At 40.5% G+C, this 72,089-nt stretch overlaps 1 protein-coding gene and 2 pseudogenes across 1 annotated transcript; 2 read left to right on the plus strand and 1 right to left on the minus strand.

Annotated features, from left to right (window-relative positions):
- Window positions 1-26,026: 26,026 nt before the first annotated feature.
- LOC114294145 (uncharacterized) lies at window positions 26,027-35,565 on the plus strand. Its single transcript, XM_082905317.1, has 5 exons — window positions 26,027-26,151; window positions 34,069-34,168; window positions 34,309-34,665; window positions 34,799-35,473; window positions 35,554-35,565. Exons 1-5 carry the CDS (start codon window positions 26,027-26,029, stop codon window positions 35,563-35,565), a joined length of 1,269 nt encoding a protein of 422 aa, XP_082761443.1.
- A 4,629-nt stretch (window positions 35,566-40,194) lies between these two features.
- LOC114259612 (V-type proton ATPase subunit c''2 pseudogene) lies at window positions 40,195-45,521 on the plus strand (annotated as a pseudogene).
- Window positions 45,522-46,096: 575 nt separating this feature from the next.
- Window positions 46,097-51,547, minus strand: LOC114259572 (uncharacterized; annotated as a pseudogene).
- Between the last annotated feature and the right edge of the window lie 20,542 nt (window positions 51,548-72,089).

The following is a 72,089-nucleotide window of genomic DNA, read 5'->3' on the forward strand; positions in this document are numbered from 1 at the left end:
CCGAGGGCAGCTCGGGCCCGTGGCAGGAGCGGGTCCCGGAGAGGGCGGGGAGCTAAGTGGCCAGCATTGCCCACCATGATGACATGCCGAGGGCAAGGTGAGGAGACTTATCAGATACCCATCGCTCCTCCTCCGGCTGATCATGAGCTTACCGGAGTTTACGGTTTGGCCCCGGTATGTACTGCTATACTTTGTATTCTATACAGTCATTTCAATTCATTTGATATCCTACAAAATACTAATGAGTTCAACACTTTTGTAGGCTTCGATCGAGTACACTCACTAGTCTCTGGAGCTGACTGCCTCGGTGATGGGGATGCTGTAGTGGAGCCTAGACCTGTTGACCATCTACGGCATCCCGGTAAGTTCTTTCAAACTCAGTTTCAATACTCTGCACATTTTGTTCCACACATGATCTGATGCATCATAATATCAATACGACACTTGATACACAGCACTCATGGCACTGATACACTGTAACTCATACACTGCATTCGGTGCTGATACACTGCTCACACATTCACACATTGTACTCACACACTATGTTCGGTATTCATACCTGATTCTGCATAGTATGGCTAATGCATTTGCCCACTGTTCTTTTCAGGCCCCATTCCAGATTCTGGCCGCGGGAGGTGTTCCAGCTGGGCCTGCTATACCTGCCTGAGGAGCAGGGAGAGCAGGGCGAGGGACCACAGTACACCCCCACACCAAAGCCGGGCATACTCATGTTGGGAGCAGCTCACGGGCACCAATTCCAGACGATGATAAGTCTGAGGCAGAGGTGGATTCATTTGAGGATGAGACTGGAGATAGCTTGGGCTCGGACTCAGATGATGGAGCCAGTGACGATGCTCCCGGACCTTCGTCCAGGAAGAGGACCCGGACGGATTCCCGTGCTTGAGACCATTGATGTTGATCTAGACATTTGCTAGTTTTCTTCTTTTTTTTTTTGCTCTGTTCAGACACTTTGTTGCTTTTCCTTTTTTGTTTTACTTTTCTTTCTACTGGTAAGCACATTGTACTGCCTCAAGCAGGTTTTATTTTCCTCAAAACTATGTACTTTTTGCAAAAGAAAAACATGATGAAATAAAACAGCTATTTTTTATTCAAAAAGTGTTGCATTTGTACATTCTATGCATCGCACCGCATCGCATCACATTAGATCATAATGTAAACGAGATTGAACTTTGTTTTGAAAACCAAACACTCGAATTGCAACTAATCAGGTAGTGAACCAACTAATCGACAAAACAACTCGATAAGCAAAACAAAGAACTCGACAGGCTAACCGAATGTAACTACAACTCGATAAGCAAAACAAGGACTCAAGAACATGAGATACAACTCGATAAACAAGAGTACAACAACTCGATAAGCAAATAGGCGTGACTTCGCAAAATCATCACCCAAGGCAATGGAAGTAGAACCAGTCACAAGCTCTCAACACATTCAACTCACAGCATAAAGGTCCTAAAATGTTGACAAGGAGCGACATCTGCTGGGGAAACCACGGATGCCGTTTTTCTTCTTGATCATACTCACAACTTTCCCTATTTTTTAGCGGGGTGACAAACTAGGTTGGATCAGTATCCAGAATCGATATGCATACCTGCTACCTCAATCTATGGGCCTTCCATATAGATTTTAAGCCGGGGAGACACCCTTGGGTATTCAAACCAGACTTTAGTCTCAGAAATTCCAAACCTTTATGTTCTAGGCAATAGCCATTCGAACTCTAGTTCCTACCATCGCAGTTGATCTTCTAGGAAGTCATTGCAGACACAACCAAGATACCCTCTGGGAGGGACTGGTACTCAGCGAGAACACTTCTGATGGCCATTTTGGCATCGAAACAGTCATCACAATATTTTGTTCACTTTGAACACACAGTTCGTACAACACATTACTCATTCTGAACATACAGCTCATATAGGACACTGCTCATTCTGTTCACTTGGCACACAGCATATACAACACACAGCTCACTTTGAACACACAACTCATAACACAGTACTCTGTTCATGCTGCACACGGCTCATACGAGGTACTACTCCCTCTGAACATACAGCTCAATAACACAGTACTCTGTTTATTCTGAACACGGTTCATTCTGAACAAACAGTTCAATCTAAACATACAAAACGTAATAACGGGACATGCAGAAGTTGAAACAAACTCGGATGCTCCAAATTTTCCCTCTTTTCTTTTGCTTCGCAGCCCGGAACCCATATAGCTTCAGATAGGTCCTGGTTTTACTGTTCTGACATGACCTGGGTTGAACCCTGCGGTTTTATGAAAGAAAGAGACATGTTTTGCACAAATGTGGAGAATGGCACAGCGCTCTGAGCACAAAACGAATCATTTTGAAATTGAAATAAGAAAAGGGTTCTCAACTGGGTATTGAGCCTACGACTGACCAAAGCCAAAAATGACTCAAAAATGGAAAACAAAGGTAAAACAACCTAAACGCATCTATTGACACTCAAAGCGACTCAAAACAAGAATCGAGACAGACAAAACAAAACACAAGACTCAAATGTGCACAGGGAGCCTGTTTCTCCGGGTATTGTTTCCCACCCTTTCTCATTTATGATTCTCACATCACTCGGCCCTCAAGCTCTGTTTTTCTGAAAAAGCCCTTTTTCTCACTTTTTCTTTCAACGCACATCTCTCTATTCTTTAATCTCTCTTCTTTTTTAAATCCCTCCCCTGGGTGATTGATGGATAAACAGGAAATTGTGGGTTCATGCCCAACATTGCCAACTTGCGGCTATTTCTTCCGGTGACGTCTAGTCGATGCCCTGAATGAGGGAGTGGAGTATCTTGATCCATTCCAATTCGTGCTTCGCACTTTGCTTGATACCTCGTTGCTTGGAGGTTGAGAGAGCTTTCAACCTTTTGTTGTTAGGTTCAGTTATGCCCTTTGTGGCGAGTGGAGTGCCCTCTCTGGCAAGCATGTTGACAATGGGGGAAAGACAGAACACCTGAATCAACTGTGCCCCTAGTTCATCATTTTGACCATTTTTTGTTTTGGCTTTCTACTAAAACAATTTTGACCAACATGAGAGTTAGATTAACATACTTGTTCAACTTTTTGATTCAAAATCATGCAAGTTAGGTTATGGCACCAAAAATTTTCCTTTTTCGGTCCAAGAAATGGTTCAGTTTTGGAAAAATGGAATAATTTTTGAGAGAATTAGTCAACCTCAGTAAAAAAATTCTCAAAAAATATTTTTACAAATGACCACTACTCAACCAACACGGAACTTACTCTTGAGATACACAACCTCAGATCGAAAACAAAGGAAATTTGCCACTTGTCTAAATGGCACTGCACGGCAACGGAAAGTTGCCCCTTGTTTGAATAGCACCACAGAACACTGAATGGCAACAGAAAGTTGCCCCTTGTTTGAATAGTACCGCAGCACGTTATAAGCAGTTCTCATAGTGAAGATCACAACCGAACTCTCAGATGCAGAGAAGACAAAGATGATCAGAACCATTACATGGACTTAGTTGATTTGGAAGTGTTTATGGCTGGACTTCAGAATGAAGTTGCCTACGTATCCCAAACATGGAAATCAAGCCTTACGTAGTTCGGGGTTAAGGTACACTCGGGTATTAACCTCTCTTTTTACACTCTAATTTTTTCCAAGGCCGCCCTTCCGGATTTTCAACCTTGTGAGCTTTGTTTTTCTTTTCTTTTCAGTTCTTTTCATCTTTTCATTTCTTTTCATCTTTTCTTCATTCTTTGCATTTTTTTTTTTTTGTTCTTTTCTTTTTTCATTTGCTCTAACTTTTGCCTGGGTCGCCCTTCCGAGTTTTCGGCCCAGCGAGCCTCTCAAGGGTAAAAGTGTAGCTTATCCATGTCAAATGGTTTTTGAGATTTTGAAGCCATCTGAATCCAGGAGAATGGCTGATGTTCGCTGATGATGTAGAAGTCCATCCAAAGGGGGGCTGAATTTGCCGCTAGTGTTGTGGATAGGAACTCAGTTGTCTTTCAGCAATACTTTCTTCTTTTCCTCCCTTCTGGGATTTGGCATTCTTGCCGATCTTCGTTAGCTTAAGAAACATCTCAACTTTTCGCTCTTCTAGCACATTTGAAATTCTTTTGCCCCTAGTTCGAGGGGCGCTTCTTGATCTAGCTTCGCAAGCTTCTTTTGACGACGTCTGACCTTCTTGATTCGACTTTGTTGCCTCTTGTTTGAGGACTGCTTCAAATCCGGCCACACAGGCCTCACATTGTGGTTGACCATTGAACAATCTGAATTAAGGTTCAAGGTTTGAAAGCAAAGGGGGGTTGAGTCTCGAGGCTGAGAGCAATCCTAAGTTGCACAATCTCAAGAGCGATTTCACATAGGTCTTCGCAGGACGGCGCAAATTTTTTTTTAAAATCTTTTAAAAAAGCGACTAATCGCTCGTGCTGAAGACAGTGTGAAGCCAATCTGGATCAAGCCAAGATCCTTCCCAGTATTCACATTAACAAGCATGATCTCAATCATTAAGGGCTTAGCATGCCTCTCTTTCTCTCAGATAATCAAATTTTTGCCAAACCCGAGGAATTCCTTCCTCTTTGTTTTCAACACAATGTTCAAAAAGTTTTGAAAAACTTAGGTCAATGCAATGATTTTAAGTCATAGAAAAGCAGGTGAAAAGCACTGCCGTTTCATTCCGAACTTCTGGCACAACTGGCGCAAGGCAGAAGCAAACACAAGAGTGTGAAAATCACTGTTGTTTCATTCAAAATCTATTGGCATAACTAGCTCCATGGCGGAAACAGACTCAAAAGAAAGCAAAAGGACAAAAACATTACAAAATAGTGATGCCCAAGGTAACACCCCTGGAATCACCCAACTTCTGTACATCAGGACTGACTCGATACAACAAGATAGACCCGACTGACATAGTACAAAAACACTAACTCAAGACAAAGAAACAGACTGAAAACAATACAACAGAACTGACTCAATACCCAAGTCAGAAAGTACAAAAACTAGCATTCACAAATGCTCAAAATAGTGCGTGCCATACACCACATCTGAAGTAAACTGAGCGCCGCCCGCAGGTGGTTCATCCCCTGATCACATCAAATTATCCTCCAGGTTCGCTGACCCAGTGACGATAGACTTTGCTAAACTTGGTGGGAGGACGACCCCGTTGTCAAACAAATCATGTACTTCATGGCGAAGACGAAAGCAATTGTCGGTGGTGTGACCAGTCTGTTGATAGTACGCACAGTACTAGGTAGCATCATGTGAGAGAGGGAGGTTATTCGGGAGAGGCCGAGGCTCAAGAGGTTTGAGATGACCTTTTTCAGTGAGGATTTGAAGAGCCTTGGACAAAGGCATATAGAGGGCATGGAAGGCCCTGCGACCTCGGGATAGATACTTCGAGGTTTGTGGATTTTTGCTGGATGCATTAGCAAAGGGATCGGGAGGTGCGGATTTGGCTTTCTGATCTTTCCCGGATGCAGAATTAGGGTTGAAAGGAATGGCTCTGGCACGATGGTCTTTCTCCCGATTTTCCCCTTGGCTTGAACTACCCTCGGTCTGAGTGGGGAAAATGTCATCCACAGTTTTTGCAGCAACTGCGAGTACTTGTTGTTTGTTCAGTCCCTCGGCTTTCAGAGCCTCAATAGCCTGCAGAAGTTGTTCATAGGGGTCGATGACTACCCCCATCTTACTCTTACCACTTGTCTCAGCTTGGTACTCGCATTTGATGAATTGTTCCAATTCAAGTAACCCAACCTTCACCCACAGGCATTCAAGCAGTTATATCACTTAAGCAAATAGCCTCATGGCAAGCATGCTATCATGGCAACACTCACGCTCATGCAAGATGCTAAAACATAAACACTCACCGAGTACTCCGAGCCAAAACAACAACTAGTTAGTAATCAACGCGTGATCCTAGTTCATGTTAAGATGGCTAATGCAATGCATGCAAAATGCAACTAGAAATAGGCTCGGCTATTCTAAAATGGCATATGAGATGCAACTTGATAATCATGTATTCAAATTGGTATTTAAATACAATGCAGTTAGTATGATGCGCCGAGCCCGGTGCATGCAATACAAATGAATAAATGCAAACATGCAAAGCATAAGTATGCTAATTGAAACATGCCCTAAACTAACCATCAAAAGCAGGTAAGTAAAAGGGAGAAAGACGTGGGGTTGGAAGACATTCACACACTCATGCACACTTATTACAAAATTCGCCCTCTCGACGGAGGGTCCGAAATAATAATACAAATCATCTAATTAACTAACTTACTAGCTAATTGATTATTACACAACAATTAACAAATTAAACAAATTAATTAAGCTACTAAAGCAGTAAAGAGGCCTCGGGAAGAGGGACAAATACATGCATGCTCAGCTTCGCTCGGAAATCTATTGGCATGCTCATACTGCCTCTGTTTACATTGCTCTGCATCTCTGAAAACTGCACAAGTCTCAAGGATGCTTCTGAACCACTCCCTGAGTGTTATGGGAGGTCACCGGCCAAGAGATAGGGCCATCAGCCAAGGGATAGTGGTCATCGACCATATGTAAGGCTCTCGGCCATAAATTTGTAGCCGACCGGCACTGAAGATGGCCAACCGGCCATCTCTTCCTACAGAATGTTGTTTTGCTGTAGTAGAGGACAAACAGAGCATGGCAATGCATTTACAAGACAATGTATGCACTACCACTCTTCCTATCATGTCATGAACTCAAGGGAGTATAGTCCTTGACCCTCGAGCCAGCAATCACGTATTTCAATGCATGATGGCCAAAGGAGCCAAGTGTGCGAATCAATATGGAATGGATGCACAAAACACATGAAGGCCTCACACTCTATCATATTGGATCAAGAGCATCGGCGACTAAGGATTAAGGCACGTTTCGTCATTTCAAGTACGAACGTTCCTCGCTCCTCGTGTTTGGTTTGACACCCCAAACCAAACACAATGCAATGCATGTATGCCAAATACAATGCAACATGGAAATGCAATACCATGTAATTCAATATGAGCATGCCAAATGCAATGCAATGCAACCTAGCATGTAAACAACATGGCATGCAACAAGTATGCAACAATACTATGCAACCTAAACATGCAAGCATGCAATGTAATGAGCATGCAACAACAATGCCAACAACAAGCATGCGACAACATGCAATCTAGCAAGCATGCAACAACATGCAACGTGGCAAGCATGCAACAACATGCAAAGATGGGTTTAAACCGAAATGGGAAGACCTCAGCCATGCCCAAAACAGTGGCCAAAACACCAAGACTAAGGCACCAAAATGCGAGACAAACATGCACACATATTGGTCCATCACTTAGGCCTAAAAGCACATCTCCCAAGAGTGCTCGAAGAGTGACAAAAGTGGAAGTGTAACAACACTATAAGATCTGAAAATAAGCATGGAATGATGCCAAATCAACCAAACAATGCAAGCATGGCATGCAGGAAGGCTCAAGGCTTAAGGCTAGCAAAGGAGCTTATACTAAGGCTATATGAACCAAGACCCAAAGAGCCAAGGACAACCAAAACAGTCCTAAATCATGCTAAAGGAGTCTAAAACATGCAAGGGCCAAAGCTAAAACAAGCCAACACAAAGGGCATAAGGCATGAAGCATGCAAAGCTAACAAAGAGGTGTTATACTACACCTATTACAACCAAACATGGCATGACTTAACCAATGAAAATTAGAGTTACGACACGTCAAAATAAGCCCAAATACCCACTGAGATGGCATCCCAAAGGCCTAAGCATGGGGGCATGCACAATGACCTATTCTTAAGGCATAAAACACAAACTATCCAAAGCAAGGAATAGGTGATAAATGCAAGTGTGTGACCATGAAACATGGACTGAAATCACATTTCCCATGATGCCAAATTATGAAAATACTTCAAGTAACACATGCTAATGAACTCAAGGCACAAAGCTTACAAGCTAGAATGAACCAAGGCTATGCAAAACAATGCATGCATGACCAAGACAACACCAAACAGAGCTTAAACATGGTAACAAATGACTAAAAGCTCCTTTGAGTTGAGCCAAAATATGCAAGCATGATGGTCCAAATGCATGATGCATGTTAAGACAAATGAGGGGATTTGCAAGGCAAGTGTATGATGCATGCAAGAGACCACTAAACCAACTTAAAACAGAGGTAATGCATGGTCAAATAACATCAAATACTTGCTGAAATGAAGCCAAAACATGCTAAGCAAATATGCTACTCTTATAAGCCAACAATACAAGCATATGAGACACAAGGAGAGGGGGGTGTCCCTCTCCATATCAAGACTCCAAAACCATTTCTCCACCACTAAAAATCCTTTGGATTTCAGTGGTGAGAAGGCCAAAATAAGATGGTTCCAAAACTCAAAAGCAAAGGTACAAAACAAGGCCAAACAGGGCCTAAGAGGGGGTAAACAACCCCCAACCAAAAAGTGACCTTAAGCAACTATAACAAGCATACAAAATCAGAACTTTTTGTGGTTTAGATCTAAGCTTAAAATAATATGCAAGTAAGTCTAAAATCTTAAGCCAAAATGGGGTATCTAAAGTTTAGAATCTCACCTTTGAAGAACAACTTCAAGAACACAAGACCAGCAACTCTCTCTGATCAAAACCACCTCAAAAACTCTAAGATCAACCTTCTAGTGCCTCAGCAACCAAGGATAGTGTAATGCTAGGTGTTTGTGTGCAATAGTAAGAACAAAACACACTTTTGAGCTCAAACACACACACAAATCTAGAGAGAGGGAGATATAGAGAGAGAGATATATCTAACTTGTATATCAGATCTTTTGAACCCCTGGAAAGGGAGAGGAGGCTCTCCTTTTATAGAAAACCACATTTGCAAAGCTTCTTGGAGAAGCTAAAGAAGGCTCAAATCCCTCCATACACGGGGGGGATTGTGCATGCCAGCTGGCAAAAAATATCTGCCAAAAGTAGATGGAAAGGATTCGGCCAGAAAATATGGCCGATTGACCAACAAAGGTGGGCGACCGGCCAAATATAGTACCGATCGGCCAACACTTTTGGCCGATGGCAAGAAAAAGGGGCCGATGGCTTCATGCCTTGGCCGATGGGTTGAGGGGATGGCCAACAAGCCACCCTCTTCCCTCAGAATCAAAAACACAAGTCCTTGGTCCACAACCAAGCACAAAACAGACAAGTTGAGAGATCTTGAGGCAAGGCGCGCTGCCGAGACCTCCGGGAACTCAAAATGAACACGAGCATGGATGATCATCGAGTGTTCAAATGATGACGTCCAAGTCTTGAGGACGGTCAAAAATGGGATGTCTACAGTCATTCACAGTTTTTGCAGCAACTGCGAGTACTTGCTGTTTGTTCAGTCCCCCGGCTATCAAAGCCTCAATAGCCTGTAGAAGTTGTTCATAGGGATCAGCGTTTGCCCCCACCTTGTATTTACCACTTGCCTCAGCTTGGTCGAAGGTTCGGGTTGCTACATCAGTGCGAAGCCCGGTTGTTGTCAACATGTCATTGCTCGAACTTGGAGGGGCTTCAGGTTGATTGAGTTCAATTACAATTCGCCCAAATAATGGAGGCTCTTCCGGCATAAAGTTACCTATATGTGATATAATCGATGGCAGAGCTGACATTCCGAAGGCTAGATTAGCTATAGACCTCTGAAAATCGCCGATCATTCCTGTTAGCTCAAAAGTGGTGGGTTCACGGGTTTGGAATAATTGGGGTTCCCAGATTGGATGTGGGGCAGGTGACCTGGGCGGGCGCTACATTTCAACATTGGTCTCACCCTGGATGGCGACTCCTTGATTTAAGACCGCTGTCATGACCACAATTTCTTCTGAATTTTGCGTCATTATGAGTCTGCTGAATTTGAACAGAGGTGATGTGACTGGTAACTAATGGATCAGATGAACCAGTGAGCCTTGATTGGCCTTTCTCTGCCTTGCCTCAGCAAAGGAAAATACTGGCTGCTCTTGAACTAAATCTCTGACCCGACAAAGTCTATCAGCACAAATCCAATGTACCCGAGAGATATTGGAGTCTTCTGAAGCTACAGTTCCCAAGACTACCCTAGCAAAGGAGAAAACAGGCAACATCTCAGCCCAATTTCACTGGAACAGATACGAGCAAAGCTGAATGACTGTGCTCTCTACTGAATTCTGCCCCAAATCCTGCCCGTAAACTGATTTCCCTAAAATACTGATGCCCGCAGGCCTAATATCCAAACTTGTAAACTGATATGTGCATTCCTATCAAGACACACTCTAAAAGCACATAGCAAGCAAATGAGAGCCAAAACACCCCTATGTTGGGGTAGGGTTTCCCTATCCTATTTTCTCAGGAACTAGGATTTCACTACACACGCAGCGGTTTCAAACAACCTATAATCGGGTAAGCAACCTGTCCTAGTTTGGAGTAGTCACTATGGATTCCGATATGCACTAGGTCGAATGGTAAAAAAGGGTGCCCCGGTAAAAATCGGGGTTTGTGTTCCCGTCGTGGCAGAGCCCGCAACCGGTCAACCTTATGGCACGCCTCTCAAAGCAAGCCTCCGGCAAACCGTTCAGGAATAACATACGGTAAACACGGTGTCCTAGGCGCACCAATGCAAATGTAATGCAAAGAGACACATAAGTGAAAACAAAACAAGATATCATGAGTTCGAGTCAAGTTCTCTAATTCCCCAGCAGAGTCGCCAGAAACTGTAGATGCGCCCGAACATCCCGGGCTCCGCGTTGTGAATTGGGTGTAAAATCCCATTCTATTCATTTGGGCTTACTACTACAATTTGGACTCATTGTCACAGTTCTGAATCTAGTCTTGCAAAGTGCAATGCAAGACCGATAAATCACCAAAGAGTCAAAATCCGGCAAATCGTTTTGGAAAATTGATTTTTGTAAAGAAGTGCCAAACATGGACTGCTTTGCCAGATACAGAGTCGCCACCTAAATATTTTATTTTTGGGGAATTTAGGAACCCTGACTCGTGCCTAAGGCCATGTGTCCATCATCACCAAAATTTCCTCGGCTCGGGAACTTGGGTACGATTGGGGAAGGTCATGCAATGGGCACCCCCGCTCACCCGATCAAAGATTGACCTATACTAAGTATGATATCTTATTTTTGAAAACACATGTGTTCTTATTCCGATTATTGAACCTAGAATTACTATGTGATGCGCACAGCATACAAGTATAGACTAGATCGCCTAAGTTGGAACAAAACATTGCATATTCGTTCGTGAAAATGGTTTGAAGTTTGCTACTAGCAAGTAGGCTAAATCAAAGATTTCAATGAATTGTTCCAATTCAAGTAATCTAACCTCCACCCACAGGCATTCAGACAGTTACTCAAATAAGCAATTAGCCTCATGGCAAGCATTCTTTCATGGTAATCAATAACACACATGCAGTATGCTAAAGCGTAAACACTCACAATGTACTCCGAGCCAAAATAAAAAAACTAGTTAGTAATCAATGCATGATCCTAGTTCATGTTAAGATGGCTAATGCAATACATGCAAAATGTAACTAAAAATAGGCTCGACTATTATAAGATGGCATATGAGATGCGATTAGATAACATGTATTCATTTTGGTATTAAATACATTGCATTTAGTATGATACGCCAAGCCCAGTTCATGTAAAACAAATGAATGAATGCAAACATGCGAAACATAAGTATGCTAATTGAAACATGCCCTAAAACTAACCACTGAAAGCGGTAAGTAAAAGGGAGAAAGAAATAGAGGTTGGAAGACATGCACACACGCACGCACACTTATTACAAAGTTCGCCCTCTCGACGGAGGGTCCGAATGAATAATACCAACTAATTAACTAACTAACAAGCTAATTAATTATTACATAATCGAATGAATAACTAGCTACAACTAATTATTACAAAACTTAATTAATTAACAAATTAACTAATTAAATTACAAACCCAAATGCTAATTAGCAAGTAAGGAAAACAGTAAACCATGCTGTTCCAGCTCTGGTTGAAGGAGAAGAGGATGCATGCTCGGTTGTCGTCCCGAAAAGCTCTCTGGTTGCTCTCAAGAGGCTCTGTCTACAGGGTGTCCTCAAGGAATTCCTGCTGAACCTTACCAAAACCAGTCTGGGGAATACACCAGTGGCCTGCCGGCCATGGGGAGCCACTGCTGATCCCCCTGCCGACCAAGAGTGGGCACTATCGGCCACTGATGTGCTGTGACACCAAGCTGCAGCAGAGCACAAAATAGAGAAAATAGAGGGTCTCCCAAGGGTATGTACGCACTATGCCACCCCATATCACCTCAAAACATCAAGGGAGAGGCATAGTTGGATCCAAGACCATCAACCACGCATCCCGATGCATGATGGCCAAAGATCCAACATGTGCAAATCAATGTGAAATGAATGCACAAATAAACACATAAAGACTAGAGCTCTCTCATGTGTGATCAAGAGCGTCGGCGATCGTGAATTGAGACACGTTTCATCACTTGAGGTATGAAATATCCCTCGTTTCTCGTGCTTAGATTAAGACTTAATCCAAACAATAATGCAACACAAGCATGGCATACACAATGCGACTCAAGCATGCAGACATGCAATACGACTTAAACATGCAAAATGCAATATAATAAGCATGCAACAACAATGCCGACAACAAGCATGTGACAACATACAAGACAAAGATGTAACAAGATGCAAAGATGGGGCAAGCAGACAACAATATGCAAGAAAAGCATGTAACAACATGCAATGATGGACTTAAAACAAAATGGGCAGGCCTCAGCCATGCCCAAATCAGTGGCCAAAAGTGTTGAAATGAGGGCACAAAAGCAAGGTATGCATGCACCATGCATTAGCCCAAGAATTAAAGCATAAGGACATAACTCTCAAACATGGGCAAAGAGTGATAATCATGATAAGATGGCAATGAGGCAAACTCTAAAATCTCATGTAAATGGATGCCAAACCCACTAAACAATGTAAGCGTAGCACGCTAGGATGTTCAAAGCACGAAACTAGCAAAGGGACTTAAACCAAGGCCACATGAATCAAACCCCAAAGGGCCAAGGATAACCAAAACAGTCCTAGATCATGCCAAAATGAATCTAAAACATGCATAGACCAAGGCCAAAACAAGTCAAAATGGAAAGCATAAAGCATGGTGTAAGTAAGGCCAACAAAGGGGATTGCACTACACCTATTACAACCAAACATGGCATGATTTAATCCAGAAAAAAAAGAGTTATGGCATGATAAAGTAAGCCCAAAAACCCACTGAGATGGAATCCTAAGGACCTAAACATAGGGGCATGCACAATGATCCATTCATGAGGCATAAAACACCAACTCTCCAAGGCATTGAAAGCATGACAAAGGCAAGTGTATGACCATGAAATATGCACTGAAATAACATTTCAAATGATACCAAAGCATGCAAACATCACAAGTACAGCATGGTAGGGGCTTCAAAGCTCAAGACTAGTCAAAGTATTTACACTATAGCTATACAAAACATGAGTGATATGACCATGGCAGCCCAAAAAAGTCCTAGAACAGCCCAAAATATGAATAAAATCATGCTAGAGCATAGCCAAAATATGCTAGAATGATAAGTCAAAACATCATGCACATAAAGCTAGCAAGCAAGATTTGTTCTACAAGTACATGAGCCACTCAAGAGACTACCAAACCAACTTTAGATAGAGTTATGACATGTCAAATGATGATAAAAAACCCTCTAAAATGGGGCCAATACATGCTAACAAGACATGCTACTTTGATGAGCCACAAACAGGATTACACTACACATATACGAAGCATGCATAAGGTGATCACACCAGCCATGGATAGACTTAAGGCAGGTCCTAAAAGTCACAAAAAAGTGCCTGAACTAGACCTCAAAAGTATAGGGATACATGCTCCTTTGGTAGGCCAATGATACAAGCAAACAAAAACAAGAAGAGAGGGGGGTCACCCTCTCTGATTTGAGGCCTCAAAACCACATGCCTACCACTGAAAATCCACTAGATTTTAGTGGCTAAAAGGCCAAACCAAGACTATTCCAAAGGCCTTAAAGCATGGCACAAAACAAAGCCAAACAAAGCATACAAGAGGGTTGTACACCCCTAACACCAAAAAGACCTTAAAAAATCATCAAAAGCACTTAAAAAAAAAACTTTTTTCAGTTGAAAGCAAGGCCTAAAACAATATGCAGGGATGGCTAAAATGAGATACAAACAAAGGCTTAAATGGGAAATATACTCACCCTTGAAGATCAACTTCGAAACCAGCAACCTCAGAGGCTAGAAACCAAGTTTTAGAGCTCAAGTAACACTCCCAAGAACCTCAGCTCAAAGATGGTGGTGTATCACTATGTGTTATAGTGCAAAAGTATAAGAAAAATGGACTTTAGAGCATAAACAAACACAATAGAGAGAGAGAGAGTGAGAAATATATATCGAGAGAGAGATTCAACTTCTCCAAAATTTTCTTCAACCTCTGATAGAGAATGAGAGCCTCCCCTTATATAGAAGAAAAACAAGGAGAAGCTTGTTAAACAAGCTTGGCAAGAGCTTCATCCATCTATACACGTGTATGGAGGGGAGAGGAGTGAAAACCAGCTGGCTCAAAAGATCTGGCGTGAAACCTGCTGAGACAAGGGGTCTGCTGGCCATCAGGGGTGGCCGACAGTGGCTCACTGATGGTCGGCAAGCTTCATCAATGGCCGACATGCACAAACAGTGGCCGGTAATGCCTCTAAAGAAGCATGCAGAAAGGGCCAACACATGGTCCAAGAATGGGGCAGAAAGGGTACAGAGTTTGGAAAGCTCAAACCTGTGACGTTCCGCCGCGACAGTCGAGTACTCGACAAGCAATCGAACTAGTTGTTAAATGTACCTACAAGAACAACCAAATCTTGAGGACGGTCAAAAATGGGGTGTCTACAATGCCTTAGATTGATCACCCAATGATAAAAATTATGCTGTATAAACGTTCGATTTTCTCAGCAGGAAGCCTCGGTTTTGAGTCTCAAAAGCCTACAAACCTTGTACCACTTTTGGACCAAAACAAATTTTTTTTTTTTCAAGCTTGACCACCCAGAGGCTTGCAGGCCAAAAGGTGGCCGGCTAGCCAGAAATTAGTGGCCAGCCGTTCCTTACCTGGCCGGCCGTTCTGGTGTTCCGGTAGAATGGATATTTGTTGCCAGTCGTCCCCCTATGTGTATGTACTGCACCAGCTGGCTCAATACAGATATTTCAAACATATCAACCAGTTGTTCTATATATAGAGAGCCATACCTTATGTTTTTAGGTAAGAAAAGTTTGTGAAGTACAAAATTCTTGAAAATCTCTCTCTCTTTCTCTCTCTACCTTGCAACCTATATACACACTCTCTATCTATACTCCCTAAACCAAAATTTTATGGCTCTTTGCTGAGTTTCTTAAGCTTGACTTTTAGCACTTGAGGGTGAGAAATTGTTAGTTTGTGAATCAAAGTGTTACTTCTCTTCAAGAGGTATAACTTCTAGCTTCTTTACACTACTTCCCTATCTTTACTTGCTGTTTTTGGATTGTTTTTTTCACTGTTTTTATGGTATGAAACTTGTGGTTTAAAGCTATCAAAGGTAGAGCGGTAAACCACCATTCCTTGAACCTTATTTTCCAAGCTTTTGCTCTTGTGTTTCCCATCCATTTTCTAACTTTTTCCTACTATTTTTTAGAGTTTTTCAGAGGCTAAAAAATTGGTTTTGAAGTCCCAAAAATGGAGGGGTTGGCTACCCCTCCTTAGGCTTGTTTACTAGCTTAATTTCTCCATTGTTTTGGCTTATTTTTTTTCTAGCTTTTCCATGATAATTCCAGCACTATTTTGCTGTTTTTAGGACTTTTTTTAGTTTTTTTAGTGTGTTTATTTTATTTATGCTTTGTATAGTATGCTTGTAGTATAGTGGTCCTCATAGGTTTGGTGGTTTAGACCTTAGACACCAACCTATTTGAGTCGATAGCATTTATTTTATGCTTTTCATACCTATGTTCACATTTGCATAATCACCTTTGCACTCTCCCTCCTTTATTGACTTTTTATTTCTTTGAGAGTTGTTTCAAACGAGTGTTGTTTAAGCTTGAGAAAGAGACCCTTCCATGATTAATGGTTTAATCTCTTCAGAGGTTCATTACCAAGGCATTACATCTCTCTCATGCCCAAAACAACTTCTTGTTTGACACCTCTCTCCATTTAATGGACTTAATTATCATTCTTGGACTAAAATGACTAATGAATGGAATGGTAAGTAAAAGAGGCAATAAAATTGGACTAAAATGGTACAAGATAACAAAATCAAGTTAGATTTAATCAAACGTTAATTAAACCCATTGAGTCTTGAGTCATTTCATACTTTTGAGTGATGATAATGGTTCAAGATTCAAGGTCTACCACTTCCCTTAATCAATTCCATGATAGGGAGGAGGTTTTGTTGGTATTTTATTTTCACTTATTAAGCTTTTGTCCAATCGAATCATGGATCATCATGCAACAACCTTGCAACCATTGATGATTTGTGAACCGATTCTATCCATCCCTTAATCCGTTTCATGATAGGGAGAGGTAGAGAGGATAAATATCCCTTGGAAACATTTTGTTTCTTTTCTGATCCAACAGGGCAGTATCAAAATTAGTGGGTGGCCGACCGGCCACCTTTTGAATGTGGTCGAGCACTTTTCCTAGCTAGTCGGCCGGCCACCTCTTTTCAGCCAAGCAGTGTCATTTTCCTGCAAAACAGAGTAGAAGCTGAGGCAGAAACATAAGTATTTTATGCAGACAGAATAGTTCTGGCAGTAAAACAGAGGCGTTTCCAGGTGGATGTTTGCATTGGCATGTGTGGTTCCTTGACCTCCTCTCGATCTTAATTAGCTTACATTAGTTAATTAGTTAATTAATTAGTGATTCCTTTGAACTTGTAATAGTTTAGTTAATTAACTTCGTGTTGTAATTAATTAATTAGATTCATTCTAAATTGTAATAATTAACTAGTGTAGTTAATTCATTTCTTTGGTAATGTAATAGTTAGTTAATTTAGTAATTACCTAGGACATTCATTCAGACCCTCTTGTATGTGGGAAAAAATGTAATAAGGTGTATGTCTTCTAACCCTTAGTTCTTTCTCCCCTTTATTTATTCGCTTATGATGGATAGCATAGAGCATCATGTTTTAATTAGCATTTTCCATGACTTGCATCCATTGTTCTTGCGTACATAAGGTTTTGATTCATCATACTAATCAATGTCAATTTCAAATTCCTTATTCGAATATGTGCCTTGTCGCGTGCCTTGAATTGACTCACATGCCATGCTAGTAGCTGACCCTAGTAGTTGCATTTTGTATGTGTTGCATTAGTCACTTGCATATTAGAGCATACATTTTTCTAATTGTTTTATTTCTTTTTGCTTGCCTTGGAGTACTAGGTGAGCATTTATTATTTTAGCATATTGCATGCGTGTAATTGTTACTATATTGAGCATGATACCATAAGGCTAAGTGCTTAGGTGACATGCATGTTTGAAAGCCAGTATATGAAGGCTAATTGCTTAAATTGAGATGTTTTGACCAATGTATATACAAGTTCACTTTTTTAAGTGACGCATATTCAAAACTCTCTTCAAAACAAGCATAAAATCAAAGTGTTCCAACTTTTGCAAATTAGTCTATACTTGTGTGTATTACCTAGTAAATTAGCCTAATAAATCAGAACAAAAGTATATACTATACATAAGATTCACATCATGATTAGTAGAGGCGATCTTTGATCGGGTGAGTGGGGGTGCTCAAGTCATGATCTTCCCCTTTCATACCTAAGTTTCCAAGCCAAGATACTTTGGTAATGACGGATAAGTGGCCTTCGGCACGAGTCTTGGGTTTCTTAAATTTTTCAAAAATATTTAGGTGGCGACTTTGAAATCTGGCAAAGCAGTCCATTTTTGGCATTTTGATTCAAAAGATTTGCCAAATTTGGACTCATTTGTGTTCATCTATTTCACATTGCACTTGTGAAATCAGAGTCAAAACCATAGGAGTCCGAACTATAGGGCTATTATATCCAAAAGAAACACCAAAAGCAAGCTACAGTTTCTGGCGACTCTACTGGGGATCTTAGAGAACTTGACTTAAACTTCATGATGTGAAATTTTATCTACATATATATGTTCTTTGCATTACATTTGCATCGATGCTTTAACTCACTGTGTTTTTCATGTGCTATTCCTAAATGGCTTGCCTAAAAAGCTTACCAAAAGGCTGGTTGGTCGTGGGCTCTGCCATGCTGGAAATACAACCCTTGGATCTGGACTACCGCTGTACCGCTTGATCCTTCTTTCACTTCTCGGTATTAGGTGTGAGAGGTATACTAGGTAGTCTTGCTGAGGTACCCCTTTTGACCATTCAGCCTAGCTGCATATAGTAAAGCCATAGTGACTGTTCCAAACAAGGACATGATGCTAACTCGTATGCAGGATTGCGTGAAACCACTTGATTGAAATAGTGAAACCCTACTTTATGACAAAAACTAGGACAGGGTAACCCTACCTCCCTTATAGGGGAGTTTTGGCTCTCTTTTAACTAATAAGTGCCTTACAGTGAGACTGTACAGGCATGTTTATATCAGTGGCAGAGTTGGTATCTGTTTTGGGGCAGAATTTAGTGTAGAGCACAGTCCTACAGCTTTGATCACGTTGATAATATCTTAGCTAAGGTGTTGTACGGTTTCTGATTATTGTTCTTTTTCTTTATTTCTCTTGCTAGGTAGTTTGAAACCATAGCTTCAGACGGTTCTGATATCCCCCAAGTACTCTGGACCCGCGTCGGAAGACTTTGCAAGGTCGGAGATCTTGTTCGGGGATAGCTTGTCTTTGCCTCGTTGTCACCAGTTACAAGGTGAAGGAGGACCAGACAAAATTCACCAATCTAGTTCTTACAGCAATCACCTCTCAGCTCACCTATATTCAGTCCGGTTCAAGAACAATCATCTACTTCCAGTTTAGCTCAAGAACAGTCACCTATTCCAATGGTGCAATATCCCCCGGCAAATATGGAGGAATTAATACTCCATCTGCAACAAACAGTTGACACACTACAGCATGATGCGACCCTTCAGGCTGAGGTCATAACTAGGTTACAGCAACAATAACAACAACAGCAGCCAGCAGCCAACTGCGGCCTCTGCATCACTTGTACCCACCACAGCTATTCCTGTGCTCGGTGCCACTGCTAATATTGCCATTGTTCCAGATCCACAAACTGAGGGTATTCCAGTTTTCCTGGTCCAAGCAAAACCCATCCTGGTGGAAGCTTCCAGAGCCTCAGCTTATCAAGTCGAGGCACCGTTCGAATTCAAGGTTGATCCAACTGTGCTCAAAGTTAACAAACTAGAGAAATTGTTCACAAAAATGCAAGGGTCAACACAATTCCAGACATAGAGGATGGGTACACTGAATCAGCAGTTTCATTACCTGAGCAGTTTGAGATGTCGCACATTGATCGCTTTGATGGTTCCGGGGACCTGATGGTTCACTTATGGTCATTTTCAGATATCTTGCGATCGATGGGTTTGACTAGATTACAAAAGTTATCTCTCTTTGGTGGCACCATCTTAAGTATAGTGGCCATCTAGTACGCTAAGTTGGAAGATTCTATAAAGCAGAACTAGGAGGAATTAGCTGAGCCCTTCACTGCTCAGTACTCTTATAATGCGTAAATTGAGGTCATAACTTGTGATCTTGAGGCGACACGTTAAGTGCCAAATGAAGGTTTCTCCGAGTTTATGACAAGATGGAGAGCCAAAGCGTCCATGATGACCACGTGACCTTCAGAGAAAGACTAGATCATAATGGTTGTCCGGAACCTACATGGCAAGCTACTGTAGAAAACGATTGTTCTACCTCTATTTACATTTAAAGAGCTTCATGAGATAGGGGTTCAAATTGAGGATGTCATGCAACAGGGGATTATTACTAATGATAAGGAGCCGACTAAGAGGCCGTTTGTTCGTGGTTCCAATGCTGCCAGCGGTAACATAACTGCGAGGCTGTCCGAAGTAAGTATTGTCACCACGACCAAAACTGCTGACCCCTTCGCCAACATGGGACCACAAATATTATCCAACCCTACCGGACCTCAGGGTAGAACTTTTAACCAACTAGACATGACCCTATTCAAAACCATGCAGGTGTTGATCAAGAAAGGGCACCTCAAACCCTTAGAACCTCGCCCACATCCTGACCCTCTTCCGCTCAAGCATGACCCCACAAAATACTATTCTTTCCACCAGCAGCACGGTCATGAAACTGACCAAATGCTTCCCCTTGCATCATGAGATTCAAGATCTCATTGACAACAAGGTCATCGCTCTACCCCAGAAACCACATGTAACCACCAACTTGCTCCCTGTCCATAACCAAGTTCTCCCACCTCAAAATCTTCACCATATCTATATACTGTCCACCTCCTATGACCCCAGTATCTATATTACCCCCTCCCACCTACCAAAACCGTTATTGTTTATTCAGGAGGGCACAAACTTGTGTGTGATGGACACATCCAACCTACAAACTAAGCCTTAAAGATCAGTGGTGACAACACTTGCAGTAAAAGAGGTGTTGACCTAGGCGGGAGGTACTAGTCTGTCATCGGAATGTCCCGAGGACTCATCTGAAAGGGAATACGACCCGAGCCATTACATTGTTCATACCACTCAACTCAGGCCTAAGGTGGTGTTGTCGACTTCATGAGACATTAATGTGGCAGAGAGGATGGCCCAAACTAGGGATTGGATGATCTGGCGGACCTAGAAGAAGATCTGGACAACCTGCAGTTCTTCGATGAACAAGACCAGGCTGATGTGCAGATCGGGTGGTTTGATTTGAACAAGTCAACTGATAATATAGGGTGGTTGAGTGATGAAATCAACAATAAAGAAAAAACTGGGGATAAACTGGAGAAAAAGAAAGCCGAGGTAGTTATGGTATCCGAGAAGGCTGATAAGAAAGGAAAACTGCTAGAGAGCACATGTGCGAGAAAATCAACCCAAAAAGTGGGTGTTGTGAAGACCATAGATACTGAATAGGAAGCTGCGCTGAAGCAATTTGAGAAAGAAATAATTGAAGACAGCTAAAAAACAGTAACAGTGTGTCGCCCTAAGAGGGACACTTATACTGTAAAGATGATTCAAGTAGAGTCGGACAACTATTTGTCGGCAGCTGATGGCGAGTGGTAGGATGATGTGATCTGCATCTGGCTCATACTGATGAAGACTGGGGAGACTGTATCCCAAATAATACATGGTATTCTGAGGAGATAGACCATCTCACTAGAAGCGGATGATATTTTAAACCTCTACACTTGGATCAAGCAAATCCATCAGGAAAGGACCGGGAGGTCGAGAAAGAGAATGAGAAGTAGCTGGAAGAAGAGTTAGTTCTGAAGCCGCTCAAGAAGATCCAAGTCGATATCTCTATCTGGGGACTCCTTATTGCTTCACGAGTGCACCGACAAGCAGTGTTGTCGGCAATGTATAAAGCTAAATTGTCCATTGATACTATGCCTGAGCAACTTGTGGGCCTGGTCTTTCCAAGTGGAGCCAAGCTAATGCTCACTTTCTTTGACAAAAAGCTGCCGCCGGAAGGATTGGCTCACAACAAGCCATTATACATATTCATGGAGTATAGAGAGAAGTAGGTACCAGTGGTGTTAGTAGACATCGGTTCTGCCATTAATGTCTGTCCTTCCCGCACTGCCTATGCGATAGGTCTCAAACCGGCAGACTTCATCCCCACGACTTAGGTGATATGGGCATATGACAACACAAGCAGGGAAGTCATGTGGACAGTGAAAGTGCGAGTCTAGGTGGGCCCATCTGAGTAAGAGATCGAGTTCCACGTACTGGATGTGCCAGCTACCTTTAACTTGCTGTTAGAAAGGCCTTGGTTACATCATATGAAGGCTGTGTCCTCCACCCTCCATCAAATGCTGAAGTATCCTCATGAGGGAGGATTACCAACCATTTTTGGAAACTCATCCATACATCCACCGCCAGAGGTGACTACACCATTGCTAGAGATCAATCATGGTGATGAGAATGTATTCCTCTCGGGATTCACTCTAGCGGAAGCTTGAGTAGTGCAGACAATATTAGCCACGGACGAAGGCATGCACGTCAGTGCCCAGTCCATCTACTTCATGAACAAGCTACAGCATATTCCGAAAATAGGGCTCAAAAGGAGCGAATGGAAAGGTGTTGTAGCACTAGCACAGGTGCCACCCAACCCGCATGCCCTTGGGTTGGGCTATATGCCCACCAAAGAGGACTGGATAAGAAATGGGGAAGAAATGAGGTTTAGAGCCAATGCCAAGAAAGCTGGGAAGCACTATGAGCTCGTCCACAGGTTAATTTGGAAAGCTTTGAATGGGCATTTTGTTAGAGAGGGAGAGGATTTCCCCTTTTATGGATTTCCCGAGCCTTGGATGGATTCCTCGAAGAAGCGTGTCTCCAAGTTTGAGATCTTCTTTGATCATCAGTTGCAAGACAATAATGAAGAAAGAGATGAACCAAGCATCAACGCTAGCTGGAGCAAAGAAGATGACTCAGACAACAGCGAGGCTGAAGTAGGGGCAGAATTGGCTAATCTTCTGACAGATCTTGAGACCAACACGCAGAACTTGGGAGATAACTTTATCGGAGAGAAATTGGGTGTGGATTCCACTAGTGGTATTCTAGATGCATCAAGGGCACCATGTTTTACTTGGCAGCAGGAGAAAGGCTTCCTTTCCAGTTCTGAATCGGGTAATGAGCCAAAATTTAATTCCACTAAGTCTGTAAGGTCAGAATCAGATTCAAATCATCCAGGGAGTCTGAGTCTAGCATTCTTGGAGGTGACAACCCGGATGCCAAGGTCCTGTCGAGGACCCCTTTTTCTTTCTCTTTTGAGTCTATTGTAACCAAAGGGCCGAAACTTATGAATGAGAACACTACAGATTCTGTGTACTTCTCTGTGCCGCTGATTTATTGCATTGACCAATATTTTTAGAATTTTAATAAAAATGAAGAGGAAGAAATTCCTTTAGCTTTGAAAAACTTGATTAATCGAGAGGAGGTGAGGCATGCTAAGCCCTGTATTGATGAAATCATTGCCATTAATGTAGGTACTAGAAGGATCCACACTTAGTTTAGATCGGGTCCACGTTGTCTTCCGAGGAATGCGAGTGTTTAATCGCTTTGTTAAAAGATTCCAAAGATGTTTTCACGTGGTCCTACGAAGACATGCCTAGAATCGACTTTGAGATTGTACAGCACCGGATCCCTCTTGACCCTAAGGCCCGAGCAGTCAAACATAAACTGCACAAAATCCGTCTAGATTGGGCACTGAAAATCAAGGAATAGGTCACCAAAAAGATTGATGCAGGATTCTTGTTAGTGTTCGAGTATCTGACTTGGTTGGCCAATATCATCCTAGTTCCGAAGAAGGAAGAAAGAACCAGGATTTGTGCCGACTTCTAGGATTTGAACAGAGCCAGCCCGAAAGACGACTTTCCACTGTCGCACATCGATGAGTTGGTAGACTTCACTGCTGGCCATGCCTTACTTTCATTTATGGATGGGTTTTCTGGGTACAATCAAATTTTGATGGCACCGGAAAACAGAGAAAATACTGCTTTCGCTACGCCGTGGGGTATCTACTACTACCGAGTCATGCCTTTTAGGTTGAAAAATGTTAGGGCCACATATCAAAGGGCTACAACCACCATTCTGTACGATATAATACACAAAGAGGTTGAGGTGTATGTAGACGATATGATTGTCAAGTCCAAAGAGCGAGAAGGCCACTACACCGCATTGGAAAAATTCTTTTAACGGATCAGGGAATACAGATTGAGGTTGAACCCACAGAAATGCACCTTTGGGGTGACTACAGGAAAAATGCTAGCATTTTTTATCACACAGAGGGGAATTGAAGTGGATCCTTCCAAAATGAAGGTCATTTTAGAAATGCCACCACCAAGGACAGAAAAAGAGGTGCGCAACTTTCTCGGTAAAGTGCAATTCATAAGACGATTTATCTCAAAATTAACCTTGACTTGTGAACCACTGTTTGGTCTCCTGAAGAAATGGAAGAAGTTCCAATGGGATGATCGATGTTAGTTCGCCTTTAAACAGGTCAAACAGTACCTTTAGAATCACCTGTGTTGTTGCCGCTAGAGCCGGGAAAGCCTTTGATTATGTATTTGTTGGTAACGGATTCGACCATGGGGTGCATGCTAGCTTAAGAATCTAAAGATAAGGTGGAAACGGCCATCTACAATTTGAGCAAGAAGATGTTGGACTATGAGACCCGCTACGCTCCCCTAGAGAAAGCTTTCTTAGCCTTGGTATGGGCTACTAGGAAGTTAAGGCACTACTTGTTAGCTCACTTTGTAATTCTGGTTTCGAGATTAGATCCCATCAAATAGCTTGTTGAGAAACCTGCGCTTACAGGTAGGCTAACTCGTTGGTTGCTTCTTTTCTCTGAGTTTGACCTCAAGTATGTTATGCGCAAATCAGTTAAAGGGAGAGCTGTAGCAGAATTCTTGGCAGACCACCCAATGGAAGGAGTTGAAGCAGTGGAGTACCGGTTCCCAGATGAAGACATTCTGTAGGTACAAGAGGAAACATGAACAATGTACTTTGATGGGGCATCCTATCAATACGATTATGGGATAGGTATGTTACTGATAGCACCCGATGATTCTCATATACCCCTATCTTTCAAACTTCGGTTTAAAGTGTCCAACAATGAAACAGAATATGAGGCGTGTCTTGCTGGTTTGGAAGCTGCCCTAGAACTAGGGGCAATAAGGTTGGACGTCATCAGAGACTCAAATTTGGTTGTTTCTCAAGCTAACAGAGACTGGAAAGTCAAAGAGGAGAAAATGAAGGTTATCATCAAACTCTGGATATTCTGATTCCGAGGTTTGAAAAACTAATGTTTACGCGTCTGTTGAGAGAAAACAATCGGTTTGCTGACGCGCTAGCAACTTTATCTTCTATGGTAGACATTCCATTAGGAGTGAAGATGCGTCCAATCATCATTAAACAGAAATATACACCTACTTATGAGACTATTCCCGCAATAGATGAGGTTCAAGACAAGAACCCCTAGTATTACGACATTTGGAATTTTCTGGAAAAAGATATGAATCCACCAGGGGCAAATGCTAATGATAAACGGGAAATACGGTGTCTGACTGTCCAGTTCATTATCTGCGGGGATAAGCTGTAGAAGAGAGCTCATCTGGGAATGTACAAGCTTAGCGTTGAAGAAAAGGAGTCGAAGCGTCTCATGGAGGCCATCCACGGAGGAGAGTGTGGAGTACACATGAATGGTGTGATGCTGGCCAGGAAAATTCTCAGACAAGGTTATTATTGGTCAACTATGGGGGAGGATTGTATTGGTTTTGTACGGTGATGCCACAAATGTCAAATCCATGCCAATCGTATGAATATCCCACTGTCAAAGCTCTACAACATGACTTCGCCATGCCTTTCTCAATTTGGAGAATCGACGTTATCGGCTCAGTCTCGCCAAAGGGGTCAAATGGACATGAGTTCATCTTGGTGGCGATTGACTATTTTACTGAGTAGGTGGAAGCTCAGTCTTACTCTGTGTTGAAGGCGTTGCATGTGGCCAAGTTTATTAGAAACAACATCATTTGCCGGTATGGGGTTCTGAATGAAATCATATCAGATAACGGCTTACACTTCAAGAAAGAAGTGGTGGATCTGCTTGAGAAATAACGTGGCTTTTCACAAGTCATCAACATATAGACCACAGACCAACGGAGCTATTGAGGCCGCTAACAAGAATGTCAAGAACATCCTACGGAAGCTGGTGGAAACTTACAGGGACTGGTCGGACAAACTATTGTTTGCACTCTGGGGCTACAGAATGTCAATTCGGATATCCATAGAGGCGACCCCCTATTCTCTAGTGTATAGAATGGAAGCTGTTCTGCCAATTGAGATTGAAGTATCATCGCTAAGAATTATGGCGAAGTGTCAGATAATGAAGGCAGATTGGCAGCAGAGCAGATTCGAAGAATTGATGTTGCTTGACGAGAGAAGGTTGAAGGCATTGTATCGCATCCAGGGCTACCAGCGCAGAATTGCTAGGGCTTTTAACAAGAAGTTTAAGTCTAGGAATCTCAAGAAAGGAGATATGGTGCGCAAAGACAACCGAGCTCCCATCCAGGACCCTAGGGGCAAGTTCAGGCCCAATTGGATTGATTCTTACATCATCAAAGCTATCTGATCAGGAGGAGTGATTATTCTTATGGATTTATACCTCCTGGAGTTTTCACAGCTGATCAATATGGACAAGTTGAAGAAATACTACCCTTGATAGGCTCGCTAGGCTGAAAATCTGAAAGGGTGACCTAGGCAAAAGTTAGAGCATGAAAAATTAGAAACAAAGAAAAACTAAGCTCATAAGGTCAAAAACCCGAAAGGGCAACTTTTGCAAATGTAAGAGCGCAAAATGAGAGAGTTAATACTTGAGTGCACCAGAACCGAACTACGTAAGGCCTGATTCTCACCTTTGGGATATATAGGAAACTTCATCCTGAAGTTCGGTTGTAACCATCTCCTACTCAGCTGTCCTATCCATTTGTTTGATTGGGCCATCTTTGTCTGTCGTCTGTGCTTGGTTGTGTTATCTTCATTTTGGCAGAAGTGCCAGTTGCAATGGAGAGCAGTGATGATGAATGCAATTGTGAACATTTATGATCTTTTGATTCAAGGTTGTGCATCTTGCGGACTGATTCCATGTGTGTCAGGTAGTGACCGTTTCTGCAAATTATTTAGAAAAGTTTTAACGAATTGATTTTCTTAAAATTTTAACTTTTAGTGCTCACAACTTTAATTCCATTGATTTCAACACAAGTACATTCTCCAACTCTCTGATTAAATCAAAGTTTCTTTTTACATCATAAAAACTTGAAAAGAAAAGACAAAGCAATAAGCTAGGGACACAGATAAGTCAAGTGGTCCTATGTCTTCTACTCGCACTTGTGGAGGTCTCTGCAGCTAAAGATGGTCCAACCTATGTCTCGTCTTCGAACCAAATCAAGCACTCGCTGGAAAGGGTGTAACTGAAGCTAGGGGCAAAGGCCAGAAGCTCTCTCGTCCTCTAAGCAGTGAGGTACCGAGTCAAGTGCGAACCATAAACGGGAAATAGAGCCGTGTATTCCACCCCTTATGCCGAACAAGTCTAATTATGTCCAAACTAGCATCTGGACCTGAATAGAAAATAGAACACGCAGTGCGTGAGGCCAGTCAACTGTATACCCGGTTGTCAAGACATACTATAGCTCATTTCAGTTAAATTAAGCTAGGGGCAACGCCAAGCTATGTTGGCTGCAGATCTGCCGCACATCCAGTGACACTACCATCCCTCTGAGGGAAAATCCACTAGTCGCTGACGAAAGAAGTAGGCTCGGTAGAATACTTGGGGCAAGGGTCCACCATTTTCAGTTTATCCATTAACCATATCTGGGAAGGGATGAAAAATAAGAGAGATTAAAAATACAGAGATGTGCGTGGAAAGAAAAAGTATGAAAGGGGCTTGAGAGAAGAATAAAAATGAGTGCCTGGAGATATGAGAATCAAAAATAAGAAACGGTAGGAAACAATACCTGGAGAAGCAGCGGACTCCCTGCGAACCGAGTAGTCTCTCGCTGATGAAAAGCATCTAAACCCATCAGGGTTTCGGCCAGTGCCAAACCAATGCAGCTCTTGCCTTCTTTCAGGCATTGAGCCACTTTGATCAACCTAATACTGGCTCCGCTATAATTAGAGGCAAGAAGAAAGTGTGTAAGCATACATAAATAGAGGACATGTTGCCAGTAACCTCACCAAAGAAGGTCACCTCTGTCCCCAATGTCGAAAATCGATGAATCAACTTGGGTATATCTAGCTCCCCATCATGAGCCAAAGATCAAGCTTCGTGCAAAGTGAGCCCACACATCCGTTTCAAAGCCCGTGCATGGCCAAAACGGGGCAGGGGCATGATTTCCTTATCACGCCAGGATTTCATCAATGCTTGAAACTCTTCAAGACTCAAACACATTTATTGTGCTTCGAAGTGAAATAAATGTGTAACCGGGTCTCAACATCGGACCGCAGCGTGGAGGAATGGAAAACAAAGTGGAGTACGGCTCAACGAAAAAAGTGCATTTATGTTGAAACCCCGAAAATTTACCTTTTCCGTGTCATCCAAAATAGCTATCCAATCCTTGAGCTTCTTGACGAGGAATATCTTTATTTTGAGAAGAAACTACAGCAAAAATGAGGTTTTGTCGAAGACGCAATGAAGGAAGACTTTTTGTGGAGGATAAGGTTGTGTGAGTGGATGCCAACTGTCAGCCAACTACCCAGCCATAACACTTGGCCGGCCATTCCCTTTAGTGGCCGGCTGACAACTTTTGTTGGCCTGGTAGTTGGGCAGTGTGGTTTTGTTCCAGTCTTTGTGCTTTGAGGTCTTGTTTTGAGTCTTTTGTTTTTAGCAAGTGTAAATAGCTATGTTTAGGTTGTTTTTACATTGTTTTCCATTTATCGAGTTGTATTTTGTATTTTAGTCGGTTGTTGGCTCAATACCCAGTTAAGAACATTATTCCAATACAAGCGTTTTCAATTTCAATTCAATTCCATTTTTGTTTTTATGTGAGTATGGTGCTCATGATGTAAAACAAAACTCCTTTCATAAAACTGCAGGGCTTTTTTCCCGATCATAGTTTTTACAAAAAAGGGAATACAAGTTTTTAAAAAACAGAAGTAAAGACCTATTTGAAGCTATACAAGTGCTAAGCTACTGAAACAAAAGAAAATAAGCAAAAGAGTACAAAAATCTGTGCCGATCGCATCAAACTCGAGAGACCCTCTTCGTCCTTTTCCTCGGAAGGGACTCAGGAGCACTATCTCTGTCGGCGCCGCTATCAGCAGATGAATTGGACTCTAAACCAGAGCCAGCATTGCCATCTCCACTCCCTAACTCAGAGTCGGTCTCGGCATCCTCCTTACTCCTTGACCTCGAGCTAGCATCATCGTCCTCGCTCTCAGACACAAAGCGTCGGCTCATTGCCTCCTCGGTGCCGCTGGTCTCATCGTCATCTCCACTCAGAGTCGGCTTCAAAGAGGAGGTGGTTTCCTCTGTCTAGGACTCGCTACTCCAAACCCGAACACCCCTACCTCTGCTCCGACCTCGGCGCTCATCCTGGATGTGTGCTGGGGCTTGTCTTCCTCTCCTCCCCACCGCTGAAAGAGGTGCTGCCGATGCCGCTGGTGTCATCGGTACAGGTGGAGTCTGAAAAAACAAGTATTGGATTATCAGGTGCTGTATGAGTATGTTGCAGAGTGTAGTATGCAGTATGAGTATGTTGCAGAATGTAGTATACAATATAAGTATGATGCAGAAGGCATATTTAGCCTAAAGTGCGGTGTGTCAGTGCAGTATGAGGCAATATCAGAATGCATGACAGTATACAGTATGAGTATTGCATATCGGTGTAGTGTGGTGCATAACAGTACGAGTAAGCAATGAAATGCATACGAAGAAGGGAGAATACCTGGATACCGTGGAGTGCAAGCAACGTCTCTCTTCTTTGGCCCACTGACTACATGTACAGTATGAGGGGCCTCTCCAATATCAGCCTCGGCCTCATGAGCAGCCTCTCTAGCCAAAGGAGCACTTGCAGCATCGCCCGCACGAACTCCGATCAAGAGTGGCATGAGATAAGTCCGGATAAAGGTCGCGTAATCTCCCTCCCTCTGAAGAAATCAACATCTTGGCCTTCTATATACTAAACGATAACCTCAACTAGAAGGCTATCGGCTGTCCTCATAGATGTTGGAGGTGGAGCATGAACAACCGGGGCAGGTAGGCCCAAGGTCTGGCGCGTGAACTGCTCACCCAAAAATCATGCTCGGTAAAATGGACCCTCTAGCAGGATCCGATACCGGGATGTAGCCCAAGATCCAGCATACTGGTCCTATACCCCAGCCGGCATCATCGCCCAAGGCTACCAATCGATCTGTAAATAGGGAATTCATAGTTGTTAGTTACTGTCAGTTGTTAGAGTATCGACTAGAGCAGTAGTAATGGAAATAAAGTAGAAATGAATATGAGTTTCAGATTACCTCACGAGTCACCACCGTGTCGAAATATTGGCGGTAATAGGCGAAGGTGGTGTTGTCACGGCGTCTGCGACGACATGTACCATCGTATTGTCGGGAGTAGGATACGGTTAGTGCTATCTCGTCTACCGGGGCACTAGGGCAAGGGCAGGGAAATTGGTGTAAACCCTGAAGAGGATAATAGTCCAAGTGTTGGTAACAATCCAACTATTGGTAATAACCCAATTAGTAAGGGTAGTGTCTCTGCAAAGGGTAAAAGGCCTATGGATAGGAAATCTACAAAAGAATTGCTTTAAAAAAGTCAAGGTGTTGAAGTTGAAGTTTACAAATTTAATAATTGTTGGAGACATTTAACCAATACCTTGTTGAGAAGGAAATGAAAAAAACTGAAAGAGAATAAAAAAGAGTTCAAGTAGTGCAGAAGATGAAAGAACTTGAGATCAAAAAGGAAAAATATTTGCAAAAGATGAAAAAACTTGAGATCAAAAAGAAAGAACATTTGATAATGACTAAGTATATTTCTCATTTGGACCCTTAGACAAGAGCATATTACATAATACGCAAAAAAAAGATTTTCGCAAAGTGGTCTACACATGTCAGCAACCTAAATTACTATTTTTTCCTGCCTCCTAATGAATAATTACAGAAAAATGTATTTTTTAATTTTGCAATGTCATTTATTTGTCAATGTAATTTTTATTATTTTTTTAAATATAGCTTTTATTTTGCAATGTAATGTAGTGGTCTATGCAATTTTAATGTAGTTAATAAATTATTATTATTATTATTATTATTATTATTATTATTATTATTATTATTATTATTATTATTATTATTATTATTATTATATTATTATTATTATTATTATTATTCTTTTTTTTTATTATTTTTATTTTTTTTTAAAATTTTTTTTGTAGTTTGGTGTTTTTTTTTTTTTTTTTTTGATGAGGTGAATTATATATAAAAAAAATTCATTTTTTTAATTTTTTATATTTGTCTAGTAGGGTACAATGTAAATATTTAAATATTTAAATTTTTTTTAAAAAAGGTTACAAAAGACAAAAAAAAAATAAATAAATAAAAAAATCACTAAAAAACCTATATCCAAATAACACCTACAAAATTGAAGGAAAAATTGGTTGAGATTTGCCAAAATAACATGTGACCATTAGAGTACTATTGCTATAATTTGACAATTTACTACTATTCATTGTCAAATTATAGCAATGATAATACTATAATAGCAAATATCATTAGAGATGCTCTAAGGCTCCGTTTGTTTTCAGTAGTAAATGGAGAGGATTGATAGCGAGGGGATTGATAGTGAGGGATTTGATAGTGAGGGGGTTAAGTAAATTGTATTTGTTTTGATGATAGTTATTAGTGTGTGAATTGTTAAATTATTACCCTATAAAAAAAATATAAAATATTAAAATAAATAAAATTATGATTTTTACTTAACAAAAAATATAAAAATGTTAAACATCAATGTTCAAAAAAAAAAAAATGCCCAGCATGTAAAAAAAAAAAATAATTACCTAAGCCGAAGGACTAAATACCTAATACCACCTCTACATCCACCTCCTCCATCTTAATCCCCCTTCCAAGCCCATCCTAATTCGAACCTCTATCTCAATCCCTTTTCTATCTCTCAAAACAAACACAATATTAATGGGTCCCACCTCCACCTCCATCTCCATCTCAATCCTAATCTCCTATATATCCTCCAAAACAAACAGGACCTAAGATGCTTAGTTGTGTGATATCAAAAAGAATAATTTTTATTGAGGGATAGAATTGTAATTTTAAAAAATAAATAAATAAGTGGTGTAGAGGGGAGCTTCTATCTACACACACCAAATCCCCTCTATACACACACTTAATGATATTTAATTTTATTACAATTTTATCCCTAAGTGAAATTACTATTTTAGACATCATACCAATTCAAAACGTCTTAATGCACACATCCATCCAGACTTCACATCTGTTGAAGCTCCAAGTTTGTAGCTTCTTCCATTGAGCTAGAAGTGAAAGTACTCATTCACTCATTCGTAGCTTCTTCCAAGTTCGTAGCTTCTTCCATTAAGCTCCAAGTTCGTAGCTTCTCAATGCACTCATTCATCATACATTAAGCTAGAAAGGAAAGCATCAACCTTTCTCATTCATAGCTTCTTCCTCATTCATCATTTTTATGGAGGATTCGTCTTCTGAAAATCAGCAAATAATGTTTATGAGAAACATAGCAAAGGAAATGTGAGTTTTTCTTCTTCTTTTTTTCCAGCGTCGTTCGAATAACTAGAGTCGAATTATATTAGTTTGTTCAGAAATCTACTACTGAAATAAGTATTTAATTTCGAAAGTTGTTGTCCAAAATCAGTATTTAATTTCGAAAGTTGTTGTCCGAAATAAGTTAACTTTTACAACATTCAACTTCCGAAATTTTAAAATAAATTCGGACAATTACTTATGAATGAAGTACAATTTTTTTTTTTTCCATTTTATATTCCAAATTTGCAAACTGCATACCAAATTTACAGTTTCGAATTACAAATTAATCTTTATAATGCCATTAAAAATTTGTAATGTTATACAAAACATGTAGGAATATGTGTCAACTCAAGGAAGTCAGGTTTGTACGGATTTTGTGTTGGATTACACTACTCAATTTACAACTGAACAGGTTCACTCTACAAAATTATAATGATTATGTTTCGAATTGCTCAACAAATGTACATGTTTGATAATATTTATTTGACTTTGTAGGTATTCAAAAGTAAGGATGAATTGCTCAACTGGGTACGTGAAGTTGGAAAGAGAAATGGTTTGGTCATTGTAATCAAAACATCAGACTAAGGTGGAGGGAAAAAAAGACCCAAGATGTATCTTGCTTGTGAGAGGAGTGGCCAATATAGAGCGACAAAGAAGTTAAAACATGATGGCAACAATACATCAAGAATAACCGGTACGAAGAAGTGTGGTTGTCCTTTTGATATGAGGGCTCACAGGTTTACCACACATGATGAATGGACATTGACCGTAGTATGCGGATTGCATAACCATCCACCTGCGGAGCACCTTGAGGGACATTCATATGCGAGGAGGGTATCAAAGGATCAGAAAGCATTGTTAATGGATATGTCAAAGAGCATGGTTCGGCCAAAAGAAATCCTAGTAACCTTGAAATAGCGAGATGCCCTCAATGTAAGCACACTTAAAACCATTTACAATGTACGCCATCGAAATAGGGTGGTACAGAGAGCTGGAAGATCACAGATGCAACACTTATTGGGTGAATTGGCCAAGTATAATTACATTGAGCGCCATCGTTCTGAAGAATCCACGATGACTATGACAGACTTGTTTTGGGCACATCCTACCAGTTTGGACTTATTTCGGTCTTTCCCACGTATATTAATTATGGAGTGCACATATAAAACCAACATATATCGTCTTCCTCTTCTTAAAATTGTGGAAGTGACATCAACTGAAATGACTTTCTCTGTAGCTTTCGCATACTTACAGTATGAGAGGGTCGATAACTATGCGTGGGTGTTAGCTACATTGCATGATGTCTGGATGGTTTTGTTGTGCCAACAATTATTGTTACTGACAGAGAGCTAGCCTTGATGAATGCCATACAGAAGATATTCCCGAGTGGCAGACATTTATTATGTCGTTGGCATATCAGTAAGAATGTATTGACCAAATGCAAGAAAATGTTTGAGACACCGCAGAAATAGGAGAAGTTCAACCATGAGTGGAACTCTTTAGTGTATTCATCTTCTGAAATTCAATACGATGAGCATCTTAAATCATTACTTAAGGAATTCGGTAGTTATCCTGATGCAGTCAAATACGTCATGGATACTTGGTTGGTTCTTTACAAGGAGAAATTTGTGGTGGCATGGACAGACATGTGTATGCATTGTGGCAATGTTACAACGAACCGGTAATATCACTTTTGTTCAATATGTTATTAATAAGTGCCATGTACTTGATTTTAATTTGGCTTACATTGAATTGAACAGGGCTGAGAGTGCACATGCAAAACTTAAAAGATAATTGGGTTCATGTCAAGTCTCATTCCAGGCATCATTTGAGAAAATACACAGTCTGCTTGAGTTGCAACACACTGATATCAAGGCTTCATTTGAGAAAAGTCTAACTGTTGTGCAACATCAATTTAAACCTTCTCAGTTCAGGGAGCTACGGGGTAATGTGTCTATCTCTGCATTGGAGTATTTGCTCGTAGAGAGTAAGAGAGCCAATTCCATTGGTATTGATGTTGAAGCTTGTGGATGCGTCCTTCGCTACACTCATGGTTTACCTTGTGCCCATGAGATTGCTGACTACATCAGACAAGATCGTCCTATACCACTTGCTACCATACACTCACAGTGGAGGCAACTTCATATCTCCATATGCAAGAAAGAAGAGGAAACAGAGGTGAGTTGTCATGCAGAAGTAGAGTTGTTTGTGAACAAGTTTAATGAAAGTGATAGAACCATGCGGTTGGAGCTTTTGAAGAAGTTGAAAGAGATTGTATATCCGGGAAGCGGGAAGCGCTTTTCTTGTTTAGCCGGAGGTGAAGCCCAAAACACGTCATCGGGATCATAAGAAGATCAATGTTTCTACCCGTCGTGACCCGTGTGCATTTGAGTTGGTGCAATCTGGGCATGATTCCTTCTCACCTAGGGACACTCAAATCACTACATTAGCTTCTACTCTGGAAACCAAGAAGAAGCGACCTGTTAAGGGAAATGAGAAGGTGAATGCGAAAGGGAAGGTATACATTACTAGAACAGTGAAACCTGGTGCATATGTTGATGTTTTCCCTTCTGGGTTGAAACCATACATTAAGTTTGTCAAGGATGTAGCTGCAGATAGGAATTGTGGTTTCAGGGCTATAGCTGCTTCAATTGGTCATACAGAAGATGATTGGGCTCAGGTTAGGCATGATCTGTTGGGTGAGCTGCACACACACAAAGAGGAATACATTACACTTTATAGGTCCTACGAAAGGTTTGAAGAATTCACAAGCATATTGTCATACCTTGAAGACAGTCCTGGATACTCACATTGGATGACTATGCCAGACATGGGGCATCTTGTTGCATCGTGCTACAATCTTGTGTTATCCCACTTGTCATTACAGCAATGTCTCACCTTTTTACCTCTTAGAACAGTGCCAGTACCTCTACTTGATAGACGTGAGATTGCCATTGGGTTTGTCAACGGAAATCATTTCGTCCAGGTATAACAGAAACTTATCAATTTGTGCATGTACAAGAAGTTATGAGGTATGACCACTGACTCAATTGATATTTGGTGCAGGTTTTGTTGTAGCCAGGCCTTCCAGTTCCTCATATAGCCACTAATTGGCGAAAATACAGTCACCCTTGCGTTGTCGACTAGGATGATGCATATGTGCGTCGCATTCAACATTTCAAAGGCATTATTCATAATAATGTAGCTACTCGAGAGACATTTGATGTTGTTGATGTCGCATGACACATGTATGCATTTGACAATGTTAGAATTATGGATGAAATTAATGGATGTGTTTTTTATGTTGATGTGTTCTGTGGCATGGATTGAACGTTATCGACCATTGTTACCATTCCATTGCAATAAGAAAATATCATTTACAAAATCAACGACCATTGTTACCATTCCATTCTAATAATAAAATGTCATTTTCAATGGTATCAACCATTGTTGCCATTCCATTCTAATAAGAAAATATTAACCACTGTTACCATTATAACAATATCATCTTACAAAAAACACCACAAAAATTACATCAACTAACAAATAATATGTCACGAATCAGCTATATGCCTACGCCTAGGCCTACGACTGTATGTCAATGTCGGAGATAAAAAGCGACCTCCAGTATAACTAGGTCCAGCAGAACTAGGTCCAGCTTCGTCAATGTGCTGACCTTCAAGGACATGCATCATAGTCTCGATAGCCTGGTAAAGTCGATGAGGATGTTGAATCCCCTCCTGATAACCAGCCTCAATAATAGGATATGAAATCTACAGTGCATGTGCAATACGTTGCATTTGAAAAGAATATCACATGTTAGGGAACATATCAGAAAATAAAAAGCAAGTTACAAATGCATAAAAGAGGATAATATATTACATCGGCATGTTGGCTGAAATCCTTATGGTCATGGATCCGCGATTCATCAGTGTGCTCAACATATAGGTGCGTGATATTCTTATACCAATGCATGTAACTCAGTACACATTCCCAAGGCTGACGAACTGGTGCGCTCCTCTGCTGCTCAGATAACACGTGGTTATCCCAAGCCTCCCAGATCCTATCCAAGTATCTATACATGACTGTATATCGTGCAGATATGTTGCCTCGAGCACCACGACTAGGAGATAGCAATGCATCTGGGATGGTTTGAACCCTGCCCAACTGCCTCAGAACTCTATCTGGATGATAGGGTTCGACCATGTCTAAGTACTTTAAGCATCCATGGTAGAACGTAACCAGGTTACATGGATGCTGGTCTCTGCAGCTGTGGTATGGATCCCAAATAACCTGTAAACGTAAAGTGTTTTTGAATTAAAGTATATAAAGGGTAAGTGTTAAAATTATCTCAGGACGAGTAAACTTACATCAGTAGCTACTAAACTGTCAAGCTCAGCTCGAAAAGATTTCAAATGATCAATGGAGGAACCCGCCTCTCTCCTAGATGCCCAATGGTACACGTGTGGCATGTCTTCATTGTAGCCCATGTTCTGGTGAGGTCGGAATGCTCGGAAGTGCTCATAAATCCATGCCTCCAAAAGAGTCATATAACCACCGATCTGCTTAACCCCGGACCGGCTAGCATACCCCAACTGTTTGTATAAAAATGCTAATGTAGCAGCACCCCAGGCGTAAGTATGAATGGATCCCAAATCCATCAATAAGCCAAGGTAAACAACAGGAACCCTGCCGCCGCCACTCTTGTCACTGAAGAGTGTACATCCCAACAAAAACAACAAATAAGCTCTAGTAGCGCACTGTATAGCCTCCTCGGGGTCTGAATCTGTGACACCAGCAAACTGACTTCGCAACAACTCAAGCCTGACTGAATTGCCACCAGCAGTAGAAACCTCTTCATGTGCTACACGTTCAGTAATCCCCAAGCCATAAACCAGTAGTGTAACTCCATGATGATCTATCACATCTGGTACGCTGACTGATTTGCCTACAATGAGAAGGCTAAGAATAGTGCCAACATCATCCAGGGTCAAGGTCTTCTCACCAACTGTCATGTGAAATGTGTTTGTCTCAGGTTGCCATCTCTCAACAAAACTGGAGATTAGAAGCTTGTTGACGAACCGATAAGTGCAATGAGCTAACTGTGACAGCCTAGACTGCTCAATAATGGCTTTGAATCTGGTGTTGTTGTCTACTGACCACCATGGCCATGCAAGGATCTTCGAAAAGTGATTATGACACTTTAGGGGCCCTCGTTCCTATAACACAAATAATGTCTCATTACAAACTACCATACAACACACACAAAAAAAAAAAAAAATTCAAATACAAATGAATTTCACTTCTACTCAGGAATGTTTACCTCCTCGTGCCAAATAGCTGCAGCGACATGACTATTGAAACTCCGTAATATTGATGGATCAGTCGGTCCACCTGGAAAAGCATGAGTAAGGTCCTCTTCCTGGACAGTGGGAGAATCGGGTAAAGAGGCATCCTCCACAGCAATGTTAGGCATATCATAACCTTGAACACATCTTTGGCTTCGGCTCCGACTTTGACTGGCACTGGGGATGTCATATTCTACCGAAACTGGATCATGACCTCAACCACGACCTTGACCTTGTCCTCGCCCACGCCCTCGTCCCCGTTCATGGTCTATATCCAATTCACGACGTCGTCTATTTGAAGCAGTAGGTGGGACACGTTGTTGACATTCAGAATCCATATTATCTGCAAAAAATAATATGTTTAATGACTATAAAATTGAAACAAGGGAGCTTCTATTTGCACACACACATTTCTCTCTTTACACATCTTTTTCAATAAATAATTGGTTCGGAAGTAGAATTCTGAAAATAAACAATTGGTTCGGAAGTAGCATTCTGAAAATAACCCGGTTACTGATCCATCAATACTTTGGAATGCCGGTTTTCAACTTCCGAAAATAACAGGTTCAGAAGTAGCATTCCGAAGTAGAGTTCCAAATTTTATTTTATTTTTTTGACATTCAACTTCCGAATGTGTTTATTTAATGTCTATAATAGTAATTTCACTTGAAAATAAAATTATAATAAAAATAATTTTTATTAAGTGTGTGTAAAAGAGGAGAATGGGGATGTGGAAATAGAAGCTCCCTTCAAACAAGAATATACAAGAGAAGGGGGGGGAAAAACATGTTTGGAAGTTGAAAACCGAAACACAAACTTAATTTCGGAAGTGGGTGTTGTCCAAATTCAAAATTTTCGGAAGTTGACTATCGAAACAATGAAAAATTTTCGAAAATCTACTGTTGAAATTAATGATTATTTTCGGATTTCTACGTCTGAACAAATTGTTATCTTTCGAAAAACCAGTTCCGAACAACTTGTTCATTTTGAAAATGGTTTAATACAAAACTCTACATTACAAATGAAAAAATAATCATTAATTTCAACAGAACATGGGGTATGCTAGCCGTTGGGAGCTATTTGGCAAATGAAAAAAATTAATGATTGGAGAAAAAATTTACCCCAACTGTGTGAAGCAGGGAGCTATTTGCACTGTTGGGAAAGCAATGTGAGAGATGCAGCGCAGCTTCAATGGGTGTATTTGCACCGTTGGGAGAGCAATGTGAGAGATGCAGCTTCAATGGGTGTGCACCATCGAGAGAGCTGGGTTTGAGGGTCTGGGGGGCGTATGTGTTTGTGTGTGTGAGGGTAGATGTGGAATGAAATGTGTGTGCAGTGAGTAAAATAATTAAGAATTAATTTTTTGGTGTGTGTAGTGAGAAGGATGTGTAAAGAGGGGATTTGGTGCGTGTAAATAGAAGCTCTCGGTGTAGAGGGAGCCTTGTGTCAATTGATTTTTCCACAATATAAATAACTCCACAACCCTAGATCCAGAGAAGTGAAGCAGAATCGCTCATAAATCGCCGCGGAAGAGAAGAGGAGAGGTTGAATTTGCTAAAGTCGGGCATGATGTCCTGCCGAAGCTCCTTCGATCTTCAATCTCCATCGTTTTATGTCGCAGGTAAGTTTGGCACCTACTTGAAATTCGTTTCATCTTGTCCGTTTGTTTCCTGAGAAAATTGAGAGGAAAAAAAGCAATCTTTTTTCTCGGCAACCAAGCGGAAATGATTTTGGAATAGGGTGCCAATTATCTGCGACACAAACTAATGGAGAAATGGAGATCAGAGGCGTTTTAGGCAAAGCATTTTGAATGACTTCAACAGGATCATACTCTCTCTCTCTCTCTCTCTTAACTTTTTCATTGAAGATATAGATGTATCAGGTAATTTCAAGTAGTCTAATTTGTCTATGATGCTCATCTATTTTTTTTTAGGACTTAAATATTCTTCAAATTTTCTGCTTAACATTTTATATGAATGCATCTCTGTGCTGTTCCAAAAACTTGGAATCGATCATAATTGGATTTCAAATTTAGTGCTAATACGAACCAAACTAACACATGGACACCCTTATTATTAATGAGAATATACTATTTATGTTTTCTAAGTGTACAAACCATGCCTCATAAAAAAAGTATGAAAAAGATCAAAGAAGAAAGAAAAAGATGCAAAGAGTAACCAAAAAACAAGTTGAAGGTATTACAAACAATGCTTGCGAGAAGTGAGAAACAAAAAATTGACAATATTATCACTACAAAATAACTTAGCAAGATACTTTGTTCCCACTATGCTTTCCTTTGATATTAAGAAAAAGAAGGAATTATAGAATTTGACCAAAAAAAATATGGGATAATTTACAAATGCTGCATTGGGGACAAGCAAGTGGGAGACTGGCTCTAGTTGAACTAAAGATTGTACCATCATTGGGGACAAGCAATTGGTTGTGGGATCCAGAGAGTGTGTTGCTACCTTTTCCATGGTAGATAGCGATACCAAGTATAATGTTCTGTTAGGCACAGATTGGATTTATACCAACAACAAATGTGTAACCGTCCTCTCGTCATCAGAAGCTAGTGATGACATTAGTAGATGTAGAGACAAGGGTAATTGGTGTGAATCCAATCTTTGCTTAACAATGCATTATACTTAGCATTGCTTTCTACCACAAAGATGGAAGCAACAGGCTCACTGTTCCGTTTGGTTGCTGAAAATCCAGGGAAAAAAGAGAAGTTTCATACATGTCTCTTTATATATCATGGATTAAGATGAAGATTGGGGTGTGGTGACACAAAAAAACTGTGTGGCATGAGGTGAAGGTGGAGGACAACTGATCAGAGGCGTCTTAAATAGACAAGAAGCAGGATCGTATCTTCTTTTCTTTTTCTCGTATTTTTTCATTCAGATTTTCGCATGCTTTTATGATGCTATATTAGCTGTAATACAATTGTTATGCTCCTGTTAGGTGAAAGCATTGCTATGTGAAGAATGTAGCACTTTCTTTTTTCCGTTTACGTTTCTGTCGAGTTAATGAGTAATACTTGAGAGATATTATTTAATTATTGAATTCTGATTTTGAAGCTCTATTTGATTTTATATCCATGATGTATTGCCATGATGTGGATCAGTTGCTTTGCTAATAGGGTCAGTCACCAAACTTGCACATTCGTTAACGCGTTGTTTGGTTGGAGATTTGGGAATGAATTTGAAAACAAAAATATGAAAGGTGTGTGAAGTAAAGTGATATTTCACTTCTTTTTTTTTCTTCTTCTTTTTCAAATCTGTTAACCAAACAGAGCGTAATGGTTTATGTCCATAGGATTCCAAAATTGCATTTTTTGTAGATGTTCTTTGAACTTTGTGTTTCTGCAGCCACTAATTGCCTTTAATGCACTCTAGTTAGGATTTTTTTGGGGACAGTTTTACACAAATGTTACTTAACTATTAATATTTACTTAAATATATTAAAAATAAGTAAATAAATAATGTTTTTTAAAGTCTCTCGTATTAAGATTTTATAATATAAAGGATATGAAATATTTTTATAATATTGGGGTTACTCAAATTTTTACAGAGAAATTTTGATTCAGAAAAATTTCAAAACACTAATAAATTTTTTAAAATTTTTTTGGTTTGCTCATAAATTTTTTTTGTTTTGACAAATTTTATCTGATTTGTTCATAATTTTCTTTATATTTTGAACAAATCAAAGAAAATTGAACTATTCACAAACTAATTTTTCTATAATTTTTATAAGAAAACACCATGCTAAGTTCATCAAACAACTTAAAATACAAAATCTAATTACAGTTTTATAAACAGAAAACAATACATATTCCAAAAGATCAAAAATAAAATTTGAAATTAGAAATTCAGTGAAAATCAAACAAGCAATATAAATTAGTGGGAGTTTAACGTGGGTAAGAAAAATTCAAATGTCAGAGAAAATTCAAGATAAAATCAAAGAGACAACTAGCTAGAGAAAATCAAGCAGGGCACAGAAAGAAAGAGATTCTAATGTGTTCAGAGAAAATTAATCTTAAGGGGATATCTTAGTGCTAGAGAAAATTCATCTTATAGGGAAAATTACACACAAGAAGACAACTAATTAGTAAAAATCAAACGAGTAACCTAAATTAGTGAGTTTTTAATGTTTTTCGGGAAAATTCAAATGCCAGACTTAGAGAAATTTTGATCCAACTCAATGAAATTTCACCCGACTTAGAGAAATTTTGGTCAAACTCAGAGAAATTCAAAGAATTTTTTTTTATTTTCTTTGTGTTTTGAAAATTTCTCTAGTTTGAAGAAATTTCTCTCTGTATTATACAAAGAAAAGAGAAAAAGAAAAAAATGGCATAGTTTCTTGTCAACCCTTTAATTCTTCCCTCTATAAGGGAAGTAATTCAATAAGTGATGCAAATATGTGTCTTACAAAGATATTTATATATATATATATATATATATATATCTTTTGTACAAAAAATAGGGACATGATTATCTATATTTGTCATTCAACTCTATATTCATTTTTAAGTACACTAGAGTTGAGAAAAAAATATACACCCAGACAGCTATGGAAGCTTGAGGATGTCGAATTGTAGAAGGAGAGACAGATAATAGAGATATCATCTACTACCATACCTAATTTATTATGTTTTCAAGCACAAATCGCGTGTTGGACTAATCTTTTAGCCGATTCTTCCCGAAACACCACCACAAAGATTAATCTCTTTTATATATATAAGTCAGCTTTTTACCCATTTTGGGTTATATCACTTTTCCTATTTATTACATGTTTTTTCAAAAAAAAAAAGTCAAAAAGTCAACTTTTAACCATCTTCCCAAAAACATCCTAAAGAAAGAGAGAGAGAGAGTGTATGAAAGTCCTAATCAAAGATTTGTAGTGTGGACCAAAATTCACATAGAGAGAGAGAGAGAATACAGAGATAAAAGAGAGAGAAGAGACAGAAGAGAGAGAGAAATAGAGGTTTGGTATATGCATAAATATATATATATATATAGAGAGAGAGAGAGAGAGAGGATGTGATATATGCATGTAGGTGAGGGATTTTAGGCTACAAAAAAATATAATCTCATTACTAAAAATTAGAGAGGGACGTTAAACTAATTTTTCTAAAAAAAGTTATAATAAAAGAAATGAACAAAACAATCCGAGATCAATGGTTAAAAATTGAAAAAATTGTAACAAAATATTACTATCACCATTCTTACATTTTAATTACAAAATCGTTGATAGAAAATAATATTTAATTAACTTTAAATTCAAAATGATAATTATAACTGTAATTAGTATAATTAATTGTATTATATACACAATTCTTGTATTTAAAAAACAGCTCTACATTAATTTTAAATAACCCACAACATCAATTGATTTTTTTTTTCCATTAAAAATAATTATTTATTAGTTTAAATGATTCATTACATCAACTATATTGTAGTTTTAAATTTTCACCGAATTTTATAAGCTTTTTAGTGGTACTTTTGAAATTCAAATGTTTTTTTTTTAAAATATAAATTAATATAATAGCTAAAAAAAAATCTGAAACTCTTCTTTTTTACTCATTTTTTGGAAGTCCAAAGTGGCCGCTTTAGTTGTTTATCAACATCTCAATTTATTTCCAACTTTATTTGGAGCTAAGGCTATGTTTGGTAATTAAATATTTTAGGTAAGAAGTTTAAAAAAAAAAATTCAGTGGATTAAATAGGTGGCATGGGACCAACAAATGGAGATAAAAAATTGGATAAGTCAGTGGTCCATCGCTCAGTCAATGCAGTTGTTCAACCAATCAGTCAATGCAGTGATCTATCAATGGAGATAAAAAATTTCATAAAGCATCAAAGACATTAAAGTAACTAACACACATACCCATGCAATAAAGTAATATACAAACACAAAGTTTGCTATTACTTTATTCACAAAATCAAAAAAACAAAAACAAAACTTCATATACAAATTACAAGAAGAAAGAAACAAAATAAATCGTATAAATCACTTACCAACACTCCAAATAACAATAGCCAGCAGTACTTCAAACCGGGTCCAGATTTTCTTCCAAATCGCAACAAACCCTTTGCCCTAAATCACAACAAACCCTACCTCTTATTTCAATTCTCTCTCTCTCTCTCTCTCTCTCTCTCTCTCTATATATATATATATATATATATGTATTTTTACCTTATTAGCAATTATTGGAGTAATAATTAGAGGTCATTATTTTGATTAGTTAATTCAGTCAGAGTTGCTAGTTTATAATTAACCCTTGGATTGAAGGAAAAATTGGGCTTAATTTTGATTCGGTGTGTCAAATATGCTGTGTTTTATTTATAAAAAAATATAAACTTTCAACAATTTTGACTTTGGTTCTGAAATCAAATCAAACTAAAATTTGATGACAAACCCGACATTTAGATCTAGTTTGTTGGTGATGCAAGTGGAGTTGAGACAGAAATTTTAGGACATTCTTTCTTTTGATGTAGACCTCTGTTTCAAGTTGCAAATCTTACAAATTATGCTGCCACTGGTTGAAGGAGCAAGTATTAAGAATCAGCATAGCATGAAACAGTCAAACCGATTAGAAAATTTAGTGACAAAAATAGCAAGAACACCTATGTATTTTCTTGACTTAGAAGAGATGTTTAAGATTTTTGGACTAGAATACACCAATGAAACTGGAAGTGAAAGACTTTGTTTACTGTGACGTTTAAACATTCTCATTAATCGGCAATTGAAATGGTCTTTATTAACCTCAAAGGCAGTAATCAAGCCATTTCTTGGTCTGGTTCATGGCTCAAACACTTGTAAGGCTTCCTAACTTTTACCCCCACCACCTATACGCTACGCACATTACAGTTGGTGGCTGTGTTGGGCTAGAGTGATGTGAGGGCCATATACATGAACCTCTCTGACCAATCAAGGTTTTGACGGTCTAGCTAAAAGCTTTGAAATGGGATGAATTCAACTACAGACCACGAGGAGGGCACAATGGTATGCACTGTGCTTTCGTGAACTTGATAACTTTGAATGACTTCAATCGATACCCCTTGAGATTGTAATTTGACTTAAAAATCTTTTTATGCTGTTAGTGTGATCTTCTGTGAAACTGTTGCTATTTATGGTGTAATTGTGATTTAAATCAGTCACTCATATCATATGGGCTTATTTATGGGATATGCCTATTGAGATTGTAATTTGACACGATTCCTTGTGCTTTCAGTGTGATCTTTTGTGAAGCTGTTGCTGTATACGGTGTTATTGTTGCAATTATTCTACAAACAAAGTTGGAGAGTGTTCCCCCATCACAAATATATGAACCTGAATCTCTTACAGCTGGTTATGCTATCTTTGCCTCAGGGATTTTTGTGGGTTTCGAAAACCTCCTCTGTGGGTTTCTTCCGTCTTTTATCTCTTTCCAAAATCACCTAACAAACATATAACAGTCTCTTCTTCATTTCTGTGAGTTCTAATCTACGTTTATCAACTTTTGCTTGGTACAGGCTCTGTGTGGGAATTATTGGAAGCAGTTGTGCATTATCTGATGCCCAGAACTCATCACTTTTTGTGAAGATTCTTGTGATTGAAATCTTTGGTAGTGCCCTCAGTTTGTTTGGAGTGATAGTCGGAATAATCATGTTGGCTCAAGCAACATGGCCTTCTAAACCAGTTTAGTTTGCCTTTTTTTTTTTTTTTTTTGTCAGTGTCTAGTGATTCTTGTCACTGGTACCAACAGAACTAATGTACCACATGTTGTATGTTTTGTATCTTCTTCTCTATTGGTTTAGTAGTATGTGATTGAGTTCTGGTCTGAAATTTTTTATTTGTTCCCTTTTTCTAATTTCAAGCTGTTTTGTTTAAGATGGATTATAAATACTGGAAGAGGTGAGTTTATGATATATTTTCATGGCTTATTTATTTAATCTGACTTATTTATATTTTCATGCTACACCGCCCCATGCCTCCACCCAAAATGCACCACACAAAAAAAGTTGTTTATGAAGGATGTGTGGAAAGAATTCAAATAATCTCAAGTCAAGAGGGCGTCACAAATCACCCACATCAGAAAAATCTATTACAGTGATAAGTTAATCTAGAAAAACCAATCATATTCTCTCAACTCAAGTAAATTCTTCAATTCGAGCCTATCATTATACATGAATCTATACAAGTACAATTTATAGTACATGAATACATACAACTTATGTTGATTATTGCTTACAACACAATGAAAGCTGTAGATGATAAGAAGTTCGAGGGCAATGCTTCTCAAGCAAATGGAACATATTGTCTAAAGTAATATTGAAGGAGCATCGCCAAGGAAGGGCACGCTTCTCTGCAGAAAAATTTTGCATTCCTCTAGCTTTGCTATCATTGGATCAAATGGGTTGCATTCCTTGTTTGATGCGACCCACATACCGAGAATGCAGTACTTGCTTCGAAACAACTGGAAGCCGTATGGACTGAAATTCTCCGACCGCTGAATGCAAATTTTCTGCTCCCGCTTCTCAAGGCACTTGCCTAAAACTGCTGCGTCTAACATTGCCATGTTTGTGTTCCTTGAGCTGTGCGGGCTTATTGGATGAGCAGCATCTCCAACTAATACAGCATTGTCCCAAACTATTTGTTCTAAAGGATCACAATCATATATGACATTTATGAAAGGTTCCTCCGTTTCTTTCATGAGTTTAACCATTTCAGGAACCCAAACCTTCTCTGCTTCTTCATACATTTCCTTGATCATGCCGCTGCTTACTTTCATGGTCACTGAGTTCCTCTGCATTCACAATTTCCACTAGTCAGTTCAAATTGGTTAAACAAGACCAAAGTCTGTGGATGAAACTTAAGGAATTGTAAAAAAGGCAGTCTCCCAGTGCCTGAGGCTCCCTCTAGCACGGGATTTGGGGAGGGTCAAATGCACACAGCCTTATCTTCCCATGCAGAGGTTGTTTCTGTGGATTGAATTCATGACTCCGAAGTCCTAATTGAGCAACATGACCATTTTGTCAAAGCTTGCCCTCTTAAGTTAAGTAAAGGAATTGTTTAAATTTATTTTTGAATTGATCCAACATCCTTAAACTGTATTTTCTTCGCGAAATGAGTCAATAACCAATTTGTTTTTTAATATCCTTACACTGTCTAACCAATTTGTTTTTCAAAACACTAATCTATGTCTGGCAGTCTTTCCAGGTCAAATTTCCTATGAATTTCTAGCCTATCCAGCAACAGTTACAGGCTAATCATCATCCTCCAAGGGTGTGAATTGGTTGACAGTCTGACACTATAGCTGGGAGGCAAACCTCATGTTCTATGATCATCAATGCAAAATCTAAAACATTACACAAAACTTCCTTTCTATTTTCATCTTATTTAATTCTCACTCTCAGGGATTTCACTCAAGCCAAAATAAAATTCATGATTTGGTTAGCATTCAATCATAATAGGGTAAAAAGAAAATATGTTTACATGAGATAAGAATAAGCAATGAATCACCTTAAGTTCTGGCTCTGGTCGATTGACATACCAAATCCAGTTGATCTTTTTGTGCAAAAGCTCAAAAAGCATGGTATGTGTTCTGTAACCTAGGTTGAAGTATAAGCATTTCCCAAGATCTGGATATGCCTCCCTGATGCCTATCATGGCTTCTGAATGCTCATTATCTGAAAATTTTAGTACTCCTCTCCATGCACAGTAACCTGAGTACCTGCACAAGTTAATTATAATGGCTAATTAAATTTATATATCACAGAGTACTTCACAGCCATAAGCATTTTTGTGTCATTCTACAAACCTCAACTTGAATTTCGGAAAAAAAATTCTTCGGATTGAAGAAAGACACCCATCTGCTGCAATGAGCAAATCACCAACTATTTCGATGATTTCACCAGTTTGAAGGATTTTAGTCTTCACTTTAACAATAGACTTATCATTAGAAACACAGAAAGAGAGGTACAAGTGACCTCAGAGAAAAATATCTGGTGGTATTGGTGAAGGATGATGAGATTAAGGAAAGATGGAAGAATTATTTTGAGAAACTGTTAAATGAGGAACATGGAAGTACGACAATAGGGGAAGAAATAATCAATAATACGATAAACCAAGACTATAGATTCTATCGCAGGATTAGGAACTTTGAAGTGGAGATTGCACTTAAGAAGATGAAATCAAATAAGGCTTTAGGACCTAATGATATCCCTATTGAAGCTTGGAAGTGTTTGGGTAAAAAGGGAGTTGCTTGGTTGACTAAGTTGTTTAGCAAAATTTTGTTGACTAGGAACATGCCAGATGAGTGGAGGAAGAGTATTTTAGTGCCAATCTATAAGAATAAAGGTGATGTCCAGAATTGTAACAACTATAGAGGAATTAAGCTAATGTGTCATATAATGAAAGTGTGGGAGAGGGTGATGGAACGCCGATTGCGAGACATAACAGAGGTGTCAGAGAATCAATTTGGGTTTATGCCTGGTAGGTCAACAATGGAAGCGATCTATCTTTTGAGGAGAGTAATAGAAAAGTATAAAGAAAAGAAAAGAGACATTCATATGGTGTTTATCGACCTTGAGAAAGCATATGACAGAGTGCCCCGAGATATAATCTGGTGGGCGTTAGAGAAAAAAGGGGTGACAAAAGGCTACATTGACGCGATTAGGGACATGTATGAAGGGGTGGTGACCACTGTTAGATCGCCAGCTGGAAAAACAAATGAATTTCCTATCACTGTAGAGTTACACCAAGGATCTACCTTAAGTCCTTATCTCTTTGCTTTAGTTATGGACGAGTTGACGATAAATATTCAGGATGACGTGCCATGGTGTATGCTTTTTGCAGACGATATTGTGTTAGTGGATGAGACTAGAGAAGGAGTTAACACAAAGTTGGAGATTTGAAGAAAAGCTCTTGAATCTAAAGGATTTCGGATAAGCAGAAATAAGACAGAGTACATGGAGTGTAAATTTAGTAACAGTAACAATGAAAGCAGAGGAGAAGTGAAGATTGAGAACCAAGAACTGCCTAAGAGTGAACATTTTCGTTATTTAGGGTCGATTATCACAACAACGGGAGAGATTGATGCAGATGTGGCCCATAGGATTAAGGCGGGATGGTGTAAGTGGAGAAGTGCGTCTGGGGTATTGTGCGATAAACGAATACCTACTAGACTAAAAGGTAAGTTTTATAGAACGGCTATTAGACCAGCTATGTTGTATGGGACGGAATGTTGGGCAACCAAGAAACAACATGTAGATAAGATGAGTGTGGCTGAGATGAGGATGCTAAGGTGGATGTGTGGTAAGACTAGACAGGACAGGATTAGGAATGAGTGTATTCGGGAATGGGTAGGATTAGCACCAATAGAAGATAAGTTGAGAGAGAATCGTTTGAGATGGTTTGGTCATATTCAACGGAGACCAACAGAGGCAGTAGTGAAGAGATGCGATGTTGTAACGGTAGATGGAAGTGTTAGGGGACGGGGTAGGCCTAGATTAACGTTGACTAGCGTTATAAATAGAGATATGAATCTACTTAATTTGACTAATGAAATGGCCTTTGATAGGGCCGCGTGGAGAAGAAGGATTCATGTAGCCGACCCCGTTTGATGGGACTTAAGGCTTGGTATGGTTTGGTTTGGTTATCTCTTGCAAGTGTCCATCTGATATTCTTGTCACCATCTGTAGCTTCATTCTATAGGCAAACAGAAACTTAAAATGAAAAAGGGAAATGAGGGAAAAGTTACTGATCTTATTGTGTTTAAATTTAACGAGGACTGTCTACAAACCTGTGGCATGCCACATTGTCTGTAGGTCACATGAGTGGCTTGTAAAATGAAGAGAAACTCTTAGAAGGAAAAGGAAACTTAAAATTTGACTGTTTGATAATATGGTCAAAAAGCCATTTCGATGACCATCTCTTAAGGAGCCAAGACCACAAAGATCTCATGCAGGTGAAGCCATTTTTTTTACAGTTTACTTGTTATAGAGGTGTACACAGAGGTTCAAATTTGGTAAAAGTATTTTTTAAGGGGCCAAGGTTGGGTGCAGATCAGGAAGCCACAACTCGTTTAAACTGTTCGAGTATATCCTCAACACGCTCCCACACATGTCAGACATAAAAACGTGAAAATATTATAATTCTCATATAGATAACGATGTTCGAATACATGACATATTACATGCTCTGATCTTGATTATGTTAAAATTTTGGAGACATCCAACCCAAGCTTGAGTGACTTAGGGCATCTCCAGCCCTTACCCTTTACCCATATCAAATTTATTAAATTCGAGTAAAAAACTACCAAAACATTCATCTCCACTCCTTTACTCAAATCAAATGACATTCAAATGTTTACTCAAAATTTTCAAAGCTATTTTGTGACTTTGAAATTTATCACTCAGCCATTACTGAAGCTTTTACATAGATATATGCTTAAACAAGAGCTTGTCTCTTGGAGTGATTCATATCAAATAAACATTTTATTCAAAAATTTTACTCAAGCATAGTTTTGAATAATATACTACTATATTTATCTAAATAATCCTCTATATCCTACAGTTACTTCTGATACCATCATACACATAGGTTGTTAGTATGTAGTAGATTTTGCCCCAAATAGCAATTACCAAAAGCTAATGCTACAAAAAGTATAAACAAATCCTAGAAATGATCCAGTACAACTTAGGGCAAATAAATTTGAGAGAGAGAGAGAGAGGAGAAGTTGTACCAGATCAATGGAGAGAGGCAAGGTGGAGGTTTGGAGAAGGTGGGGATGACGGAGCCAGGAGTTGAAGATTTTCTGAGAGACGGTGTCGAGGCTGAGTCCTGCTCCGATTGGACTTCGAGTTGGTGGTGCAATTGATTTCTTCACCACCACCACCTCCCACCCTGCTCTTAGAACATCTGCATCAAAGTAGCCAAAATCATTTTTTAGCTAAATTAGTGATATTGTTTATCAAACGTGGACGTGCATCAGCCTCGCTACTGTTCATCGTTACAACACGGAGATTAGTGTTATCGGATGTCCGACCGATCAACCGGTCAACGGCCAAGAAAACATGCAACACCAAGTAAAATACGAATAGATTCGAGACGTGCAACAGGGCAAACGTCTCATCATAATCAACACCCTCTACTTGTGTATAGCCTTGAGCAACCAACCTAGCTTTATTTCTAACCACAGTACTATTCTCATCAGATTTATTTTTAAATATCCACTTGGTACCTATCACATTCATGTCTCTAGGTCTGGGAACAAGAGTCCAAACTTTGTTACATTCAAATTGACCTAACTCTTCATGTATAGCATTGACCCAACTATCATCTAGTAAGGCCTCTTTTATATTCTTAGGTTCAATTAATGCAACATAACATATATTAGATACCTCCTCCCGAATTTGTCTTCGGGTTTTCATTCAATCTGCAACACTTCCAATCACCTGTTGAGTCAGATGATTCAGTTTTACCCTTGCTGATGGTTTGAACTCTGAACTTGTAGTAACAGGAGCATCAGAAGTGGTGTCTCTTTGTGCACTATTTGGACTCGGACTTACCTTAGAAGTTGGTGCTGACTCACTTTCTTGAGCTTGGACCTCTGCTTCTCCTTGACTTTGTGGTTCAGTATCCAGGATTAGAGACTCACCATTTTCTTCCTCATTTATCATTGAAGTAGGAGAACCTGTGTCATCTATAACCACATTGATCGATTCCATTAAAGACAAAGTTCGCAAGTTATAGACACGAAAAACTCTACTAGTGGTTGAATACCCTAGAAAAATACCTTCATTACTTCGGGAGTCAAATTTGCCCAAAGGCTCTCTATTTTTAAAAATGTAACACATGACACCTTGCCCCTTCACAGTCTTCTTTTCAGTTTTTGGAGCAATTTTTGGTGGAAAAGTTTTGAGTTTTTCATTACCCTTATCTTTTGAATTAGGATCCTTGAAATTAGACTTCTTTTTCTTTAAATTTTTTTTGAACTGTTTGGTAATCATAGCCTCATTTCGGACTCTAGATCAAACTCAATCTCAGGGGTCTTAGCAGTCTCATGAGCACTAATAAAAGCCACATTATCTTTTTGTTTTTTTTTAGAAATCTAGTGCGTTTCATAAGTTTGCAAGTTTCTAACCAACTGATCAAGCTTGAGGGTATCAACATCCTGAGCCTCCTCAATAGTTGTAACTTTTGATTGGAACCTCTCGGGTAAAGACCGCAAATTTTTTTCCAACAACTTTAGTTTCAGGGATTTTTTCACCGAGTGTGAAATAGGAATTCACGATGTCACTAAGTTTAGCATAAAAATCATCAAACGTCTCATCATCACACATAAAAAGAGTTTCAAAAACGGAGGTGAGACGTTAAAGTTTTGACCTTTTAACAGAAGTAGTACCCTCGTGAATAGTTTCAAGAATATCCCAAGCCTCTTTTGCTACCGCACAAGTCCAAATACGATGAAACTCTTCAAGTGTAATGGAACAAAAAAGGGAATTGAGAGCCTTACTGTTCCAACTCGAATTTTGATAATCGAATGCATCCCATTTATCAAGAATTTTGGAAATATCAACACCATCAATAGTGACAACAAGTTCACTACACCCATATATCACACAGTGCCAAACTTTCTCATTGATAGATTTTAAAAACGCTCTCATACGAGCTTTCCAATAAAAATAGTTTGTGCCATCAAGTAACGGAGGTCTATGGGTCGAGTTACCTTTATGAATTGAATCCATATCACCAATCACACAAAATCACACTCCTCTCCTATAGTTTTGATAAAAACAAACAGTGACCCGCTCTAATACCAATTGAAAAACCTAGGTGATTCGTGATTCAGCTCAAGATTAATTATACCAGTTCCCAAACAATTAAAACTAACAATCTAAATCATCAAGCCCGTACGATAGTGATTTAGATTGTTGTTTCAAAAAACAATAAATCGACACAAACGATTTTTACGTGAAAAAATCACAATTGGAGCACCTCCAATTGTGAAAAAAAAATCACGGGCGAAATGTCAAAAATCAATCCACTATGAAGGAAAGAAAGAATACAAAACAACCAAACAAATTACCCAAATTCTGTCAATTTGTCTTCAACGATTTGTATTTCTTCCACCACAACCTTCATCTCAGAATTGATTAGATTGATGTTGATTCCACAACATCCACGTCGATTCAACGACTGCGCACAGTTTCAAACACCTTCGAACACTCCACGCTTGAATCTCTGGATTCCACCGAAGAAGAACACTCTTGAAGATGATTACTCAAGCAACCCTTTGATGTGAATTGTCAAACCATGTGACTTTAATACTGTCACGACCTAAACTCGTCCTTATGGGTTTAGCATCGTAACCGGCTAGTAATCCTTAGATTACCAAAGGCCTCTTGACAGATTAACTTATATTTAGGGGCTGCGGAAGCTAATGTACAAAATATAAGTGGTCCATTGAGTTGTGGAGACATACATAAGACATATAATTTAAAACTTTTATAGACTTACGAGTGATGTCAGAAGATACAATATTTACATATCACTCCTAGGAGTATAATGTCAGTCATCATGGCCAAGACTTAACAAAATATACCAAGTCTACTATGATTACAAAAACAGCCATAAAACTTGACTTTATCCGGAACCTCCTCGGGAGGCACAAAGGTTGGCTGACAAAAACTAAAACATAGGCCGTCAACTTTGGGCCTGGTCACGCGCCTGCTCACCTACATACATAATATAAAATAGTGAGCGAAAGCCCAGTGAATAATAACGGAGTAAAAGGGATTTTAATGAATGAAGTCCATACAGATTCAGAAATCATAAGTCAGATTCATAAACAGAGTCATATTCATATTCATGTTTGTATTCTTGTTCAAATCATATACAGAAATCAAAGTTCATACGTAGTTGTAGACGCGCCCTCGTGGGGCCCTCGCGCTACAGTTCGGACTCGATTTGTGTCACGGTTCTTAATCTGAACCAAAGAGTCCAAATCCGGCAAATCATTTTGAGAAACAGATTTTTGAAACGAAGTGCCAAACATGGACTGCTTTGCCAGATACAGAGTCGCCACCTAAATATTTTAAAATGGGAGAATTTAGGAAACCCTGACTCGGTGCCAAAGGCCACGTGTCCGTCATCACCAAAGTTGCCTCGGCTCGGGAGCTTGGGTACGATCGGGGAAGGTCAGCTATGAGCACCCCCTCTCGCCCGATCCGAAGACCGGCCTCTACTAACCGTGATATCTTGTTTTGAAAACGTTATGTGTTCTTATTCTGGTTATTAGCCTAGAATTACTATGTTATGCGCACAGCAAACAAGTATAGACTAGATTGCCTAATTTGGGAATAAGCATTGCTTATCCGTTTGTTTTGAAAAATGTTTTGGAATTTGCTACTCGCAAGTAGGCTAAAACACGGATTTCAATGAGTTATTCCAACTCAGGCAATCCGACCTTCACCCACAGGCATTCAAGCAGTTATATCACATAAGCAGCTAGCCTCATGGTAATCATGCAATTATGGCAACACTCACACGCATGCAAGGATGCTAAAGCATAAATACTTACATCGTACTCCGCGCCAAAACAAAAACTAGTTAGTAATCATATGCATGATCCTAGTTCATGTTTAAATGTCTAATGCAGCGCATGCGGAATGTCACTAGAGTAGGCTCGGCTATTCTATGAATGACATGTGAAAATGCACAAGTAGCGTGTATTCAAGTTAGATTTGGAATGCTAATGCAGTTAGCATTATGCGCCGAGCCCGGTGCATGCAATACTGATGACTGATGCACGCATGCATAGCATAAGGTATGCTAAATTAAACATGACCTATTACTAACCATCAAAGCAGGTAAGTAAAAGGGAGAAAAAAGTGGGGGTTGGAAGACATGCACACACTCACGCACACTTATTACACAATTGCCCTCGCTCGGAGGGTCCAAATAAATATTACAGTCTGAATAAATAATACATTAATTATTACAAAATTTCTAATTAACTAACAGAATGAATGCAAAAAGAAAGGTGGCCACAGCCCCCGCCTCGGGATGCGCGAATGATGCATGCTCGAACCCGTCTCGCTCGGAAAGTCCGTACCATACCACTGCCGCCTCTGTTTACACTGCCTTGCTTCTCTGAAAATTACCAAAGTTCTGGGACAGGTCCCCTGAACACTGTGGAACACCATCGGCTGGAGGAAATGTCCACCGGCCATTGAAAATATCCATCGGCTGCTGGTGAAGTAATCGGCTATTCACCAATGGCAGGTCGGCACTCTATACTGCCGGTCGGCCAAAAAAATCCCTGCAGAATCTGGTTTTTGACAGCAACAAGGACAAACAGTGTATCGCATGGAATTTCAGGCAAGTGTATGCATGGCTACTCTCCCAATCATGTAACGGACTCAAGGGAGTATGGCCCTTGACCCTCGGGCTATCAATTGTGCCTTTGATGCATGATAGCCTAAGGAGCCAAGGTTGCAATTCAATGTAAAAATGCATGCAACACACAGATGAGGACCAAGATCCTATCATGCCAAAGTCAAAGGCCTCGGTGACCGAGGGTTGAGGTGTGTTTTGTCACTCGAAGTACAAACACCCCTCATCCCTCAAGTTTGGTTTGACACCCCAAACCAAACAATGTAATGCATGTATGCACTTGTGATTCAAGTTATGCAACATGAGGCTAAGATGCAAAACATGTCAAACGTGATGCAACCTATCATGTTAAGTATGCAAAGTGCTAATCATATGAGATGCAAATGTAATACAAACATGGACAAATATGCCCTAAGCCTAGCATGGGACAACATGTAATGAGCCAAATAAGCAACAAGCATATGATAAGCATGCAATGGTGGACTTAAACCATAAATGGCAGACCTCAACCTTGCCATAAACAGAGGCCAAAATGATGTACGAGAGCACAAATGATGCATGCAAGTGTGCACACGTCAAGGTCCATCACTTAAGCATGAAAGGGGGCAACTCTAAGCATACTTAAAGGCGATATAAATGGGCATTAAACCAACATGCTAAGCTCTGAAAATGAATAGAGGATAATGTCAAATCAAACAAAACATGCAAGTAAGGCATGCAACAATGACCAACACTTGAAGGCAATAAAGGGGGTCAAACCAAAGCTATGTCAACCAAACCTTATAGGACCAAAATGAACTAAAACAGTCCCAAGGGACTCCAAAACAGGACTAAAGCATGCATAGATCAAGGTCAAAACATGCCAAGGAATCAGTCCAAAACAAGGTCATTCCCTTTCACTTTGCTGGGTTGATGGTGATCTCAAGGTGATAGTTGATTGGACTGAGTCCAGCTCGCTTGGTTCCTAGGGTAGTCATCTTATGAGAGGAGTCATGGAACCATCTATTCCTTGGAGGAGCAGATTAGTTGGGTTACAACCTAGAAGTGTTTCTCTAAAAATTGAGTGTTCTCAACCAAAAAACTTAAATAAAATAAATAAAAAATCTAAGAACAGAAAAGAAAATGAAATCCATATCAAATCAGTTTATTTTCTTGCGACTTCTCTCTAATTATGGAAGAAATATCCACAGCCTCTGCTTTCAGCAGAAGTTGCAGAGAATTAAATTCCCAATGACAGTAAAGAGATTAGTAACCCTGAGGTATCACTCACTGTCATCTTCCTCTGCATCAAAAAATTCTCCGACTAGCGCGACGTCAACCCCAAAAATAATAATAATAATAATAACAATACACAACGTTTATTGTACAGTAAAACAATAGATAATACTCATCTTTATGTTCCAAATCTCAGTCCAAACCCCATGCCTGCAACCAGTAATAAAGAGGATATTAGCATCTTTCACTAAGTTCCAATATGCAATGCAATGCGATGCCATACAGAATTCACAAAAATAGAAGTGAGTATTGAAGATTCAAATTTAACGTGATGTGAGTCATATCTAAAGTGAAGCTGATCCACACACCAGCCATTTTTCGGACTACTTATTATGGCTCTGTAGCTTTTTTGTCCATATAAAGAATGATGTGGCTACTGAGTACTACTTATTATGGCTCTGTAGCTTTTTTGTCCATATAAAGAATGATGTGGCTACTGAGTAAAACTTCAATGCAACAATGATATCACGTCATCGTTCATATGCAAACAAAAATCACTCATCAATCAAAGTTTTATATTTTATTATTATTATTATTATTATTATTATTATTATTATTATTATTATTATTATTATTATTATTATTATTATTGTTTGGGGGGGAGGGGGTGACAAATGATGGGGATGATGATGGTTCAATACCTTCCCTGCAATGCCATCAACTGAAGTACCACCCGCAAAGAGAAGACCATTGTGAATACATAAAGAATGTATAGTTTGTTTCCCTAAGATTTTTCTCACACCAGAATAGAATGTAGCAGCTGTGCATTTGTGCAAATCCACCTCCTGCCATTTTTTCTCTAAATTTTCAGGACAAATAAGAATATTCTTAAGCTTTCTTTAGTAAGTACTAGAGAGTATCAATTGCAAAATTATTGGAAGTTCATAAGTACAGGCAGAGGGGTAACCTAGGGCAACCTTTATGCTACGTTTGGGTCTTGGATTTGTAGATAGAAAATAAAAAGGAAATGGAAAAAGATGGGAAAGGAAAATGAAGTAAAAGAAGATTTTTTTTCTCTCTTTTTTGTTGGGCTTGGAAAATGAGAAGAAAATGCATACTTATTAATAAAATATAATTTTTTTTTTATAAATTACCCATAAAAATAAATATTTATGAGTAATGTATTTCCCTCGACAAATCTAAGATCCAAACATAACCTTAATTGCAAGGCCAAATAGACTGAATCCAATTGATGTTAGAGAATGTTTACCAGGATACTGTAACCAGTGCAACCACAGTACAGCTTACTTCCAAACATTGCAAGGGACTTGACGGTTTTGTTGAAGTTAATATGATTTATAACCCCAGACCAATTATAAATCTGCACAACACATTGTTCAACAAATCATTATCTTCTATGAATCACAAATGTTAATTTGTTGGAACAATCTAAGAAAGCTTGCCTTAACTCCTGTTCCTTGGGAGGAAAAGCATGCAACGTTGGAATTTGCTGTCAACTCGTGAACTGCTTCTTTCACGTCATGAGCTTGAAGGCAGTGAATTTCTTCTTGCTTGATTGCCAAACCTTCAGATGAAAAAATAATTTGAAAACTTGTCTCAAAATGACATAAACAGAGTTCTAAAACGACTTGACGATTGCAGGACCTTAATTTTGGTAGTAAGCAACATGGCCAAGCGTAAATAAGACTTGAACGTGGCTCTCATAAATTTTTTTACTCCTAAATTTCAAGATATGAAGACTGATTTTAAATGGAGAGTGGCAACCTTAATGTTGTTGGATCTTGGATTTGTGGAGAAAAAGGAAGGGAAAAGTGAAAAAAAAAAACCCTCCTTCCCTTTCCCTTTCTCTCAACATATCCTTCAACAAATCCAAGATCCAAACAAAACCTAAGGGTTTCACCACACTATTTTTTATGTGTTATGTTCAATAAATTTTCATGGAGAACCAAACATTAGTGTTTATAACTACTTTTAATCTGATGTGTAGGCTATCATCATCAATTTTGAGTCACTAATCCCGTTCCCAAATCTATTCGTAATTATTTGCAAGTCAATCTTGTAACACCAATTCTACAAACTTAAGCGAACACAGCAAAAAGCTGCAAATGAAGGCTTCAAACCCATGATGCAAAAGATCCAGAGCTCGATTCTAAGATTCACCCAAAATGAAGATCCACGCATTGAAACAAAAGATACCCAGATTGAACCCATCGCTTCACATAAATCTCTTTGAACACACAAATGCAAATATATATATATAGAGAAAGAGTGTGTAAGTACGTATAGTTACCTATTTAAGCATACGAAGATCAAAAGAAGGGCACTGAAGTGAGAGGATATAGAAGGATCTGGGGAAGTAGAGAGAAAGTGAGGATGAATCCGAACCCTAGGACTGTGATCTTGGCGAAATTGGATAAAACTCAACTGAAATCGAGAGAAATGAGAGTATGTATGTGTGTATTTTGAGTGTATAGGATTTGATTTTTGAAATGCAAAGCCTCTCTCTCTCTCTCTATCTTTCAAAGGTGTCTCTTTTGTGTTGTGGTTGTGCTAGCGGCTTTCAAATCCATTTTCCTGGTCACTCTGCGTTTAGAGAGAGAGGAACACATACATTGAGAGATTGATTTGGGGAGATTTGATGAGGGAAAAAAAAGAGAGTGAATTTTAAGAGGGAGACCGCCGATCAGTAGATTACCCCCCAAAAAATAAATAAAATAAAATAAAATAAAATGAAGTATTCAAAAATAATTTTTAGATTTGTTTTTTTTTTTAAAAAAATTAAAATAATCTCTGAGCAATAAAAATTAAAATTATATTTTTAAAATTTTAAAAAATATTTATGATCTAAAAGATTAAAAAAAAAAAATCAAAAAAAAAAATTTAGATTTGTTTTTTTTTTTTGAAAAAATTAAAAATAATTTGAAAGCAACAAAAATCAAAAATTATATTTTTAAAATTTTAAAAAGTATTTATGACCTAAAAGATAAAAATATACAAAAATAATAAGTTTTTTTTTCACCCAATTTTTTTTTTAGTTTTTTAGGAAAAAAAAAAATTGAAACTAGTTTCTGAAAATAAAAATAAACATATTGAAATTGATAATCTAACCATATTCTTTGAAAAGGTTTAAATTATCTCAAATTAGTCATCTCAACTTAGGAGTGTTTTTGGGCTCAATGGATTCATTTTGTGATCTAATTCAATGATCATTTTAATTTTACAATTCAGTAACTAAAATATTTAAAACTCTTTCAAAAATTATAATAAAAAACACAATCACTAAATCACATCATTCCACTAGCAAAACTTTTACCGACGAATAGTGTCATCGTCGCTAAATGGTTAACTCTTTGCCCACGCCAACTTGTCGTCGCCAAAAGTAAGCACACTAATAGCAACGCTCATTATGTTGCTAAAACATAAGCCTCGTAGGTAAAAGTTTTGAAATTTTGGCGCCAACCAAAAATTTTGGCGCCAAAATAATTATATGCCTTTTTAGCAACGACAACAAATTGCGCCGGTAAAGGTATACTTTTACCAACGAAATTGATCACTGTGTCGCCAAAAATATACTTTTGGTGATGAAAAATTGACGTCGTCGCCAAAAGTGGTCGCCAAAAGTGTAATTTCTTGTAGTGTAAGGATGAGAGAGAGGGAGATATAGAGAGAGAGGATGATATATCAGATATATAGATATAGAAGCTCTGGTTTTTTGATTCAAAAGCTCTAACCTCTAACAAAGGGAGAGGATGAGTGCTTATATAGGCAAAGGCCAAGGTTCTAGGCTTCTCCAAGAAGCTAGATGAAAGAGGCAAAGGGTGGAAAGGGTTCTTGGTGTAGACACCCCATTTTTGACCGTCCTCAAGACTTGGACATCACCGTTTAAACACCCGGTGATCATCCATGTTTGTGTTTGTTTGGAGTTCCCAGAGGCCTCGGCTACGCGCCTTGCCTCAAGATCTCCGAACTCGACCGTTTAGTGTCTGGTTTTGCACCAAACACTTATGTTTTGCCTTGGAGGGGCAGGGAATGCCTCATGAGGCATCCCCACACATCACCGGCCATGGCCAGAGGCCACCGGCTGGCATTTTGTTGCTATCGGCAATGTATATTGCCGGTCGGCATTGTTTGTTGCCGGTCGGCACTCCATTTTGTCAAAATAGCAATTTTGAGCAGCCGACTACTGTTCATCTACTTTTTGTAGATATTTTGTGCCAGCTGTGATAGCTGGCACCCACTCTGCTTCCCTCCATACACGTGTATGGAGGGATTTCCCTCTAAGAAGCTTGTTTGGAAAGCTTTGCAAAGGAGGACTTCTATAAGAGGAGGGCTCTTCTCCTTGTTCTAGGGTTAGACATTTTAGAGATAAAAAATACAGAGGAGAGCTCTGGTTTTAGGGTTAGGGTTTGATACACATTCTCTCTCCTTTTCTCTCTTGTGTGTGTCTAGGTGCATTTGTGTCTTACTATTGCACACAAACACATAGTATTACACCTTCCCTTGGCTACTGAGGTTCCAAGAGGTTGTTCTTGAGGTTTTGGGGTGGTTTTGAGCTTGAAGAACCAGCTGGTCCACCATATTTGAAAGAGGTCTTCAAGGGTAACGATCTTCCCCTTTTATTCTCCATTTTTGCATTGTATTTTTACCAATCTTTGAACTGTTTTTGTGCTTAGTGTATAACATAAAAAAGTTCTGTTTTTAGGCCCTATAAATAGTTTGTTTAGAGTGTTTTGTGGTTTGGAGGAGTTTGACCCCTCTTAGGCCTTGAAAGGCCCCATTTTGTGCTATTTTGAGTGAGCTCCGGGACCTTGGTGTTTGGGCCTCCTCACTACTGAAATCTTGAGGGATTTCAGAGGTGAGGATGGTGCCTTGAGGTCCTAGGGAGGAGAGGGTCACCCCCTCTCCTTGTTGTCCATGAAAAGGACCGTTTTTGGCCTCTTGAGGGAGCACCTAGCTAAGCTTCATGTTGACCATGCCTTAGTTTTTTTTTGTTCTTATTATGTCATAATATGCCTCTGTTTTTTTGTTGGTTTTGGTACACCATGCATGCTTAGCATACCTACCTTGTAATGCCATGGTTAGGCCTTAACATGCCTTAGGTTGTAAACCGTTGTTCGAGCATGTTTTAGGTCTAGTTTTGTGAAGCTTGTGTGCTTATTTTGCCATGCTAGAGGTCTGTCCATAGTTGTTTGGGTCGGCCATGGCATGCATTGTGTAGCCTCTTTGCATTTTTGGCTTGTTGGCCTTGAGTGTGTGAATGTGTAGCATGCATTCTTGCCTTAATTTAGTGATTTGGGACCATTTGCCATGCTATTTCAGTCCCTTTAATATGCTTGTATGCTTGCCTTGGACACCTCTTTGAAGCTTTGGAAGCTTGTCTTGCATGCTCCATGTTTTGGTCATTGTGCATGCTTTTGATTTTGAGCCATTTAGATGCCATCTAGGTGTCCCTTGGGTGTTGTTTAGGTCTGCACTAGACCTATTTTAAGTCCTCTTAGCCTTGTAAGGCTTGGTTGATTTAGTCTTGGTTTAAGCCTCTTGGCTTGCCTTGGGTTTTTGGCTTTGTTTGCATGCCTTGTTTGTCTTGTTTAATTGGCTTAGCACCTTTTGTAACATGATTTTCAATGCTTACCTTGCATGCCATTAGTCCATGTTATGCCTCTTTCAAGTGTGCTTAAGAGTTGCCATTTTATGCTTAAGTGTTGGTCCTTGTGTGCATGCATGTTTGCATGTCATTTAGCCCTCATTTCATAGCACTATGGCCACTGTTTTGGGCCTATTTAGAGCTGCCCAAACCATGCTCAAGTTCACCCTTTGCTTGTTTGCATGTTTGCCTCGTATACTAGCTTGCATACTTGTTCATTGCTTGTTTGCTTGCATTGCCATGTTGCATGCCTAGTCAACATGCTTAGGTTGCATTACATGCATGCTTTGCCTCTTGATCATCCATGATTGAGGTTGAGTTCCTCATTTGTTTGTTGGTTTGCATTGCATTTTAAGTGGCGACTCTGTATCTGGCAAAGCAATCCATGTTTGGCACTTCTTTCAAAAATCTGTTTTTCTCAAAACGATTTGCCGGATTTGGACTCTTTGGGTCAGATTAGGAACCGTGACAAATCGAGAGTCCGAACTGTAGTAAGCCCGCAGATGAACAGAACGGGACTCACCCTCCCGGGGCATTCGGGCGCGTCTACACTTGGCTTCTAGGAGAAGCTAATACAGCTGGCCAAGCTTCCCCAAGAAGCTTGGCCAAAGGGTTCAAGCTTCTAGAAGGAAAGGGGGTTCAAAGGTTCACACCAGCCAAAAACCGCACAGGGAGGAGTGATGGTGCATTCCAGCTGGCACAACTGGCATGCACCATGCCTCAAGGGTGCAAAGGAGTCACACCGGCCAGCAAAAGAGGTCGTCGGCAGAATAAAGTGCCGGTCGGCCAAATATAGTGCCGACCGGCCATTGATTTTAAGAAACCATGGCTGGTGGCACCCATAAACAGCCGGTGATGCTAGGGGAAGGCCGGTGGAATGTGGGGATGGCCAATAAGCCATTCCCCGCCCTTCAAGGCAAAAACACAAGTGTTTGGTGCCAAAACCAAACACGGAACATTCGAGTCCAGAGATCCTGAGGCAAGGCGCGCAGTCAAGACTTTCGGGAACTCAAGCCGAAACACAAACAAAGAGGATCACCGAGTGTTCCAATGGTGATGTCCAAGTCTTGAGGACGGTCAAAAATGGGGTGTCTACAGTTGCCCCTCTTTGACAGAACTCGAAAGTCATAACAATGACGGGAGTGAATGTCAAAGCCCAGAGACGACCCATTTTTGACAAGGCCGAAGACTCAGACGAACACGCAAGGCAAACAAGATATGCGCCCGAAGGCAGGGGCAAAATGCAAGACAATGCACAGAGCCGGACATAACTTATGATTATGCAAAGAAAGTTGTAACGAAGCATACATGCGACAGTTTTAAGATGGCATACACCACACTACACTACAATGCAGAAAGGATGTAAGAGAATTATACAATTCTCGATACGTCTCACTCGGAGGATACAATACCTGTGCGGCTTGTCTGGTTGCACCAACCTCAAATGAACCGTGCATAAAATATTGTGCTTGCAAAGAAAACAAACTTAACAGGTACAATATCGTTAGCAACATGCATAATAGTGTACTCGAAATGCGTGACAACGCAAAGCGAGTGGGAAGCATAACAATGTTGTGAAGGCATAGATATGTAAGTGGAGCACGCGGTCTACGCAGGCAACGAAATTGATCATGAGCATGCGGTCTACGCAAGTAATGAAATTGAACATAAGAATGCGGTCTACGCAAGCAGAACATGCGGTCTACGCAGGTAATGAATTTGAACACAGGAATGCGGTCCACGCAAGCAGAACATGCGGTCTACGCAAGTAATGAATTTGAATAAGCATGCGGTCTATGCAAGCAAAACATGCGGTCTACGCAAGTAATGAATTTGAAAAAACATGCGGTCTACGCAAGCAGAACATGCGGTCTACGCAAGTAATGAATTTGAACAAACATGCGGTCTACGCAAGCAAAACATGCGGTCTATGCAAGTAATGAATTTAAACAAACATGCGGTCTACGCAAGTAATGAATTTGAACAAACAGCGGTCTACGCAAGCAAAACATGCGGTCTACGCAAGTAATGAATTTGAACAAACATGCGGTCTACGCAAGCAGAACATGCGGTCTACGCAAGTAATGAATTTGAACAAACATGCGGTCTACGCAAGCAAAACATGCGATCTACGCAAGTAATGAATTTGAACAAACATGCGGTCTACGCAAGCAGAACATGCGGTCTACGCAAGTAATGAATTTGAACAAACATGCGGTCTACGCAAGTAATGAATTTGAACAAACATGCGGTCTACACAAGCAGAACATGCGGTCTACGCAAGTAATGAATTTGAACAAACATGCGGTCTACGCAAGCAAAACATGCGGTCTACGCAAGTAATGAATTTGAACAAACATGCGGTCTACGCAAGCAAAACATGCGGTCTATGCAAGTAATGAAATTGAACAAACATGCAGTCTACGCAAGCAAAACATGCAGTCTACGCAAGTAATGAAATTGAACAATCATGCGGTCTACGCAAGCAAAACATGCGGTCTACGCAAGTAATGAAATTGAACAAACATGCGGTCTACGCAAGCAAAACATGCGGACTACGCAAGTAATGAATTTGAACAATCATGGGGTCTACGCAAGCAAAACATGCGGTCTACGCAACTAATGAAATTGAACAAACATGCAAAATACAATGAGATGCGCAAAACCGCGCGATGCGTTTTAGACAACGCAAGCGCACAAGACAGTGCGATTGATATGCGATACGCATGGGGCAACTTTTGAGTTTTGTAAAAGCCAAAAGGATACGAAAAGGATACACCTTGCACGAATTCGAGTGCCACGCTCAGAAGACACGACCCGAGGTCACAACGGAGGCCGGTTGAGTGTCAGAGATGCACTTTCTTGTACTTCGTTGAGCTATGAAGACCCAAAACTACAGATCTGACCCAAACAAGGATGCAGGAGGCTCACCGGCCGAAAGAGGAGGCCACCGGCTGTCCATCGGCCACCAATACATTCCACTGGCCAAATATTTGGCCGACCGGCCAAAAATGTAGCCGACCGGCCAAAAATGCCTGAATCGGGGCAGATTTGTCTTTTCACCTCGAGTCTTTTAAAATAGGGTTCCAAACCCTATTTTACACATCCTCCTTAGCCGAAAATCTATTCCCTCCCTTTCTAGAGCATTTTTCTCTCTTCTTTTATCCGTTTCTTTGTGTTTCACGCCCGTTTCGTCGTTCGATTCGCGTATATCTTCGCGTTTCGAACATTTTCATCTAAATATTTCTTCATTTCGGTGCTTCCTTTGCCATTTCCACCTTTTGGGGTTTATTCCCGTCGAGTTTCTCTCGACTTGCGTGCCTTTTTCACTTCTCGGCTTCTCGGGCCACTTTTCATCCTCTCGGGTTGACTTTCCGGTTGACTTTCCACATTTTCGCCCGATTTTCCCTTTTCCGGCTATTTTCTCACCATTTTTGACATGGCCGACGATATTCCACAGGGCGGGACTCCCCCGGATCACGAGATGGATCCCGGGGTTGAGCTCTTCCCGTTGAGCGTCCGCCCGTTCGGCTCGGCGACCTACCGGCCGGCGATTCATGTGCTACCTCCTGACGGACTTCGCCAGTTTCGGAGTTTCGACAGAGCGATGCCACCAGAGCTCCTCCTGTGTGAGCCTACATCTCACTTATCCTTCGGCGCTTCCGAGATAACATTCCTTTCTCTGTTTTACTTTTCGCAATGTAGAATATAAAAAATGCCATAGCTGATTACATTCTTTAACTGCTTGACTCAGATACACTGACACACTGTGCACTGTAGTTGATCGCAACCATACTGGCAACTGATATTTGTTTGAGGCTGACATGTGCACACGCACTGCGTTGGCCCTGAATCACTCAAACACACCAACACAGTATACACAGCACACACTGTAGTTTATTGCAATCACACCGATACCCGATATCTGTTTGAATCTGAAAAGCTTGCACACGTGCTATATTTGTACTGAACCACGCCAACACGCTGACACGTCACACGTTGTAGTTCACTATAAGCACACCAGCACCCGGGATCTGTTTGAATCTGAAAAACTTGCACGCATGCTATATTTGTACTGAATTCTGAATGCCCTTCAAAACTAGTATATTCAGTATTGCCTCGCAATTATTTGTTTGAAAACAAGGAGATTCCCATACCGTCCGCGGGTATGGGAACATTGCCGCTCGGGACTGGTATGCTGAGCTTCCCGACGTGGTTCGCCACATTGTGGACCAGGCGGGCTTCGGCGCTTTCTGCAGGGGATTATCCAGACTCACCGCGAGCAGGCCTCTCCTTGTTGCTCTAGCGGAGAGGTGGTAGGACACCACCGACTCGTTCCATCTATCTGCGATGGGAGACATGACGATGACTCCCTATGATTTCTCGATGCTCATAGGCATCAGGGTAGGGGGTGATCCGATCTCCTTCGACACTGATATAGACGAGTGGACTGCCGCTCAGATCCATCTGCTTGGCGAGGTGCCACCTCTCGCCCATCCAAGTTTTGTTCGTTACTCCTGGTTTGAGGTGCAGTTCAGGGTCCAGCCCGCGTTGGTGGAGGAGGCTCCGATGACTCAGGAGGCCGTGGAGAGATATGCGCGCAGCTTTCTCATGTTCCTGCTGGGGACAACCATTTTCGCCGACCGGGTGAACACCGTGCCCCTCTTCCTGCTTAGTGCACTAGTGGATGTCAGGCAGATCTTGCACTATGATTGGGGTGGCGCCGCTCTAGCCACACTCTACGGGTATATGAACTCGGCTTCCCGTGGCAGCGGACAGTTGCTCGGGGGCTACTGGCGTGCTTGGGAGGTACGTTTCTTTTCTGCTTTTCATTTCTGCTTTTCTATCTTCTGTACTCTGTACTGTATTCTGTGTTGCACACACTGTAGTCTGCTTTTCACTAGCTGTATACTGCACACACGGCACACACATACACTCTGCTTTACACTTACTGTACACTGCTCACACTGTACACTGTACACAATACACTGTCTGCGCAACACACTGCACAATATGTGGCCCTGTTATTCCTGTTTTATTTTGCATTCTGCTCTTATCTGATAATCATATTGATGTTTTCTCTACAGTTGTGGGTCTATGCCTACTTTCCCAGGCTTGCACCTGTGCCAGACATGGAGACCCCCCTCGTCGTCCCGTTCTCGCGACGCTTCGATGGGAGATGTGTGCGGAGGCCACGAGAGACATTTAGCTTCTTTCGCCGCTACTTCGACACTATCACCCCTGTCGAGGTATGTTTTATTTCAGAATTTATCTAAGCTTTGCTTTTCACTGCATATTTCAATAAAGATAGATAACAAACTGTATGTTACTTTCAGATCACTTGGCAGCCTTGGGCTCCGTTGCCGGCGACGATCCGGGACCGATTTGCCGGTGCTAAGGAGACCTCGCGTTTCCGGATCTTACTGGAGGGCCCGGTCTGTCGGGCTTGGTACCTGGGTGAGCGTTTTCTACGCCAGACCCTAGGGTTACCAGAGCAGATAGTCTCGGTTCACCCTCCTGAGGACATGAGGGAGACCGAGAGACTCACTACCGAGCAGATGGCCGATTATACTATCGGCTGGGAGGCGACCCGCTTCAGAGGCGTCGGCGACTACAGAGAGTACGTGCAAACGTACATTATGCGGTCTCTGAGTGGCGACCGTCGAGCTAAGGGAGCCAGGTCCGTGGCGCCAGCAGCTAGGGCAGGAGCGGGAGCTGGAGCAGGAGCATCGAGGAGGGCTCGAATCCGTGGCAGGGGCGGAGTTCAGGGAGGACGGGGGACCGGTTGGCCTACTCTGCCCACTTTACTGACATACAGAGGGCAGGATGGGGCGACCTACCAGATCCCCTTTGCTCCTCTCCCGACTGATCATGAGTTAGCCAGTATCCCCGACTTGCCTCCAGTATGTATTACTTCATTTTGCATCTTGCATTGGCATTTCATTTCAGTTTATTTGATATTCTGCGGAATACTGATATATCTTGTACTTTTGCAGGCGTCCTCCGAGTACACCCGGCAGTCCGTGGAGTTGAATGCCTCCATGATGGGGATGCTACAGCGGACCTTCGACCTCCTGGCCCTCTATAGTATTCCGGTATGTTCTTCTGATCACGGCCTCAAATCACTCACAAGCTGATTCACGTAATCTGATGCACGACACAACGCCTGACACACTGATCTCACAGCGTCTGATACACTGCATACACTGCATTCTGCACTGTACTCTGCACTGATAAACTGCTCACGGCATTCACACATTGTACTCATACACCGCATTCTGCACTGATAAACTGCTCACGGCATTCTCACACTGTACTCATACACTGCATTCTGCACTGATAAACTGTCCACAGTATTCACACACTATACTCATACACGGCATTCTGCACTGATAAACTGTCCACAGTATACTGATGCATTTGCCTTTTATGTACTTTTTCAGCCTCCTTTCCAGATTCCCGTTGTAGGAGGTGCTCCAGCTGGACCTTCCGTCCCCACCCGAGGGAGAGATGAGGAGGGGAGAGTATTCCCCCGCACCAAGGTGGGGCGCACTCATGTCGGGAGTAGTTCGCGGGCTCCAGTCCCTGATGATGATGACGAAGAGTCGGAGGCAGAGGCAGAGTCGGAGGCGGAGTCATCGGAGGAGGAGACCGGAGGCGGCACTAGCTCGGGCTCTGATGACGATGCTGATGATGCTCCTGGACCTTCGTCCAGGAAGAGGACTAGGACAGACCGATAGCCCTTAGAGCCGCTTGACATGGATACAGATTTTTGTTGTTTTTCTTCTTTCTTGTACTTTTCCCTTTTGTTGGTAGTTAGGATACTTTGTACTGCCGCAGACAGATTTTTGTTTCCAAAACTTGTGTACTTGAAAAGATGATGAAATGAAACAGGCTTTTTATCTGAAAAAGTGTTTACAACCGTATATCTTTACATTTCATACTTTGCATTGCATTACACCATATTACACCTCAATGTAAATGAAATTGATTGGTTGTCTGAAAATTGAACACTTGCACTGTAATAATCAGATAACTAAACAGCCAACAGCAAAATAACCCAAGCAACCCACTGCCTGATTCTGGACACACAGCCCTTACTCTACTGGGGATTAATCTGCATACAGCCCGTAACACAGCATTTGGTTCATTTTGCACACAGCAAATCCTGAACAAACAGCCCAATCTGACAAGACGGAACACAAAGATGGAACCAGTTGGAGTTGAAGTACGCTCAGATGCCCTAATTTTTTTGTTCTTTTGCTTCGCACAGATGTAGATAATGGCACAGCACTCTGAGCATAAACGATTTTCGAAATAAAATGGATTTTCAACCAGGGTATCGAGCCTACAACTGAACACATCAGGGAGGACTCAAACAAAAGGGTACACGACCTAAACACAACGAGACACGCTCAGAAGAGACCTAAAACAAAGGTTGAGGTAAACAAAACAAAAGACACGACATACAGACGCGTTAACGAAGACGGGGGACCTCAGATCACAAGGAGCCGGTTTCTCTAGGTATTGTTTCCCACCATTTTCTCATTTGTGATTCTCACATCACTCTGGCACTTAAGCTCGATTTTTCTCTCAAAACCCTTTGGCTCACTTTTTCTCTCAACTTAAACCTCTCTATTCTTTATTCTCTCATTTTTCATCCCTCCCCAGGGTAATTGATTAATGAATAGGAAGTTGCGGGTTCTTGCCCAACGCCGTTAGCTCACAGCTATTTCTTCTGGTGACATTCAGTCGACGTTTCGGGTAAGGAAAGCTTCTCCCGGCGAACAGGGTGCCCTTCTGGCAAGTATGTTGACGGCAAGGGAGAGATAGAATACCTAACTCAACTGTGCCCCTAGTTCATCATTTTGACCACCTTTTTTTGTTTTGGTTTTCTACTAAAATAGTTTTGATCAAGATGAGAGTCGGATTAACGTACTTGTGCAATTTTTGATTTGAAAACCATGCAAGTCAGGCTGTAAGAACTGAAAATTTTCCTTTTGGGGTCCAAGAAAATGGTCAAGTTTTGGAAAATGGAATAGTTTTCGAGAAAATAGTCAACCTCAGTAAAAATTCTCAAAAACTATTTTTGCAAGCGATCGGTGCTAAACAAGCGCGGAACTTACCCTCGAGATGCGCAACCTCGAATCGGAGGCAATGGAAAATTGCCCCTGGCTTGGAAGGGGTGGATGGCAACGGAAAGTTGCCCCTGGTTTGAATGGCGACTCGCGACGACTCGTGGCAACGGAAAGTTGCCCCTTGTTTGGATGATGCCGCAGCAGTCCGCAAACAGTCTTCATTGGTGGTGGTCGAACTCTTGGACATAGAGATGACGAAGACGGTTATAAAAAATATATGGACACAGTCACCTTGGAAGCGTTGGCGACTGGACTTTGGGATGAAATCGAAACCATTGTATGGACCGAGACGCTATGAAAGCGTTGGGGGCTGGACTTCAGGATGAAGTTGCCTACGTATCCCAAACATGGGAATCAAGTCTTATGTAGTTCCGGTTAAGGTACACTCGGGTATTTTAACCTTCACTTTTCAGGCTCTAACTTTTGCCAAGGTGCCCGATGCGGGTTTTCGACCTTGCAAGCTTCTTTCATTTTCCTTTTAATTTTTTTTTTTCATTTCTTTTTCTCTTCTTTTTTTTGCATTTCTTTTTCCTTTCTTTTTTTTCTTTTCTTTTGCATATATTTTTTGCTTTTTCTTCTTCTTTTTTTTTTATTTTTTTCTTGCTCTAACTTTTGCTTGGGTCGCCCTTCCGGGTTTTCGGCCCAGCGAGCCTCTCAAAGGGTAAAAGCGTAACAAGTCCATGCCAAATGGTTTTTGAAGTTGAAGCCTCTCTGTGTCTAGGAGAACGGCTGTTGCAATGATTTGCAGAAGAATCCTTCATGGTTGCTTCACGAGCTTCTTCTGGTGAGATCTAATCTTTTTGATTCAGCTTTGGTGCCTCTTGCTCGAGGGCTGCTTCAAGACTGGCCACACGGGCCTCCTCTAACAGTTGACCGTTGAACTTTCTGAACGGGTTCAAGGTTCGAAACGAATGGGTTGAATCTTGAGGCTGAGAGCGATCCTAGGCTGCACAATCTCAAGAGCGATTCCACATAAGTCTTCACAAGGCCGCGCCAAACATTCGTTTTTGAAAGTTTTTAAGAAAGCGACAAATCGCTCACGCCGAAAATAGTGTGGAACCAATCTGGATCAAGCCAGGGTCCTTTCCAGTACTCACGCCGACAAGCATGATCTCATTCATTAAGGGCTTAGCGTGCCTCTCTTTCTCCCAATTGATCAAATTTTTGCAAAACCCGAGGAATTCCTTCCTCTTCGTTTTTATCACCGCAGTGTTCAAAAGAGGTTTTTGAAAAACTTAGGCTAATGCAATGAGTTTGGCGCGCAGGAGAGCAAGCAAGATGTACTGTCAGCCCATTGAAATCCTCTGGCACAACTAGCTTACACTGAAAACAAGCATGAAAATGAGATAGCCACCGCTATTTCATTCAGATTTGTTGGTATAACTAGCCCCTCGGCAGAAACAGACTAAAAAACAAAAACGGGTAATTACAAGACAAAACGGTGTTCGAGGCAACGACCCCGGAATCACCTGGTATTCTATGCAAAGGGGACTGACTCGTTACAACAAGACAGACCCTTAAGCAAAAAGACTGACTCAAGACAAAGAGACAGACTCAAAACAAAAGACTAACTCGATACCCAAGCCAGAATTTACAAAGTTAGCATTCACAGATGCTCAAAAATACGTGCCAGACGCCACATTCAAAATATACCAAATGCCGCCCGCATGTGGTTCACTTTCTGATTACATACTTGCAGTATCTGTGTCCTCAAAATCCAATAACTGGGTGGTAATGGACTTGGCTGAGGTGGGCGGGAGGATAACCTCGTTGTCAATCAAATCTTGCACCTCATGACGGAGGCGGAAACAATTGTCGGTAGCATGGCCTGTCTGCTGGTGGTATGCGCAGTAC

This window comes from Camellia sinensis, chromosome 14 (genome assembly GCF_055761805.1).
Source record: "Camellia sinensis isolate YWXY chromosome 14, ASM5576180v1, whole genome shotgun sequence".
Taxonomy (NCBI): Eukaryota; Viridiplantae; Streptophyta; class Magnoliopsida; order Ericales; family Theaceae; genus Camellia; species Camellia sinensis.

Coding starts and splice junctions, on each gene's coding strand:
- LOC114294145 (XM_082905317.1), top strand. CDS start 26,027: ATGGAAGCTGTTCTGCCAATTGAGATTGAAGTATCATCGCTAAGAATT. Junction 26,152..34,068: donor ATGTTGCTTGACGAGAGAAG/GTTGAAGGCATT, acceptor ATCCTGATGCAG/TCAAATACGTCATGGATACT. Junction 34,169..34,308: donor GGCAATGTTACAACGAACCG/GTAATATCACTT, acceptor GTCTCATTCCAG/GCATCATTTGAGAAAATACA.